This window comes from Balaenoptera musculus, chromosome 5 (genome assembly GCF_009873245.2).
Source record: "Balaenoptera musculus isolate JJ_BM4_2016_0621 chromosome 5, mBalMus1.pri.v3, whole genome shotgun sequence".
NCBI lineage: Eukaryota > Metazoa > Chordata > Mammalia > Artiodactyla > Balaenopteridae > Balaenoptera > Balaenoptera musculus.
The window spans coordinates 53,030,662-53,102,750 of record NC_045789.1 but is presented as its reverse complement, the minus strand read 5'-3'; the positions used below and the strand labels follow the sequence as shown (position 1 = coordinate 53,102,750).

General features: G+C 34.7%; 2 protein-coding genes across 3 annotated transcripts; one reads left to right on the top strand and one right to left on the bottom strand.

Annotated features, from left to right (window-relative positions):
• The first annotated feature begins 32,350 nt into the window (after positions 1–32,350).
• On the top strand, positions 32,351–40,248 carry CSN1S1 (casein alpha s1). The gene is made up of 9 exons (XM_036853628.1): positions 32,351–32,558; positions 32,645–32,689; positions 35,053–35,094; positions 35,422–35,463; positions 36,371–36,397; positions 37,401–37,424; positions 38,228–38,385; positions 38,987–39,030; positions 39,876–40,248. Coding segments are annotated over exons 1-8 (381 nt in total). The 5' UTR covers positions 32,351–32,516; the 3' UTR covers positions 38,988–39,030; positions 39,876–40,248.
• An 8,428-nt stretch (positions 40,249–48,676) lies between these two features.
• On the bottom strand, positions 48,677–63,093 carry CSN2 (casein beta). Of its 2 annotated transcripts, none has more exons than XM_036853046.1 (9): positions 63,005–63,093; positions 54,619–54,681; positions 53,855–53,881; positions 53,721–53,747; positions 52,667–52,690; positions 52,529–52,570; positions 50,352–50,849; positions 49,725–49,766; positions 48,677–49,001 (listed from the first exon to the last, which is right to left on the bottom strand). In XM_036853046.1, exons 1-8 carry the CDS (start codon positions 63,032–63,034, stop codon positions 49,761–49,763), a joined length of 717 nt encoding a protein of 238 aa, XP_036708941.1. In that variant the 5' UTR covers positions 63,035–63,093; the 3' UTR covers positions 48,677–49,001; positions 49,725–49,760. The 2 variants fall into 2 exon arrangements, with proteins under 2 accessions (XP_036708941.1, XP_036708940.1); XM_036853045.1 differs by lacking the exon at positions 63,005–63,093 and adding an exon at positions 57,118–57,205 and having other exon boundaries at positions 48,679–49,001.
• Between the last annotated feature and the right edge of the window lie 8,996 nt (positions 63,094–72,089).

Sequence of the window (72,089 nt, the reverse complement as noted above, 5' to 3'; positions counted from 1 at the left end):
TCTTATTAGTTATCTATTTTATACATATTAGTGTATACATGTCAATCCCAATCTCCCAGTTCATCCCACCACCACCACATAGGTTTGAGAAGGGACAATAGATCTATTTTAATTTCAATCCTTTTCTTTTCAGGAAAAAATATCACCTTTGACCATTAGGTGGCATCAAAGAGCTAGGTAATATGCTCAGATGACTAAATGCAAAGTAAAAAACTTTAAAAAGTCATGCAATAAATTATCTTTCTTTAGTTAGTCAGGTAAGGACTCAGTATCTGGATTGAAATAATATCAAAGAGTTTTTTTAAATTTCCTGAATGATAACTTGTTAATCATTAAAGATCATAGCAAAATGCTTCAGTTAAATTCTACAATTAAGTATATGACTTTATCATATGAATTACTTTATCTTTGCTGAAAAATAGCGCTACTAATTTAATTTGTCTAGACATTTCTATCATCAGTGGATCAGGTCCTGGACATTTAAAATCATTAGGTACTAGACATAAAAATGCACAAATAAATTTGTTATCTACATGCATGTCCCTATTCATTTCTTTAAGTATATATCAAGGCTATGAGGTTAGGGATGAATAGCTAATTCAATTTCAATCAATTAAAAATTATCAATTTATGGCCAAGTATATTTCAAGTACTGCAAGATGCTGATCATACAGTGATGTCTATCCTTGCCCTCGAAGAATTCGCAATTGAGAGGGAAGACAAAAATGCAAATAGGCAATTAAAATACGTGCTGAGAAAATACAGCACTGATCTCATGAAAATGAAACACTGTCCAGAAGACGTCAGAGAAGGGTCATCTAACAAACAGTGGAGGAGAAGTGGTGCCAAAGCAGGGAAAGGCCAGCAAGAGCAGGGATGGACTGGAGTAATATAAAGTAAGAATATTCCAGGTGAAGGAAATAACGTGTAGGGATGCAGGAATAAGAGTCTCATGCAGGAATAAGAGTCTCATGCATTCTTGAAACCAAAAGAAATTTGTATCCTTGAGAAAAGGATGGGTGTGGGAGGTGGTGAGAGATGAGGCCAAAGGAGTCAGCAATGCTCATATCATGCAGCGAGTTATAGGTGAGACTAGGTGATTGACTATTAGTGTATAAGCAACGAGGAGCCAGTGGAAAAAAGGATTTCAATAAGACAGATATTATGATGAGCTTTGAATTTCTGAGCGATTGCTTGGGCTGAAGTGTGGAACACAGATTGGATAGGAACAATATCAGAGGCACTGAGAGCAGTGAAGAGACGAGACAGTTCCAGTAAGATGGTGGTGGCTTACCTAGAAAGGGGACATATGGTAGGTAGACTCAGAAACATTTAATGCTATATTGGCTGTTGAGGAAAGAGATAGTGTGGTATGCAGATATCTGGACTAAGCGATCGAGAGATGATCTACATAAATAAGAGCAAGGCTCACGCAGAAGGTAATATGCTCCTTTTAGACGCACTAAATCGGATATGCCTCTAAGGCTTTCCTGACCTTCTCCTCAGAGTTCTTCACCTCAGAGAAAGGCACTAACACGCACACATGTGTTATTTGCCTTACTCTCCATATCCAAATGATTACAAAGCTCAATATATAAATTCCTTTCTAAAGTCTCTTTAATCTGTCCAGTTCTTTTCCCCACCAACCCTCTTATTTAAACATTATCGTCTCTTATTTGGATAACTTCAAACGGCTCTGAACCTGCTTTCACTTTTCCCCTACTGCAATCTCTTCTCTACTCTGAAGCCAGAGTGAGCTTTTTAGTACATAAATCTGATCTTGTCACCTCCCGTCATATTCCTACGACTTAAAACCTTTCACTAGCTTCCCGCTGTTCTCAAGATTAAGACCAAATCCCTAAATCAGCCTACAAATCACTGAATGACCTGGCTTCTGCCTTTCTAGTATCATATATCACCTTTCGCCTACCCATTCCCCCATTCTCCACCACTCCAACAAACACTGGGTCTTTTTAGTCTTGCAATGGCATCTTGAGTCTCCTTCAACGGGCTCTGAATATCATGCTCTGTTTTCACCAGAAATTCTGTTCAATAGACATTTCAACGCTTTCTCATTCTATTGACTGCAGCTTTGCAAAGCATTTCCTTAGGAGAAAAGCTTTTACTGACCTGTTTAGACCAAACACCTCTTTCACAGGTCCCCATAGCACTATGCACCTGTCCTTTGCTGCATTTGTCAAAGCTGCACTTTTGCATATGTGTATGCAATTATGATAGTATCTCCTGATCCACCAAGCTTCAGGTTTCTAGCCTGAAGACTGGGTCTGATTTTAAGTCATCTTTGGGTTTCCAGAACTTAGTCTGATGTTGGCAAATGGTGAGCGTAGATACTTCTTACTTCTTGAATGAATAATGTAAGCAGAGAAGTACAGTGCACACTTTATATATAAATACGAAGCTTAAGAGACAAGCCAGGTTGGGTCATATGATTCAGGCGTCTTTAGAATAAAAATAATAATTGCAGTCATGGGAGTGAATCAGATCACTCAAGAAATGCACACAGAATGAAAAAGAAAGGAAGGGAAGGAAGGAAGAAAAAAATCAAGGATGTGTTGATTACTGTTCTCAGTTGTTGACATAAAAGCGTAATCTGTGTTTAAGCAGGAAAGAAATTTGTTTTAGGAATTTCCAGTGGTTTACAGAATCTGATTCAGAGATCCAATGGAACTAGATGGGAACAGTACTAAAGCCTATGATGGGGCATTTCTAGGGAAATAGTGAAGCTCACACAGTTTCTGCCAGTTCCCTGATGACTTGCAGTTCATATAGACGATACTGGAGAATAAACACTAGAAATTCTGCTACTCCAGTCAGCAAAGAGCTAGAGCCCTCAGCAGGCGGTTAATGCCCCAGACACCTGCTTCTTCATCTTCACTGAATTTCCAATTGTAGTACCTTGAGAGTCAATCTGGTAGGCAGAACCTAGGTCACATGCCTCACTGCAGTAGCAAAGGGAACTCAAAAAGTAAATGTTTAGGCTTTTGCCTTGAGAAGATGAGTCATAATATAAGAAGTTATAAAAAGATAGAGATATCATTCCAAAGAAGATAAGTACCTCCCACATATAACAAATACATGCTACAATGGCTCAGAAGGAATTCCTGAAAATATCAATATATAAGAGAAGGTTAAGGAAGCAGAACGATCTAAGGAAACCAGAGAGATATGAGGAAAACCAAGATGATGTGTTATTAGAGATGATATCTGAAAAGAGTGTTCTGGAATAGGAGAATCAGTATATCAAATGCTACAGAGAAGTTTCATAGGGCACAGACTGAGGAGTATCCATCGGGGACTGGCCAGAAGGAGGTCATTAGTCACCATGGAGGTGCCAGTTTCTGGGGATGGTGAGGTAGAAGGCAAATTATAGTATATTAGGGAGTGAGTGGGAGGTAAGAATACAGAGAGAGTAAGTCTAGGACGTTATTTCAAGAAACTGTGGAAGAAGAACTAGCAGTATATTATGGGATTAAAAAGGCTCTGCTATTATCATTTCTTCCGAAGGGAGAGACTTCAACATGTTCGATGGACCCATTCGAGACGGAAATGTTGAAAACGTTCAGATGAGGACGTTAATGGAGCAAAGGCTCCGTTGTGAGGCTCAGCAGAGGTTGAAGACCCAACTTTAAGGAGGAAGATGGTTACTCGCTCTACTGAAAAGGCAGGGAAGGAGCAAAGGAAAATACGGATGAATGAATTTGCAGGTTTGCTGGCAAGAACAGTGAGAGTGGATTTGGTGCAGTCAGGTTTTTGTTAAGCAGAGGGTAGAGAGCATTTGAAATAGAGGAGTGGAAGGTAGGAAATATATTCATTTCCGTGGGCAACATTCACAGTCCAGATAAGTTTGGAGCACAGAGATGTACAATGGCATCAACTGCATGATTTTATGATTTTCTTCTGTAGGGTTCAGTAGTCTAGTTGTTGGGATAGAAAATTCAGGCCAGGGTGGTCTAAAAGAACTTTCTGCAATGATGAAAATGTTCTATTCTGTGCTGTCCAATACAGCTGCCACCAGCCACACGTGGCATTTAGCACTTGCAGTGTGGCTAGAGTGACAGCGAAACTACATTTTTAATATCTTCATTTTTATTACTTAAAATTTAAGTTTTAAATAAACACATGTAGCTAGGGGCTACTTTACTACACAGTGCAGATTGGGAACAGGTGCAATTTAGCTTGAAAGGACAGTGGAACTAGGAAGTTCAGAACATTGACAATAGAATGGCTGAATGGATAATGGATTCTAGGTGACTTAGGAAGTAGTTAATGGAAAGAAGGAGAAATACTGGTGTTACAGAAGATGTCCCTTAACGTACAACTGCAGTTGTAGAAGGAGCTAAACAAAAGAGCCATAGAAGCTGAGGAGGTTAAGATGAAAAAAAAAACTAACATATTCAAATTTAGCCTTTTAGAAGTGGAGGAATTCTAGATAATTAATCAATATTTATTGTCTTAAAGCTGACATAAACCTTACTAACATGTTGCAGAAGTGAAGTGAAAAGGTAAATGTTGGGGGGAGGGATGAATGTCCAAGTATTAATAAAGTTTGCCAAATTATATTTTAACTGTGTGAACTAGTGTATCAATACTAGAAGCTCAGCAGTAGAATTGAATTTTATTAGGCTATGTAATTTTTTTAGGCTATTAATTCGATTAGGTAATTTTCTAGCTCTTTTCTCTTCATTATTGTAAGATTCCAAATTTAAATGGCACATGTGAAATAATTACAGTTCCCCTTTAGATTAAAATATAGTTAATCTATGTTATAGATTCAAAGAGTAGTTTGTTCCTTTTTATAATTATCCATTTAATTTTGGCTGAATAAAGATATTGATATTGGAGACCTCATGCCACTGAAATACACCTAACAAATAACTTCCTTGTTCTAAGTCTGCCTTTAAATAATTGCCAGTGAGTTCAGAACATTTCTAGGAAATGCATTGTGTTTATTTTCCAAACATTTTATCTGTGACATCTTAATTACCTAATGTGTCATTTTAACCCCCCTTATTATTGCAAATTTATAATTTTATGCCAAAAGCAAAGTATTTTCACCACCATTTATCTATATTTTAACCCTTTTAAATAAAACTAACATCATTTCATAAAGAAATATCCAAAGCTTGACATGTTTAGAGATCATAAAGCAATTAGTGTACTTTGAACTTTTACACATCAAAATGCTAACTTTAAATCAGTAGAGGTAGCAGAAATCAAAAAAAGAAAAATAAATTTGACTTCTTAAAATAAGAATAGCCCTAAAAAGTTCAGCATATTGGTGTAATGCATAATGACCTTTTTATTATTTAAGAATATCTAAATTACTATTGGGTAATCATATTTTATTTCTTTTAACCATCAAAGTTTTATTTATTGGCTTAAAAGTCAAGCTTTTAGGTATTTAGGGTGCATTAAATGAACAACACTGACAAAGATGTTTGTTTTTTGGTACTTACATTCTAGAGGAACGTGGGCAGAAAGTAAACTTTTAGTAGACTTATTTAAAATTATACATTAGGATGGAAGATGGTACAGGCTATCAAAAAGAAAAAGAAAAAGAAAGAAAAAGAAGGGAAGGGAAGGGGGAGGAAAGGAGAGGAGAGCAGAGGAGGGGAGGAGAGGGGCGGGGAAGGGAGAGGAGAGGAGAGGAGAGGGGTGAAGGCTAAAGGGGGTCAGTATGTTGCGATGGCCAGGGGAGAATAAAGCTGAGGAGAACTCACTGTGAGAATGTGCACGCCATATAGAAGGCATTTGCTAAATGGCACATGCCATCCTTTTTGCTACCAATTTATTCAAGCTTTCAAGAAACAAAGTACTTCTGTAAAATTAGGTCTAACGCCAGTGTAAATAATGTTTTCTGAAAGAATAGATTTGATCACTTGGACATACTTCAAAGGTTATCACTTTTATTTCGTTATTTCCAAGTTCCAAGATTAAGTACATGCATTTGGGATAACATTTGTTTAGTTTTAGACAAATGCTAAAGGGCTATTCCTGTTTACATACCATCTTAATGTAGTTTAAACCTAATTTTGAGTGACAAATTTTTGGCCAAGGGCTCAAGTCACATTTTAATTATGATATCATCAGCTGGGTTTATCTATGCAGTTCAACTACTTACAACAAAATACTTAACTGGTTTTCATAGAAAGCTGTCTAAAACTTCATACGGTTACTATAGATTATAGTATACTATGGATTATTTCTTGTCTTTTCCTGTTTTTCTTTGCATGTCTTCTTATTTTATTTTCCTACTTTCCTTTATTGGCTAGCACACATCCCAAGCCTCAGGTTGTTCATCATTGAATGATAGAATAATTGCAGGATTCTTGTTGATAGGAATAATATGCACTGGAAGAACAAATATATACTAATAGCTGTTATTTGCACAGTGTTGGAACATTTGTTTCAGACCTATAAGCTGATCCTTAATTACAGATTGGAAGTTGCTGTCTCTGACGTACAAAAGGATGGTATATCTCAATCCAAGAGAATATTTCCATGTTTTAAATATATTTATTTGCATATCTATTTAAAAATATCGCATCCCTATTAGCTGCAACACACCTTGAGGGTTACAAGAATGAATAATAATGTTTAACCTGTCAAAGAAAGAAAGAGAGAAAGGAGGAAGGAGGGGTGGAAGGAAGGAGGGGAGGGAGGGAGGGAGGAGGAAGTGTAAAGGGAGACAGGCTACACAACAGTCATTGTTATAGACATTACAACCCTATAATACCTTAAATACCTTAACAGAGGTCCAATATACTATAAAAGTTTAAAGTGAGTATAAAGTACTTTCAGCTGAAGCAAGCAGGGAGGGTTTGTGGATGAGGACATAGCATTCTTCAAGGGGAGGGAAGGAGTGAGGAATAATTAATTTAAAGTTATTGAGCACCTCTACATTCCAGATATATTTCTAGGTCTTTTCCTTTTACAAATTTTGTTTCGCTTTATCTTTATAACAACCCCAGGAGTCATCATCATCTTCATCTCCACCTTTCAGGTAAAGTAAATAAAATTCATAAAAATCTAACTCTTCAAAATCACACAGTGAGTTTTCTCTTCTTCAGAGACTATTATTTTATGAGAATATCTTAATGAGACACCATAAAATCACATCCTGTGTGACCATAGAAAATTGAGACCCCTCTAGAATATTGCTGATGGCTTTTCTAAACATTTTTAATCTTCATTCTGAACAATTGCTCCTGGCACCAACTCTGGCAATTGCATCTAAACTTCTTCATGTTGAATTCTTCTTAATGTATTGTTTTCTTCCAAGCGTGAACGCATGCTTCCTTTACTCCCTAAGATATCATTTACACAAAGCTGTTGAATTTGTCAGAATTTCATCACCACTTAATGATTTCAGAAGAGGACTTTGGTGTAGGGGAAAGAAAAAATAAAAACACCAAAACTGAATATTATTATAAGTATCCCTAAAGACTATTAGCTAAAATCCAAGAGAGTCTTCACAAGATATGACTCTTCTTGACCCCAACATGCTCTCCTATGCTGTAGTTTGCCACTTTTGAAATCAGTTACCCATATTCTGTCATATCTAGCTAGATTCAAGGCCCCCAAAACCTTGTCTCGAGGTGCCCAATGGAAGTCAAAAATCAGCTAGCAGGTAAACGTGTTTCTCACACTTAAAGGATATTCTTTTACATCATTTTGCTGAACAGTTCAACACCTCTTTAACCTAAACTTTACCAGTCAAGATTTTGTAAAAATAAACAAGGCAAAACAGGTTTTTAGGAGTGACAATGGAATGCAGAAATGTCTGCATTGTATTTTGTATCCAAGACAACTTTTATATCTTGCCTGAATATGCCAGTATACAGAGCTTGATGCTGAACTGGGGTCTGTTTTATTCCATATCTCATTTTTTACTATGTTTCTTTCACATAAAGTTAAGTATATTTCAGTAGTTTTGGAAAGAGAGTCATGAAGGCAGAGAAGGGAGGAAATTGAAGGTAAGTTTGAGAAAAAGCAATCAGCTAGTTGAATGAAGCACAGGTTATGTTAAGGAGGGTATTATAAGAATTGATTGGAAAGATAATTCAGTTTCACTCCAAATATGAATACCTAATAGTGAGATGTTTGGACACAATTCACCAGGCACCATGTAGCCAACGAAGTGGAAACTTGGGAAGATAAAAGAAGCAAGAAGTAAAAGTTCCACAGCCTAATGTAAAAAATGGAGTTGCATCAACTGTGTCCATATAACTAACCTGGAACAGTTACTTATTCATCCACAGCTTCCCACATAACTGCCCACCCATCCCATTGCCTTGATTCCAACTTTTGAATATACTATTCTATATATTGTCTAGACACTAGTGCAATATTCTCTTTTGGGATTTAGCAACTGTTCTACCTTTGCCCTAGTAGACTGGGGGATTCAGACTGTCCTTTACTTCCCGATATTGCCCCTGACTAGCTACCCTAACTGCCTTGGATAGAAAACTGAATAACAACCAAAACAGTATGCCTTATCTTTAGAAAAGTTTCGTTAAATTAGTGTGCTTAAATGTTTACTTAATTTTTTTATCTCTAACCACATGCTCTACTTTTTCCCATAGGTTTTCAGGAAGGCATCAAAGATGAAATTATCTTTGTTTTTTCTATTATATCTTCTCAGGAGGACTTCTAGTTTTCCTCAGAGTGGTTCTGTGTGCCCTCTTGATTCATTACTTGTCCAGTTGCTTTACCTATTTTAACCATAGAATGAACTGGGCTCAGACAGAGGTATGTATCCATGATTTTGCTTATAATTTTAAGTCCTCCTCCTCATTCTCTGGTTCTTTCAGACCTCTTACTTACAACAGCAAAAATTGGAGATGGAATTTTTTGATTTTAATTCAGCATAATGTGCACAATCATACAAAAAAATCAGGATTACCTTTTCTACATTTTCCTTCCCAGGATATGTGTTAACAATATGGCTTTCATCTTCTCACCATCCAAAGCATTCATGAAGCCTCTGCAATGGCTGCTTTGATAAAAAGCTTCCAACAGAATGAAAACATCTCAATTAGATTAGAAAGACCTATTCAGGTATTGTTAAATTACCTTTCTAAAAGAGGATATATTTTTTTTTCCCTTTGTTTCCTATGTGAAGAAGGTAGCAATAGGGGCCTGTAATAGTATAGTCAACCAAGACACATGTGCTCTTGATCTCTTGGTTTTTGTAAGATTTCCCGATTTCAAGACATTGGACAATTATTAACTAAATTCCACATATTTTTAAGTTAGCAAACTCACAGTTTGTGGAGAGTCTGAATTTCCTAAGCTTGTCTTGGCAATCCAGGTGCAGCTGGTAGGCCACAGAGTTTTTTCTAAGAAAAGTATGATCAATGTACAATGTTTTGTATTGTGTGAGTTTATGGATATACTTCTATAAAAAGGATCAGCTTAATCTCTGCAATGTTTGCCAGATATTTGTCAGATGTGTTTTAAGAGTTAAAGAATATTCTAAGTGCATTAATAACTTTTAATCTGCTCTGTTTGCCTGTGCAACATGATTTTATTGTTATATTACATGAATAATTCTATTACTATAAGAATATTATATAAAATTCTGTTGCTATTATACTATTACAGCCAGAATATTCTTCTGAAAACTTAAGGGACCCATAAGTACTGGAACATTGTCTCTATAAGCAGTCGATTTTATCAAAAATTTTTTTGACCTCTGTTCTTAGAGACTATGATCTCAGTATTTTAACTGGTCTTCTTTCATGTGTTTGTTCATTCATTCAAAAATAACATATTAGTTGAATCTGTCTGCATAGTACTTGACATCTATTGACCAATTACTAATTTATTTTTTATTACCATCTGAATTATAATTTTCTCAGCTAAGAGATAATATAGCCTATAAACTACACTAGATCCTGGAAAGGTAAAGTTCTATATCATGTCTTACAAATTATAAAAACCCTTGCTCTGTGGTTTATACCACATTTGTATTATAACATGACCAAAGAATATTCTGTCTTGGTTACTCTCAGCTTATTAACAAAAACTTCTTTTCCCCACTGGGGAGTCATCATTTTATTTCAGAATAGCCAGTGGAAAATCATTTGTCGACCTAGATATGGACAACGTACACCACTAAAGGACCAGGAAGTCCCTATAAAAAATGAAGATTGTGTGGAACTTGTAACAACAGAAGATGAGAATATGTGATAATAATAATTTTTTTAAAAATCCGAGTTGCATCAACAAGGCCTCTTCCAAATTATTTGTTCTAGTATTTCCCAGAAATTTCAAAGAGATGTAATTGATAAGTCAAAAAAGAAAGAGTTCCTTTATCAAATATGTTTTTGAAATACTGCATTCTATAACCTTTCTCTAGGAAATTTATAAACACCTTAATGACTTAAAGGTTCTGAAAACTCCTATAGTTTAAAAAAAAAGCCTTTGATAGTCTTTAACCAACACTTATCAAATGTATTTGATCATAGTTTTCTTTTTTCCCCTTACCTGGTAACATTTTACAAAGTGCTATTTAGTTTGCAAAAATGCAGATTCAGATTTATCAGTTGAGTACTGCAGGGAAAAATATAAGTAACAATCTCAAGACTGTTGGAAAACCACTGATTGTCACACAATTTTTAAAATTTATTTTATTCAGGATTCTTGAAGTAGAATAACCTTCATTGCCAAGAAAGAAGGCCCTTCTTGTGTCAAAATTTGTAAGTCTCCAAGGGTTATAGTTTCTAATTCACCTTCTTGGAATTTGAAGAAAACCCCATCTTACACCAATTACTTTCAGAGTTAAGGATAAGAATACCTTCCATGGTGAATGCAATATGTAAATACTCTTTTAGTGAGTTCTTTTCATAGATTTGAGAAGCCATATTTTTTCAAATAAAACACTTCCGGAGCAATGTTTCTTACATGATCAAAAGCCAGAAAGTCATAAAAATAGGTATGATTGCAGGGCACTTCAATTTTCAAATTAATTAATTATATGAGCATTATTATTGTATAATATGAAAACAACTCAGAAAATAAAATTTACAGAACTTATTATTCATTTCCTATCTATGTAGGGAGAAACACTGACTTCTCTATCTGGCACACATACCTCCAAGCATGGTGCTAGGCATTAAGATTAAGACAAAAAAGATTCTTGCTCACGTTCTAGTGGTAAAACCAGGAAATAAACAAACAAATTAAAATGTGCTATTATTACCAGATTATAAATAACAGGTAGATGTATATTATCTACATTAAAACTCTCTTAGGTGCTAGGTACCCCCTTTACCAATAAATGCAAGTCTAGCCATAGCCTATGCATTCTGGTTTGCTACTATGCATCAAATATTAATGATTTACAGATTATCAAGCTACTGATTATTTGGTTCATTAGGACAGTTAATTGAGATAATTTCTATCCACATTTGAGTAGGGTTTATATTGTCTAAATCTTCAAATTTCTACTTTTAAGTAGCTCTCTGAATTCCTTTTGGAGATATTGATCTCCTCTATTGTATGTAGTCTTAGTGTGAGGGCATGTACACATACCTGGTTCCCCACTAAGGAAGCTCAAAGAACCAGATCCTAGTTCTTCATGCTTTGTTATAGCCAACATGACCCAAGCTTGACAATCAGACCTTCTCTCCTGGAATTGTAAATCTTTACTGAGTAACCCCAAAGTGAAGAGAAGTTTAGATATTATGGTCCAGCCACTGTGTAGGGTTCAGACTATTCCAGCTAGCTGCCCTTGCTGTTCTATCTTCTAACGTTCAGAACTACCTTTTAAATTCTCCTTTAGTTCTGAATCCTCCTCTCCAATAACATTTTGCTTAGGATAGCCAGAGCTGGTTTCAAGGGTTTGTAACCAAGGACCAAAAACATCAGGTGTTTGAAAAGCCCCTGATTTCTTAGTTTTAGAACAAAAATAGAGAAATTTAGATGCAAAGAGAGAAATGATAACCATGAGCCTGGAAATGGTGAAATTTCAAATTAGGCACTTATCTAGTCTTTCTCTGACCACATAGGTGTTATTATTTCACCAATACCACCAAGAACTGAGTAATGTTATGTTACCCAGGTCCTCCCATAGCATTACACCCCCCACAAATCCACACAATCCAGTCACTTTCCTCTGCTACAGCCACCAAATTCTAGGTGTCCCATGTCTCTCACTGGCATAATTCTAAAATCTTCTAAGTTACTGAGTCTGAAAAACAAAAAAAAAATTTATTGAGTATGGAAAATCAAGTTATATCTCGATAAGGAGTAATTAGGTGAGATACTACCTTTACCAAAATTTAGGATTTAAAACAGGTAAAGTTATGATTTTTGGTAAAACCCCATTATTATATCACCCAAACACAGCTACATAGGACTTCTCTATTATACATTTTTTTTTAACATCTTTATTGGAGTATAATTCCTTTACAGTGTTGTGTTAGTTTCTGCTGTATATCAAAGTGAATCAGCTATACATATACATATAGCCCCAGATGCCCTCCCTCTTGCCTCTCCCTTCCCCCGTCCCTATCCCACCCCTCTAGGTGGTCACAAAGCACGGAGCTGATCTCCCTGTGCTATGCTTGTTTCATAAATTTTGCAGTCTTACATATCTTCAGTAATAGTCCAAAAATTTCTATATTTATAGGCCCCTTCATTTAGAATATTAGATGAAAGAGAATAATGTCACAAAATTAAGCAAAGTAACTGAAAGTGATGAAAAAAACAAGGACTAAAAGTTAATCAAATCTTATCGTGGAATAAAAAAAAAAAGCCACAACTAAGGAAGATAAAAAATTAGAGGAATGCCTTTTCACAAATGTAAGTTCATAGTTCATTTTATTGCTTTTTATTCCCCTTTGTGTATTTCTCCCCCTCTTTTCTTTCACTGCTTCTTTCTCTCCTTCATTTTAGAAATTCTCCTTCCTTATTTCTGTTAATACTGGCGTACAAAATGATCAAACCTAAGGGGCATGTGGTCTCAAAAACCTTAACCTCTAACTGACTAAAATATGAATAATTATCAGTAAAACTGAAAGTCTTGATTCACTACTTTTTGAAAAGTTTTGATAACTTTTTTGACTGATATGAAGTGCTTTCATATTTAAAAATCTTATTAAATTGTCATATTCACCATATTGGTTTCAAGATGCCAAGAGATTGACAATTTCTTGATTTACATTTATTTTGCAACCCCTTTACACAAGTTATTGATTTTGTGCCATAATATCAATAATATTCCAAAACACTTAAGGAAATTATTCCTATGACAATTCTCATTCTCCAATGTAAATATACTTAAGTCAATGAAAAAGAGCTTTGACATTCTATTCACGTGGTGCCTTCATTCTTGTGTTTTTTTCTTTCAGAATCATTCATCAGAGAAAAGGTTGACCTCATTTCTGAAGGTTTCCTTGGTATTCATCTCCTTCCTTATTACCTTCTTTCCCCAAATCAACAGCCCCAAACAAAATCTGCAAACTTGGCTTGATTAAAATATTTCCATTGAATGGACTCTGAAATACTGTAAAATGTCTCAGGACCTCAGTTTCAGAAACTTTGAAGGGTCCATGATTTTATCCTACTTGTAAGGTAACAAGATGGCCTGCCACAGTTCCAAGGATACAAGCAGAAGACTGCAACTCCTGAACAGAAGACTAAAGCTTAATTGGATGCAGGCAACCACAGGAGAGTATTAGCATTTGCACTTATTTCCCCAATTTTTACAGTGCTGTATGAAGAGGCACTGTATTACGGGGAAGAACTCTAAATGTAGGGAACTCAAATTTTTATAATGAGCAGTAAGTTTACCAGACTTTTACCCTGCAATGAAACATGATCTTTATTATAACTGGACAGACAACAGCCTGCCCTTTATTCTGAACAGAGACACTATCTCTGTCTTTCTAGGATGTTTACTTAAAAAAAAAAATCCTTGGAAAGATGGTCAAAAACAAAGGCAGCCAGTGCCTCTACTTGCAGGACATGAGGAAAAGCAAGACATCCATGGGGCACTGTCTCTCAATAATTAGTGAAGACCCAGAGTGGGTATCCAAATTCTTCTGTGAAGATAGATTCTACCCCAAACATTTCTAATTTTCCCTCATTTTTAAACTAATCCTTCTTTTTAACTTTATGTAGTCTCTGCCAAAATGAATTCTGGATTTTAATATTGATTGGTAAGAGATTTATAGAAATAGTTGTTTGTTAGGCATATAGCACAGGCTCCCAACCCTTCTTCTCCAATATAAATGGGTAAAAGAAATAAAAGATAATATAAAGGAACAGTTATGCTTCTTGTTTGTTTTTTTGTTTTTTTGTTTGTTTGAAGAGAAGAGAAATGGAAGCATGGAAAAATCATTGTATATCTGTATAAGATATAGGGTAAAGATTACATCCTACATTACCCTCTCCCCAAAATGTGAACGTGACATTAAAATAAGACTTTATGAAGCAACTATTATGTTTAAAAGAAATTGATGTTTAGTAAGTTTAAATCATATATACAGTACAATTTAAGATAAAGATTCATGTATAACATAAATTACAAATGAATGATAATTTAGATTAAAAATTGCCCAAAGTTATATGATGTTTTTATTGAATTTAAATACTGTAATATAGAAATTTGTTGGTTGTGAGTTAAAAAAATATTATAATTAGATGTCGTAAAGCAGATACTGTTCAGCCTTTAAATATTTCATTGTTTTGAAGAACTCCGATAAACTGTACAACCTACATGATTGAGACAAGGGCATTTTAAGGACCATATTGATATACCACAGAAGAAGCCATTTTTTTCTAGATGATGGATGCTTCCTTATCTTGAGTGACCTATCTTATATTATCCAGGATGATGCAGTAGCTTTAGGGCCAATGAAATGTCCTTGACCTCTGTCTTTAATGTCACCTTAAACAAAGATAGAGCTGAATACTTTGACTTCCTGTTTTGACTTAAAAATTAGTAACTCAGAAATAAATGTAAACACTGAAACCAGAGAAAATAAATATATATAGTAATCTGAAGTTTAAAAATAGGAAAGCCAGGATCAGAACTGGGTGTAAGGCTAAAGATACTCCCTCTGAAGGTTTGGATGCTTAGGATTTTCCCCTTCGATTTTGGAAAAAGTAATTTTACTGCAGAAATATGAGTTTTTAACCCATTAGAGAAAACAATATAAAATTATGATAAATATATATATTTTAATTTCGGAGACAATAAATACAGAAAAAAAGAAACACCATACAATGAAAATTTGATTTGTTTGATTATCTAGTGTTTGAATACTTCTCAACATCAAACCCATCATAACATTAATATTTTGTGAAAATATGTCCACAAAATTAATGACTCACAAAGGTAAATATTTTTATGATTGAGTAAAAATTTACAAAAATATAAAAGCATTTCCCAAGAGAAAGACAAAAGATACGAAATCATTCTAAAGGGTAGACACGGCCAACATGCATGTGGAAAGTGGCCCACCCTGCTTATAATAAGTAAGATGCAACTCAATATTAAAATGATACAATTTTTTGTTCATCATTTTATGAAATTAACAAAGACATTAAACCCCCATGTCAGATAAATAATATTTGGTGTAAAACTTATGGCCAACCAAGTACTTTCAAACATTAATTCTGCCTTTATAAATTGAAAATACCCTTTCTGAAGGGTATTTGGAAATATGAATCAAAGGTCAGAAATGTTTATACTCTTTGATCATGAATTTCCAATTCCTCTTCTAGAAATATATGCAAAAGACATTGCTAGAGTGTATGCAGTAAAATTCATGTACATGTGTATACGTTACAGCCATATGCCTAAAGGCAGAAAACAAAACCAAACTCTGACAATAAAAAAAAATGCCCTTTAAATGGTGACTAAATAAATTGTAATGTATCTAAAATACAGAAAATTGTGGCTCACAGAACCTGAAAAGAGCCCCAGGGAATGAAAAAGATTATATTCCATCAGGATTGGAAATATTCCAACCAAAGAAATACACATTTACCTCTTTTACATTTTGAGCTTTAAAAAACAGGATCAATTGCTTAAAATTTGTTACATATTACTAATTATAAAAATGACACTAGTAAAAAGTAATAATGACATAATAAAATGTGGGGAAAAAAGTAGTTTATGAAATCAAGGTAATGTACTCTACACAAACACTCGTATATATAGCTAAAAAACATGCCACATTTTTACCAGTGACTTCTTATCTTTGGGTCAAGGGTTAATGAACTGTCTTTTCTTTTTTTTTCTCTTACTGATTTTTAAAAATTGTGTAACTATTTATTTAAATAGTCACTAAACTCAAATCTACAACTGTTCTACATTAAGTAAAAGCTTGTGACTCAAACCTTATACCTCATTTTACAAGTTAAATGTCAGAAACTCTAAAACTGACTTTAATGTTTCAGTAATCTACTTGATTATAAATTTAAATAATAAAATAGAGAAATATGATAAAGCCATTTGTTGGACTCTTATCTAGGACACAGAAAGCCTTTGGGGGTACATTTTAAAAATAAAGCACAGTGCTGAAGAGTGGGATCTCTGGAATAAAATGGCCTGGTTCAAATTCCAGCTAACCATCTATGTATTAACCTGGAAAATTTGTTCAACTATTGTAAGCCTTAGTTTCTTCATCTCTAAAATTGAAATAACAATAATATTTACTTTTTTGTGTTGCCATGAGAAAAATCCTAGCAATGAGAAAAGCCTTTAAAAGTACTAACACAGTGCCTGAGTGTCTGGCTTGTTAAAAGTGCTCAATAAATGCCAGCTCACACTGCTGTTGGAAGAATATGATTGCATTTGAGAGTTGGCACCACAATAATCAGTACATTGAGGAGAATGCTCTTCCTTGTCTCCTCAGGTGAGTGCTTAGAAACAAGGGAAGCTGGAGGCCAGGAACATAACCTGTGAATTGTTGGAGCAGAGAGGGATCTAGTTCCTTTATCCTTCTCAGAGAGTTTCCAGGCAGAGGAAGAGGAAGGTCCTGGAGGTACTTGGGCTGAAACAATCCATGACCATCTTGATTTAAAACAACAAAAGGAAGTTACGACACCCAGGAAGAGCTGCGGTGAGGAGTGGGGCAGATGTGAAGAGCTTCACCTCAACACTCAAGGAGAGGGAGGCAGCCTTTCAGGCTTCTGCCTTCCTCAAAAGGAGGATTTACAATTCTCAAAATCGAGTTCAAATTCTTCCTTGTACTGCATGGTCTTCTATGTTCTGCTTGCTGCCTTCCTTTTCAACTGTATCACTCATCACTTCCCTGGTGATTATGGTACACTTCAAACCAAGACCATTAACACACCTTCCCACCTCCACACGTAACCCCCCTCCCCTGTTTCCTCACCTGACTTCATATACCTTTACTCATCTTTCAGGACTCCTTTCCTAATCTTTTCATGTTGAGACTAACACTTGCTTTTCTGTGCCTTCAACATTCTTGTGTTCCTCAACAATTATAGTACCTTTCAATATATAAAATTTATTAATGTATAGATTTGTCTCCCCAACGGAATTATTTTTGAGTTTTAATTGCATGCTGCTACACACTTGCCATTAGCACTTTCCTCATCTGTAAACCTGTCTTTCACTTCTCAACTTTCCAAATCTTACCCAAATATCAATAGCCACTTCAAATTTCAGGCCACTTCATTCCATCATATGCTGTCTGGCTTCTGGACTTCTATTGTACTTTACTTATTATATCAGCCATTTAGAAATTAAATCCTGAAATTACTTCTACTTGTTAGATTTTAAATGACTATTCATGTGCCTCTGTGAAATCTTTTCTACTCTACTACATTCTTCATCTCTATAGATTTTAATCATCAACCATGTTCAAAAAATCTCCAGCCTGGAACATACCAGCTCCACAGCCCCTCAACAGTCTTTTTCACTGTGTCTATACAAATTTAATTATATTGTTAGTAACCCCTTTCATCTCCTTTATTTCCAAGAAAGACAGACATTTGAACTTGAATCTCCCAGATAAAACAATCTCATTTGATTACCTTCTCAAAAGGGGGAAGGTATCCCTTCTGTGTTGTCATCTGTATCTGGAGGTCAGAAGGAGGGGAAGGAATTGTCATTCTGCTTCTACTTCCACTTCCTGTTTACTTTTTCTACTAGCTTTATTCAAGTGGCCTCCTTACCTTTAAGTCTCTGTTATTCTAAAGTCTGGCCTTTTTCTCGTCTCGCTGCTGCCATTTACTGTCCTTCAGGGTCCCTAATGTCATCCTGAGCCAGTGGTTTGTTCTCCGTTCCATCTTTAAACTTGCCATGATCCTGGACTACGTCAGTGCCCACACAAATGGCCCAATCAAATTCCTGATGTCTTTTACTTCAGCAACCTTCACCTCACTTCACTAGTTTAGCCCCTATTGTCATTAACAAAAACTTTAAAGTTTTTTAATCCTAAAATTTCCCTCTCTGCTCTAGCATTTACACTTAGACACGTCAGTACTTCCGGAAGAGTGGCAAACATTCTTACCCACTGTTAAGGATTAGTTAATCAATGAAGAAATATTGTTATTATTGATTTTGCTGTAGTTAGTGAAAGGAAAAAGGGTTAGAAGGCTGTTGTTGGATAATGTTGGATTCAGGGAACTTTCCTATCTGAAAGGCTGCAGACTTGTGCAGAAGCATTGTGAAGTTTGTCTTTAGCAATGCTGAGACCTTTTTTCGCTCTGCTAGGTCCTTTTACTCTAACACTACCCTTGATGCCTTAAGTCAGTTCATCTTTTATGCATGTTAGGCATTCTCCACTTGCAAGGGTGTTCCTTCCTCCATTATCTATCCAAAGATACAACTTCTTGCATCCATTAAGTTTTTTGAATAAAGGAGTTAGCAGCATGGTATATTAGAAAGAGCACAGGCTCTGGTGTTAGAAGATCAGAGTCATCATTTACTTGTTACCTGATGCATGACCTTGTATGGAAATTAATTTACTTAACTTATAGAAGGTTTGTTTTCCTTATCTACAAAAGAAAGAATAATGCCTGCTTTCTCTACATGATTCTTGTAAGGAGTAAATGGATTATTAATTGTAAGAAGACTTTAGACATTGTAAAGAATGATATAAATTGATTAATTAATGCATATATTCCACTCTACAGTTGGATGGCTTATTATCCTATCTGGTACACTATGGTTCTGATAGCTAGTAATGCATGTTAAATACATTATATCTTCATAATAACACTGTTAAACTTGGACAACCAGTGACTAGAGCCAGGAAAGCTTATCAATCATGAAAACCACATTTTGTCAAGTCAGAGGAAGAGATATTTCTGACAGGAAAAAATCTCTTTACCTGCCAAATTACACAGTCTTTCAGAAAGAACTCACTATGTAGGATTTAGTTAACATAATTAAATTTTAGCCCGTTTTTCCCAGGTGTCTTAAATAGATGAAAGCCTCGTTAGTGCAAGATGAATGAATTTTTGGTTGGAGGTAAAAGGAGAGTAGTGGTATGAGTACAACATAGACAGATAAACTGTTACTAAAGGGATATCCTACCTACAAAAAGCATCTAGGGTTGGATAAGGAAATGCTTTGTTTTAGACATTGTTATAAAGGTAAACACTTACATGGAAACACAATTCAGCATTTTTAATGTCTTTGTTTTTCCTATATATGTTACATTGTTTTTACAATTTTCATGGTTTTCCTGTATATGTTACATATTTTTACAATGTTCATGTTTTTAAGTATTTCTCAATGGCATTTTGTATACAAACTTTCATTATTAAGTAAGTTTAAAAGAGAGGACTATACCTTACATTTTCAAATCTCCCAGTTCCTAGCTACTCAAAGTGTGTCACATAGATCACCAGCAGTGACATCACCTGAGAACTTGCTAAAAATGCAGGAACTCAGGACGCACCTCTGACCTACTAAATCTGAATCTGAATTTTAACAAGATACCCTAGTAATTCATAAGCACGTTAAAATTTGAGAAGCACTGTCTTAGTTCACTGTTCTGTGAGAATATCAAATAGTACAGTATTTCATTGATAAAAATTCTCATTAATAAAAGTAGAAAGTTCTTTCTATTCCCCTCTCATAGTCCATTCCAAGCTTTCTTTAATTTTGGTCACTATTAGAAATTTTGTCTTTACCCTTCTATACATTTTCTATGCATATATAAATGTAAAAATATGATTCATAAATTCTCAAAAGTTAACAAATCCATGAAGGAGGAAGATAATTTGGACACAAAATAATTAGTTGGGATTCTTCAAAAATCATGTTCTAATAATGGATAATTTTAAATGAGTACTTACTTTGTTTCAGGCACTCTTTTAAGTGAGTGATCTAATTTATTCCCCTCAATCACATAGGAAGTGGATGTTATTGAACAGATGGGAACATTGAGACACAGTGACTTTGCAAGATTACACTGCTCGTCTTTGAGAGCCAGAAATTAAACTTACAATTTGACCCTGAAGCCTTGTCTTGCAACCACTACATTATACCTCTTTACTTAGACTATGTGCTTCATTTAAGATCTCCAGAGACCTATTGACAGAGCACCAAGTTAAAAAGGACATTATTCTAAATACAGACATAAAATCAAGCATAGGTTCCATATTTCCAGTGCTTTCATATATTCATAATATACAACAACTTCCTGAAAAGAACTCTATTTTAGTTCTGGGTGCCAAGGTTCTATTTGTACAATACCTAAGAGCAATTATTAATAATCTATTGTGAATCCTCTCTTAGATTCCAAATGGCATCTGGGTTTCTAGAGAAAAACAAAAATATCTTTCACATTTCTCAGTAAATTTCCTTCTGGAAGGTTAACTGTTTGTTACATAATTAAAGGACACTTTGCTACAAGACTCATCAGTCATAAACCCAAACGTTCCAGGGAGAATTTTGACAAACTAGCTTTGAAACTTATTATTCTTTGAATAATTCATGTTATGAATTATTTACTGTCTCATACAAAAAGAGTCCTCCAAAGAGGTTTGAATCAGGACCAGAATATGTAACAACAGTGTACAGAACCTTGCAGAGTAAAGTGTACCTCTTGACTCATAGTTCTGTTTTGTTCTGTTTTTTTCAAAAATCTATGTCTATTGCTAATAATGTTTCCTTTCATTTTTGTGCTAGTTTTTCTAATAAGTATGAATCCAAGAAAAAAATTTTCAATATTGAAACTTGAAAGAAAAGAAAGCTTTCTACTTAGTTGTCCCTTATCTGACCTATTTCCACTTTCATTTGTTTAGGAATTCTGTTGGATTTTCAAAACCAGTTGTGATATCACTAGAGTAGCTATGCCTTAGTGCACCTAAAATAGTCCTGGTTTATGTCTATTGTTGTTATAATTATTGAGTAGACCCTTTTATTATCATAAATGTTCATGTTGGATGAACAATTTTATGTTACCCTACATATGACTCTATTACATCAAAAATTAATATTTTTCTTTACTCACAGGGCAAAGGCTCATTTAACTACAAATGGTCTAAATATGTGTCTCAATTTTGAACCTTGTTTTAGTGGTTGAACTGAACACTTTAAGTGATAAAGCAAGTGGAAAATATCAATATAAAGCAAATAAATGTAAGCTAAAATTTTGCAGGGCTTGGCATTGTATAAATCTACAATGAACTTGTTTTCTCAAATTACAATGAGCGGTGATGTTTTACAATGATAAGAATGATTTATTTAAAAAATACAAAACCTAATAAACTATATTCAATACCTAGTTAAGACAAAGTGGAAATTGATCCTTACCCATAGGGGATAGAAAAATCTGGATTTTGAGTTCATGAGAATTCCCACAATAGATTTACAAGTAGATATATACTTAGGGAAGAGGTGGCTTGTCTTACGACACAGATTAGACACTTTAAAAAGTCTGATTGTTCCCCTTTGATGGCAAGCCTTATTATCAAATCTATCTAAGAAGTCTTGTCTGATGTGGCCCCATCTCAGCTGTTCATAGGTACTCTGGAAGCCCTGTTCAAATCTCTTATTTTTGGATTATCAAAAGTATTAAAATTATTAGCTTCTTATATATTAATTACCCATCATAGTATGAGACCAGGGATTTGTCTTGCTCTACTTTTACATCCCCCTTACCTTGTCTAGTTTCTTCACTTCTGTGAATAAATAAGTAAATAAAAGAATGAGTAAACAATGAAGATACAGTAGCTTTTCACAAATTACTGCATGATTCTGAGTTGGGAGTAAAATAAGTCAGTTCTCCTGGATACACTCCTGGGAAAAGACAAAAGCAGGGTATTATAATGCAGCAGCTGTTGCTTGTTCTCAGCTCCTTGAATAAATCAGCGTAAATAGAAAACACTAGGACCCTTGTGGAAATGGTGTGATATAGGCAGCAAGGAAGATACGATCTAAAGAGGACGTCAGGATGAAAATTATAGTCTTTTCTATCCCCAGTGTGGAGAGCCTGAACCACTTTGAAATTTCTTTTAATCCAAAATGTTCCTGTCATATGACTGTGAATAGGCTCTAAATATCATTATAGATTTTTGTAATTTAAAATATATACTATGATTCCTTTCTTGTAAACAAGCAGTCACAATCAACAACAATTTTTAAAAACCCTATGTATAGATATTTTATTCAGCATATAATATTTTTCTATAATGTACAATGTCAGCTAATTCTAGGAGTACAGTTGGGAATTGGAGGGACAGATTTTTACTTTTTCCTTTTATTTATTGACTTTAAAAGATGGAAAATCAGAGTTATGGTTGATCTTTGCAGTATTTAAGAACTGTAATTCTTGAATAATTATTACTTTTAATTAAGCAATCTATAATGAAATTAATGAATGCTATCACAACTAGTACACCCAAAACAAAGCAAACAAAAAATTACTTGGTGTAGTTAAAATACCACCAAAGTTTATAGGACAATTATATTTTCTTTTTGGGAAAAAAAAAGATTAGACAACATATAATGTAAGTTACTTCACAAGTAAATCTTAAAATAAATAATAGGGAATAAATTGAGGTTTAAAAAGTGAAATAAATAATGAATTCTTCTCATGGTCTAGTATGTTGTTAAAAATTGAAAACTTTGAAGACCCTCTTTTGTCCCAAGAATTTCTTTTATAGGTATTGAATTTCTCAAAAGATATAAAGGGAATTTTATTGATAAGTTGGTCTTTCCAATTATTCATTTAACATAAAAGCAATGTTCTCATAATCATAATCTAGATTTTTTTATATTTTAATTTTGAAATAATGCCATTCCATTCCTGTGTAATTTGGTATCATAGCATGAATCACTCTTTTGTTGAAAACTCTCCTTAGAATTTCTTGGGAGAGGAATTGGACAGAAAATTAATTTCCTATTTGAGAGAATTCTTAGAATTTAAATGGACCTATTGGTTGAACTGAAACCACAAAATTAGCATTTTACTAATCATTAGGTTTAAATATCTGTGAAGCAAAGAGATCTGCCATCACCTTGATCATCAACCCAGCTTGCTGCTTCTTCCCAGTCTTGGGTTCAAGGTATTATGTTTACATATAGCAAAATTACTATGATTTACTCTATCTAATCTTTCTTTCATTCTTCCCTAATATGCATTTGTAACTCTTCTATGTGATTGCAAGTATTGATACCTTCCTATGATATACTGGTAGCTTAAAAATGCATTTGTGAATGTTGATACCATCCATCTCAGAGCTTTAGGTGAAAAATCAAATAGTTTTAAAAAGACCAAATAATTTTTTGATTATTATTTGAATAAATTTTCATATATTGAAAAAGTAGATACATAATTTCAGTATAGACTTGTGGTGAAGTAATTTGAATTACTTTTGCCAAATTCTGTGAAAAGTTATGCAGAATAATTTATAATATTTTTAATTATCATAGTGAAGATCATTTCTGGTAGAATATTTCAAAGCCACTTTTATTCTATGTCATTAGGTTAATAAAATTAATTTTATAAAGGATACATCAATGATCGACAATCAGATATAAACGACTGCTTTTGTAAAGATGGTTAAATTAAGATATTAGGAAGGATACAAATGGATGAAAACAGAAAATTTATTTTGGGCTTATAAATATGTCTTCTTTACTAATGCAGGTAGATTCCACAGTTTGTAAACTGAAGCAGTGTATATAAAATAAGCTGGTATTAGTTTGTTGACTAAGGTATAAACAAATTTCATGTATAATCTGATAATTTTCCTAATTTATCTGGAACCCATTTTTACAGCACATATAAATGTAAGTATTTCTGGGTTCTTGTAATCTGATGGAACTCTAGAAGTCAAACATGATAAGATATCTGAATCTTATGATTCTGTTCAATTCAATCATCTTCATACAGTCATGCCATGGATATATCAGTGTAGCAAAACATAAAGTAATAACTAGATTCTTTTTTAAAAAATTGATGGAGGTTAATGGTTTCTACATAATGCACCTACAGTGTTTTTCATGGAGACTCAAAGAGCAGGATGATTTTAAAAAGACTTAAAGGAGAAAGACATTTTCAAAAAATTTCAGATAAAATTAAATGCCATTTCCTAGTGGATTTTAGTTTATTATCAATTTTAGCAAGTCTGATGATCTAAGAAGAGTTAAAAAATTTTTTTTAATTGTAGTATTTTAAAAGTCAGTAGTATTTAAATATTGATGCTTCTCTATTCCTCTGACAAAACCCTATTACCACTTCCAGGATCAAATGCTTTGTTTTAAAGTATAGTAAGATATTGTTATTTCTTATCTCATATAAGCACTAAGCAAGATAATTTGAATGATAAATATTTATATTGAATAGCAAAATTAAACACTAAATGAATAAAAATACTACTTCTCAAATGAAACTACTTTTATCATAATATACTCCTCTGTTGGAAAATCAAGGATTTTTTTTTTTCATGAATCAAATTTTATTATGAACCTGATGGGGGCTTCCCTTGTGGCGCAGTGGTGGAGAAATCCTGCATGCTGATGCAGGGCACACGGGTTCGAGCCCTGGTCTGGGAAGATCCCACATGCCGCAGAGCAGCTGGGCCCATGAGCCACAATTACTGAGCCTGCGCATCTGGAGCCCGTGCTCCGCAACAAGAGAGGCCCGCGATAGTGAGAGGCCCCGCGCACGCGATGAAGAGTGGGCCCCCGCTTGCCGCAACTAGAGAAAGCCCCTCGCACAGAAACGAAGACCCAACACAGCCAAAAATAAAATAAATAAATAAATAAATAAATAAAATAAATAAATAATAAATAAATAAATAAATAAATAAATAAATAATATAACATGAATGAACTTGAAGAAAAAAAAAAAAATACTTAAAAAAAAAAAAAAAGACCTGATGCTTTTTATCTGTTTTTCTTCCATAGGTTCTTGACAACCAGTGAAACTGCTCATCCTGACCTGCCTGTGTGGACTGCTGCTCTTGCCAGGCCTGTGAGTACAGTAGAAAATGTAGAAGGTTCTAGATTCTTGCTTGAAATCACCTGGTATCTCATCAAACACATGACATTGAGGATAATAATCTTAAAGAATTGGATGGTCTCTAATTAGCTATTGAAGTCTTGAGCGTAAAATTATGGTAATCCTTCACATTTTGATCATTATTATGTAGTTCATTCAAAGCCTTAACTCCAAATAGAATCTCTGACTTGAAAGAAAAACACCTCACAATAAAAAAATTAAAAATGAAAAGTAAAAAGAAGAAGAAATAAGGGCTTGAACAACATACTAAAGAGCATCAGAGAATGTTACTAGGCTCTTTGCCTGGGTCCATTACAGAATTAGCATATTTGTAAACATACGTGTCCAATATTTTCTTACCGAATATACCGTTAAGCCACATATTCCAGTGTATCCTACTTTCGGAGCCTAAGTCAAACCCTCATGTGAGATGGCTCATGCCAACCAATATTTCCCAAGGTATAGAAAACTGGGCTCATTCTGCTGATTCAGAGATCAAATTGCTTGGTCCCTGCAGACAGTAAAACTAGACAATGTAAAGTAAAATAACCTTTCTTCTCAAAAATAAAAAGAAAAGATTCAGTTACTTGAATCTGAAAAGATTCAGTGAAACAAAAAGTTATTCTGTTCCCTTGTGATGTGTAGCTAGTGAGGGTGAAATAAATGAACAGGAATCACCTGATATGAAAACAGTTTAAATAAGGTAATAGTCTTGGATATTTGGACATTGAAACTATCAAATATAGATGCAAAAGTTTCTGAAATGCTGAGATATTCGATTGATGAGACTCTTATTTTCTAAGTTTTTGATAGGATAAATGCAGGATCACTAATACCCAGCTTCTTAATCAATATTCTGTCTGTGCTGCACCCTAAGCACCAATAGAAAGAAATATCTGACAGCAAGTTACAAAAAAAACCAGATCCAAGTTCTTCAGAAATGTGTCATTGGAGTAGTCTATATCTTGTCCTTTTACAAATGAAATGGGTATAGGTTCCCCAGCAAACAGATTCTATAATCTTATTCCAAAGAAAACATCATTTTTAATGCTACAATTTAACAAACATAAATCTTGTTCTCACAGTTAAATTGCAGATTGAATTAAATTTTTACATAATTTAATTGATGATAAAAATAAAATCCAGACAAACAATATTTAATTAGTAAAAGCATACATTTTTCTTCAAATATTTATCATGATTTAAAGTCACCTTTAAAACTACCATGTAATATAAATAGTTCAGAGAATGAAATAATATCTTTATCATTCTGGATTAATTCAAACTAATTCAGGTTTGGGTTTTTTTTCATCTTTTTACATAGTTTTCTCAATTCCCCACCATGCTCTAAAGAGAGAAGATAATTTACTTTTCTTTGATTTTTGTCAGTAAAATCATTGTTTTATTCCTTCCAGGGAAACTTGGTGTCAGAAAAATTTAGATATTAAAATACAGACTTTTATTAAATAGCAATGTTAAGTGTATAGTATTATATTTATATTATGATATTATTATTATTGTATTTTGATTGCTTTTCATTTTACAATTCTTGCATTGTTTTTCATAGAAACATCCTCTCAGGCACCAAGAACTCTTTCAAGTGAGTGCTCTATTCTATGTTCCAAGAACTCACTCTAATTGTGGAACTCAAGTGATGATGGATTGGTAATACATAGACTCTAGTCCCATTCCTCCCTTCTCTGGAAAGCAGCCAGTTTCACATTCACTGAGCTGTAATATCTTCAAGTATTGAACTGAATATAGATCTGCTCTCACAAACCTTTTTAGAGAGGAGGGTACATGGACTTACATATTTATGATTCATAATATTACTCAAGAGCAGTAGTTAATTAAACAGAATATGTTACCGTGGTTTATTTTAATGCATTATTGCTTCTTTCTGCATCTTCTACTTGCACTCAAACATATGATTTGCAATTTGGTCTCATTTTACACACTGAATATTAAATTAGATACCTCTACCACACCTTTCTACAAGAGCCATTAATCCTCCACTCTATCCACTGATTGAATTAATGCCTTTTAATTTATTTTTTATTCTTTGCAGAATGAACCAGATAGCAAAGAGGTAAGGTTCTTTCTTTTCCCCAACTAATCTCTCTTTCAGTTAGCTATGATGAATGTTGAATGTCTTCGTCATTTCAATTTTTATTTACCTACAATTGTATCCAGGTATTCAGGTACTTGGATTACTCTCTCAATTCTCTGTTTTGATTACATTCCTATTCAATTCCTCCTTTGACATTTCATAAGGATGAACTTACTAAACCTTTAGGCCTGGTAAAAACTGAACCAAATATGGTGTCTCCTTTAGATTTTAAAATTAGATCATAAAACTAAAAATAATTATCTCTTATTTTACCTAAGAGATATTTTAGTTTACCTAAGCAAATGAGGGACTTGTGTTCAAATGGAAAAACATGCTCCTTTTTGGAGTGTGTTTTTCATTTTTATAATTCACAATTTAATTTCTACAGGAAGTCCTCAAAGAAAGAAAGTTTCTCAGGTTTGCTGTGGCGGTAAGCATTATCCACTTATTCTTCTGAAATGACAAACATATTTTTCTCAAAAAAGAAACTTAATTTTTGTTTATAAATATATTTTTCACTTGACTTGATCAAACCTTTTCTTCTTTCACTCATCCAAGCACCCACAAAGAATATTGAAATTAGATATGCAAATATTAAAAAGCTGCTTTAAATAATAATTTGTACCTGTACTTTTGACTCTTTGCAAAACACTTATGCTTCCTTTTGCATAACCTATGTAGAGTTTTACAATTTCCATGCTCATTATGATGGAATGTTCCATATCTCTAAACGATACCCTGTGTGTGTTTTGAATATTATTTTCTGTAATTTTGCGACTGAATTGTCAAATAAACCACAAATAGAAATTTTACTTCAGGACCACTATTTAAAAGATTTGATAGGCAACCCAACTTTGTCTGAATGATGTGTAACACAACGTTCCTTTTTTTTTGTAGTCTTCATCAGAAGAGCTTAGAGAGGTAAGAAATTCTCCACAGGATATGCTATAAGTTAGCAAAGGGAAGCAAGTTTTGTTCTGTCCAGTGAGTGTTGTGGTGGTGTGCCAATTCTTTATTGCTTTTTTATGGAAAAAAACACTAGATTATTGAACCAGACAGAAGAGACCAAGAGAACTCAGAGCTGTGACTTAAACAAGGTAAAAGATAGTAAAAGTAAAATTTAGTGGAACAAAATTTTAAAATATTTTTAAGTGCACATTTACATACTGACAGCTTAAATAAAAAAAGCTTAGCAATGAGACACAAGGCAAGGAATGATATAGCAAGAAATATTAATGCATTCACAAAAAAGCATATTTATTTTTTAATTTGCAGCAGCACAATGAAGGTACATTTTCTCATAGATATCCATTCATTTATGGCCCTCTTTACTAACGTTTCTCTCTTTTTTTCTATCCTTCAGGAAAAAATCAATGAACTGAGCAGGGTAAGGAACATCAATGATATTTAAATTATTTTAAAAGTTAGTTCTTTCAAAAATACATTTTATAACCTACACTTTATTGGTTTCAACAGAGAGAACTTCTGAGAGAAGAGCATAGTGATGAACACAGGGTAACAAAAATTTTCTTAAGACAATGTGTCAAAAAGTGTATTCTACAGTAGGAAAAATGTTTTAATTTAGAAAAAAGTTTTCCTGTGGCATTTATACTTTCCTTGAACTTTCAAAATGACTAATGAATTCTACTGAGATTCTATATTGATTTTATTGCTTTAACTTTGTAGCTAGGAGGAGACAAGGCATTAGTATGAATGAATGAATGGATGGATGGATGGATGGATGAATGAATGAATGAATGAATGAGTGCAATTATGGACTGACCAACTGTTTGCACTTATCACCAAAACTGAAAGAATGCTTTACTAAGAGTATTATATAAAGCAATAAATCTGCTCCAAGAATGATTTACATAGTCACAATTGATTATTCACTTTCGTTAAACATGATTTTTTGATCTGGGTTGTCTATCAGGTTTTTAATAGGTTTGGTATTAAGAGACCACACAGGTACTCAAAATTTATGAGGTAAAATATATATCCTTTTAATTATCCTTCATACCTGAATGATCATCTTTTCTTGGCAGGATACCAGGAATGAATCAACTGAAGTAAGATTCTTTATTTTAAAACTGTTAAATATAACATAAGGAAAAGAAGGAAGTAAAAACATTTCCTTTAAATACCCTAACCAAAATGAATGAATAATTCTCTTAGGTCAAAACTAAAACAGATATCTCTAATTCAAAGAAAAAAAAGATACAACATATATGTTGGCCAGAATTAGCTGGATGACTAAACCAATACTAATATTTTGAGCTTAAATTCTATGGTTCATGTCACTACTCTCTATATTGCTATGGTCATGAAAACTGAACACAACATACTAGATGGAGAAAATCCATTTTGCTTAAATATTTATACATCATTGAACCAATGCTTTGTGCACTTTTATTTATCACATGATCTTTAATCCAATGCTCTGTTTTGTCATCCAAAAGTCAAGTTAAAGAAAAAAAAGATTAGGCTAGTTAAAGGAAAATGTAGGATTATTTACATAGATTTACCACTACATATAAGAATCTACAATAGTTTTTATTAAACTCTGAAATGCAGATTAAAGGGGTAAATTCTTTGGTTAGTCTGTTAGGTAGGCTTTTTTGTTTTCCTTATCACTTCACTATTGCCACACATTTCTATTTCCTTTGGCATCTATTTTATTTGGTAATTATCATTTTACATTTGAATGTTTGTCATGAAAAATAAAGTTAATTCTCTTTTCTTTTCTAAGGATCATGGCATGGAAGACCCTGAGGTAAGACCTTTATTTTAATAAACTCTACGCTTATACATCATAGAAAGTATACACTCTATGCTTTAAGAAAGCTAACTTCTCAAATTGAGCAAGATTGAACTTCTCAAACGGGCTTTTTTATACCCAAGAATGTACAATGTTGAGCTAGATAAAGTTAAAATTAGAAGAGGAAATTTGTCATTTAAATGATAATCAGGAAGAACGTTGCTTATTTATTAAAAAAAAGAGTAGGGGCTTCCCTGGTGGCGCAGTGGTTGAGAATCTGCCTGCCAATGCAGGGGACACAGGTTCGAGCCCTGGTGTGGGAAGATCCCACATGCCGCGGAGCAGCTGGGCCCGTGAGCCACAACTACTGAGCCTGTGCGTCTGGAGCCTGTGCTCCGCAACAAGAGAGGCCACGATAGTGAGAGGCCCGCGCACCGCGATGAAGAGTGGCCCCCGCTTGCTGCAACTAGAGAAAGCCCTCGCGCAGAAACAAAGACCCAACACAGCCAAAAATAAATAAATTAATTAGTTTTAAAAAAATAAAATAAATAGCGAACCCTACATTTAAAAAAAAAAAAGAGAAAAAAGCAAAATGTGCATGAGTGTTCAAAATGAAACATGAGACTCAAAAAAATAAAACCCTGCTTCTGCCATCCCAGGGTATGAGCTCACTCTCTCGTACGTTGAGGGCGGTCCTCGGCAGAAAGAATCTATTTCAGCAATTACTTAGGATCAATGGGCTATGCTACCTCATCTAAAAATATGGGAAAAACTCTCCCAAAAGACAAATAGTCTGTTGCATATTAAAATTAATATTTTAGTATGTATTTGGGAACAAAAATTATATCCATATGTAAAGATAAACATCCATGACTTAGGAAAAAAACTAAATATTTCAAAGAGTAGATGGTTTAAAAGCTAGTGTAATTTTATTCCATACTGAAATGGGTTGTTCTATTTTAATATTTCCAATTTATTCACATCAAAACTGCCCAAGAGTATAAGAGAATAAAAACTGAACCCAGGGTTTCAGGTACCCAAACTCAACAGGGCTCTTCCTTCCAGGTTTCATTTTTATCACAGAAATATATGCATTTGCATTCTACTCAAGCATGTATCTGAGTTTGTTTTAATAAAAAATTGTTTTTAAGTTATCAGGTAAGTTATTATACTCCCCTCTCCAACATATTTTAAATAAAATTGACAATCCAAGAATGTACATTATATTGGCCTTAAATCTTTTCATACCAGTTGTTGTAATTCTAAACAAGGAGTTAGCAACCCAGCATGAAAGTGTGGAACTAGTTTCCTTCCAATTCTAAAAGTCACAGTCATGATTTTCTTTCTTTTAGCAAAGGGAATCTGGCAGCAGTTCATCAAGTGAGGTAAATCATTTTGATGTTAATTCAGTATCCCAATTAGAAAATGTTTATGAAAGCTTGTTGTACCATGAAGGTTACCTGTCTCCTAAGGTCTCATTGTACAAGAGAGTATACTTGTACAATGTATACTATCTATACAGCTCTATCTTAATTTTAACATACAAGGCTATCAACCCAACAAATGTAGGAAAGCAAATATTTGTCAGAGACAAAATTACAGAATTCTTTCTGGGCAAACAATACTATCTGCGTATCTTTGGTGCCCAAACTTTTTTTTTTCTAATATGTTTTGACCTTTGCAGATTTTGGTAGACCTAAATCTTGTTAAAAATTACAATAATAGCTATGCTTCTAAATCAATGATATAAACATGATATATCCTTTGTAGAAATCAATCAATTCTAGGTTAATCAGACACTGGAGTCCTTTGCTCTTTGTTAACCTAGAGGAGAAAAAGAGCAGGCATACAGGGTGATGAGGTCCTTCCTTTCACTTTGTAAGAAGACCTTAGTCCAAGTTACAAAATAAACCCAACCCCATTATGTGGAGTTTCTGTGAGTTCGATAAAAGTGAATATTTCACATCCACCTCCAACATTCTGAATAACTTCCCTGGTGAAAGCGGTGAGAAGAGAAAAGAGAACCTTGAAGACAACATGTACCTTGAATTATTTATCTTGTCTAAGTTACCCAGGAATTTGTGGCTAAAATCAGTTTACCACAGTTAAGCAATGGAGTGTCTGATTAATTGGTATTCTTACCTTGAATGTAAATTAGTCATAAAACTAACAATGCATGTGTTTATTTTTTAAGGAAGTTGTTCCCAGTAGCAATGAGGTGAGATATATTTATTAAATTTAAAATATATTAACATTTTCTGGGATATGTTAAAATTTACTTAAACTTTTTTTTTTTTTTTTTAGCAGAAGCACATTCAAGGGGAAGATGTGCCCTCCGAACGTGATCTGGTAAAATTTTATTAAAAGTTTATCAAAGACAAATGTACCAAGGAATGAGTAAGAATCTTATATTGATAAATTATTCCTCCTTTTTAATATCTGCTAAACTTTAATACACAGTAAGTAGTCTAACAGACTCTAGATGTTTACTGATCCCTTCTGAAAATAAAAGTAACAACTTTTTTACCCTAGGTGTTTAATTCATGCTTTCATTTGAATATTTGTGTGTTATAGTCTACTTTCGGATCTGAATAGCATAGTATTGGAATGGCACTGTATAGATTTGGCCAGACTTGAGTTTGACTCTAAGCTCTACCTTTTACCAGCATGTGATGTTAGACAGTTTGTCTGCTATAAGTCTATAATCTAAATTCTAAAATGACAACACAATAATAAATATTTAATCATGTAAAGCAATTAATACAAGCAAGACATAGCACAAAGTAAGCACTCAGTAAATGTGGCTCGTATCAGAAACATCATCATTTTTTCCCACTTCATCTAATATTCTTACTTTGCAAAAACCAGAAAGCAAAAGCCACTTTCAATTTTTTTAGCAATTCTGACATGACACACTGTAAGTGAAATTGCCTAAATACTCATTTATATCTGACTGCATTATAATTTATTTTAAGTTAAAAATAAGTTAAGAAAATAATTTTTCTAATGGTTTAAAGAAAGAATAATTGGATTAGTCCAAATTCTCTGTGGTAGAAATAACACTAAAGTAGGATTACTAGTTCCTCATTCTTCACTCCTGGGAAAGGGCACTTTAGGATTCTACCTTTATTACTTGAAAATGATGGAAGTGGACTGAATGGTATCCACAAAATCGACAATATTTTTTCTTTTTGAATAGGAACAGCTTCTCAGACTGAACAAAAACAACCTACATCAGCTAGTGATATTTTATTATAATAATACAAAATAATATTCTGCAGAATTAAAATAATTAAATTTTAAATTGGGTCCACTTCTAAATATATAATTTTTTTCAAGAAATTATTTATTCTAGCCTTGACATTAATAATAATTGACAAATGATCCATATGATTGCCTATGTATTTACTGTCACAGCTATTTCTTTCTATTTATGCCAAAACTAATGTTGTATATCATATCCATAATTGTTAACCAGGGAGAAATTTACTTTGACTAAATTCTACATCAAATCCTCTTAGAGCCTCCCAGATGATGCATTATATTCAGGAATTTATTCTGTTTATTTTCCCAAATTCAGCTCTGGATGGTCATTCCATAGATATGCCTCCTTGTGAAAGCACAGATATGCCAAATAAACTTTCCATTTAAGGAAACAGTGTAGTCTCTGGAGAAGGAATCAGGAATCCTAAACATTCAAATTGCTTTTGTCAAAATTCTCTAAGGAAGAGCTGGCGAGTTGATTGATCTAATTGTCTCTGGACCTGGTTCCTTATGTGTGAAATGGAAATGCAGTTATTCTCACTTCCTGGTGTTATTTTGAATATTGAATGAGCAATCTACTACTCAGCTATCCCTGAGTCTAGCTTGTAGCAAGTGCAATAAAATGTTCATTTCCCCTTCTCCTGCCCCCACTCCCCAGTTTCTATAAAATTTGCTGTGCTCATGAGACTTCTGACAACATTACGAAGGTCTTTCATCAGGATGTGCATTTGAACTATGACGTCATAAACTATCTGCTGTTAGTATGGATAGATCAAAAAGCATATCAATTAGCACAACCCTCCCTCACTATTTAGTTTCGATCTTTTTGAGTATCATAGTCTTTCACTTGGGAGGCCAACATTTTTTTTTAGTTATATAGCAAATAAACTTGACTTAATTAGGACTTTAGGGAAAAGGGCTTATCTTAATGTAGCAAAATTACATTTTCACATTTTCTTCTGTTACAAATGTAAGGAGAAGGAAGTCAGTAATGAATTTAATTTGGACCTCAATTGTTACTCTTGTTTCAGTTTCCAAGTTGCTTGTGTTTATAGTCCAAATAAATTTAAATATATCAATACCCCACTGGAATGCATCATTACTGATCTAAGAAATTACCTGAATAATATATTTTAGTACCTTAGTTATGATATGACTAAGCTGTAACCTCCACAAGTATTAGAACTACATGGGTCTTGCTCATAGTGTTCATCGCATTTCATAGTTGGTCCCCAGTATTTAGCATAGACCCTAAGTGAATGAAGGTACCTAGTAAATGTCTGCTATTCATACATGAATAAAATCAATATACTAAAACAAAATGTTCTCTCTCTCTTAGGAAGCTATTCATGATCATGTAAGATTATTTATTAAATCTAGAATATTTTAGTATTTTCTTCACATGTTATGCTTTTATAATATGTGATCCTCTTTCTTTTTTTTAACAGAAATATATTCTAAGAGAGAAAATTTTCTACCACCCATATCTGGTAATATTTTATTTACAATTTACCAAAGATAAAATTTAAACAAGTGATTAATAGTCATGAACAGAAAATATGTAGTCCTAGGGAATTGGTGAGTTATTATTTTCCCCCTGGGTATGAACCTTATAGATTCTTTATTCTTCCAAACTATAGTAAGTCTGGCCTTTAGTTGAATAATTTTTCTAAAGTTAGAAAATAAAAAGTGTATTGCTATTTTTCATAGTTTTGACATAGAATACAGCTTACCCTAAATTTCATTGTATATTGTAAAATGAATGTGTTGTACCAGAAGATGTCTAAGTAATTTGGAACATACTTCCTTCTACATAGGAACAACTTCACAGAGCAAATGAGGAATACCATGCCCAACTGGTAATATTTTGCTTAATAAATTACACAATGATAATATATTGTGAAGCTTAAATATGTTTGTTTTTAAATAGCCTCACACTTTTGAAGATAATTTTTTCTTCTCAGGCAGTTATTTCTCACTCCCAACTTTCTGAAATAATTTATATTAATCAATCTGAGAGAGAAGAACTACTTGTCACTCTTCTTTGGAATGGGAGCTGTCTGTTCTGTCTGTCTCACCTGATATGGGCAGCACATTTATAATTCTAAACACTATGAAGTGTTAATTTCCATGGTTACATTAATTTCTCTCAAGATAGTCCTTAATTTTATATCTTTATGTCCACGCTTTGATTCCCGAATTCAATTTACATTTAGGAAACTCACACTCACTTACAATTATGCTCTTTTAAGCAAGCCATATTGGAGATTTACTAGTTGACACCTTTTGAAGAAACCATCTGGAGAGATATTAAATGTCTCTGTCAAAAAAACTTTCCAGTCCTCTGTTTTCTCTCTCATCTGTGGCATGAGTTTATCCATAAAACATAACAGAAACCATTTCTTCCCCTGCCCTACATTCCATTGATTCCATAGTGCTCCTGGGGCTTCTGATTTTGTTTTTAAAGCCACAGCCAGTTTCTGTGAAATATGCGCTGTTATTACAATTCTGATTCCTATCAACAGCTACGCCAATTCCAATCATGGAGCCCTTCAATCACTACTTGTCATTCAATGAATCTTAAGAGGATTGTTGAGGATGTTTTATATGTCTTAGAAAAAATTGTATCTAGGTAATGCAATTGGCAAAATTATTAGGGTGAGTTCCCTGATCTCTAACATGAAAAGCATTTCAAAAAGTTTGCTTCTTACATCTTTGGTTTTATTCAGCCTTAAAAGTTAACCCTGATTCCCTTTTTCTTTCCAGAGAGAGCCTATGAGAGTAGTGAATCAGGTAAGTGTGTGTGTGTGTGTGTGTGTGTGTGTGTGTGTGTGCGTGTCTGTGTTTTATAATACTGCCCCAAACTGTCTATTGACAGTCTGTTTTTTGGAAATTATTGTACTAGTTGCATCATGAACTAGTGCTATGCTAGTATTGCTTAGTTGTTGATGAGTGTTGGACACTCCAGTGCTGGTTCTAACATTGCTATGGAAGACCGGATCTAAGTTGCCAAAGGAAAATGAAAGAATGATTCTATGGCCATCCCTGAGTGAAGATAGCTTCAGGTCAACTTCTAAGTCAGAACAACCTCAACCAACTCTTCGTGTTGTTAAAATTTGACTTTTTATTAATCTATAGTACTGTGTAGTGAAAATAACTTGAGTTTTCAATCTTAGATCTGATACCTTCTAATCATATGACCTTGAGTAAATTGTGCTATTCTCTTGGAGCATTGCTTTTTTATTTGTGAAATTAGTATGGATCTATCAATTTATTTCCTCCCCAAACTCCCATATCCTGATTTTTGCAGTGTTCTTTTGTGTCTTCACTTTTACAGGTAGTAACTGTGCATTCAGTTCAGTTGCTTTGGTCCATTGATGGTTCAACATATATATGGCATGCTAAGTAAAAAAATAAAGCATGCAAAGAAAACCACGGAGTTTTCTCCATATGAATGTGATTATGGATTAAAAACTTTCCTCAAGATTCAAAACATAGTAGTCATCAATCAATTTTATGATAATGATTCCCCACTGTGTGTCAGATTTTACTCTCAAATTTCTTCCGAAATTCTCTCATCACTCATGGGCCAAAGTAAGAGGAAAGAAAAGGCAATTACTCACTTCATTTGAGCTCTAAGGAGTACACTATCTTCACCTTTCCATGTAATTAAAAAAAAAAAAAGAGGGTGATAATTATAATCTTTATGAAAGTATTTGGTAGTAATATTTTAGTCCATTATGGTATTTAACTGGGTTTAAATCACAAAATTATTTTTACCTCTCTCTCTGTTAAGGAACCGGCCTACTTCTACCTTGAGGTAAATATATATATATTTTTTATATAAATGAGTTAATAAATAGAAAGTATCAGATATTATTATTTATTATAATCTTTACATAGGTAACCACAGCAAAATTTGAAATGCTTTCTTTGGTTTTTCTAATTCCATTGAAAAACACATATTTTCCACCTGAATATATAGAGAATTACATTAATACATAGAAGAAAGTAAAATCTCATGATAGATTAACAGACGCACCTATTCCAAAATTTCAGAAAGGAAAATAATGTTTTGGCACCAAAACCTTATGGTTATGAAGGGGCACTGAGCTAGGAATTGGAGAATTCTTTCCTCTTTATTCCTGGCATTTCTGAAAGACCTGTATTGACCCTGGGTGGGAGGCTCTTCCCTTTCTTTGAGCTCAGTCCTTCATGGAAAATTAAACTATAGAATTAAATGGTAAAAATTATCCTTTCCAGTCCAAATGCCCATAAGTTTATAAATTATATAATAATTAAATTCGTACTACTACTTTCCTCTGGACTCTGGTAAATGGACCTGTGTTAGTAATGCAGGTTCTTAGAGTTCAACACTGAATATTGACCTTGAAGAAGTGATTTATTCATTGCCCCTCAGGTACCCTAAAAAAGCCCTTTCCAAAAGTTCTTTTACCATGGTCCCCCATAGGGAGCAGTGTGATTTCTCCTCTTTTCTCACAGTGTAAACATCTCCTGTGATGCTAATAGCCATGTCTGAGATGAATACAATGATTCATTTTCAGAGATTCAAAACAGCAATTTCTCATACACTGTTGCTTTTTCTATGGTCTTTCTCTCTAGCCTTTCCAACAATTCAATCAGCTTGATGCCCATCCCTATGCTGCCTGGTATTATTATCCTCCACAAGTCACACAATATATTGCTTCTCCATCATCCTCCGACATCCCTAAACCCATTGTCTCTGAGAACGGTGGAAAAACAATTATGCCACAGTGGTGGTAAGTTCATTTAAATTACTGCATGCTGATGTTCTATCAAAGGAAATAAAAGAAAATTGCTTACAGAGCATACCATAAAAACAGATTTAGAATAAACATGACACATCATGCTTAGTGCCCCATACTAGAAATTTCTGAAATGGAAAATTGGCGATACTTTTAGGTATATGGATAATGTTAATCCATTACTCAGGAATATGTGGAACAGTGCTATCTATTCTATAAGTGAAATTCATTCTGATGAAGATGGGAAAAAACTTCTCTCCAAAATAAAAATACAATAATTCAACTTTATCCTCCTTGCACTTTTACTAATCTTTAAATGCCTTTCTTTTGATTATACCCATGATATACATTAGAAAGCAGTGTGGGGAATAAAGCACAGATTTTGGCATCCAGAAGTCCTAAATTCAAATTGTAATCTTTTCTGGTTACTTGAAATAATATAATGATGCTTGTTTTTATAACTCTGAAGGTGATTAAATACAATAATCTGTTAAGCATACTGCTGGGAAAATAAGTAGTGGTCATTTTTTGATTTAGAAAAATTTTATTGCCAACTACCTGCATCACATGATTTTAACAATTTTTGTTCCTTCAGAAGAATCAAGTGAATTCTCAGGAGCTCCACAATTATGGTCTTTGGTAAGTTGGAAATTACTTGTCTAACCATTAATCCTCTTTTCATATGAGAACTCAGTACAAAGATATGACTGTATTCTGCAAAGTTGTTTTTTTTCCTGTAGTCTAGCTGCATGCAGACACATTAGCACTTAGAAAATAATTAAATTGTCTTGGACATTTGCAAATTTTTGTTTCATAAGAATAATAAATTTAAATAACAATAAAAATTAGCTAAGTTAATTAATATAATTTATTACATTGAAACTCCTATACAAGTATAGGAGTGTTGATGTTACTAATTTTCCATCAAGATGTGACTTTGAGACTCTGGTGAACCCAACAGTGGAATCTTATTCTTTATGATCACTGCAGTAGAAATCCTTAGCAAGTCACATAGTAAAACCGAGTGTTTGTCTGTCAAAGAAAACAGACTTAAATGTCTCCAGATTTGTTTTAATTACTTTAATCCAGTATATTGGAGTTTCTAATTGTGTGTATGTGTGTGTGTGCATGTGCGTGTGTGTGTGTGTGTTTTCCCTTTCCAGTGGTGGACACTTCCCTTACAACAGATCAAAATAAGGAAAATGATAAAAGTCTGACATATGTGGAAGCTTTTTCTTTGAATTACCTTGCCATATTTTCTGTTACTGCAAAGGAAAATGCTACCTAGTAATAAATTGTCTGTAAAACTTAAAAATCAGGAGCAATGGGTATGTACGTCAGTAACAAGAAAGCACAGATAACTTTGTGAGCTTCACCTTAAGATGAAGAAAAAACAACTATTAAAATGTATCATATCATAACAGTGCCTCTTCCCTTCAAAACATGTAACATAACTAACCACATATTTCTTTTTCTATTTACAGATGGGACTGAAAATTCCATGCTCTAAATTTCTTTCATCTATCATGTAAAACCATTCTATCCAAAGGCTTTGACTGCTATTTTAGAATAAGACAGTCCCAAATTGAAGGCGTTCTCTTCTTGAGTTCTCTACTGTATATTAGATAGCATATCATCCTTAAGTGAAATTGTCCTAACAGTTTATTGTCTAAATTCCAGCTGTATCATGCCAGTATGAAAGCCACTGAGTCAGAGGGAATTAAAGTCTTTACTAAATTTCTGTATGGAAAATTTGTTTAAAAAGCCTTTGAATCACTTCTCCTGTAAGTGCCATCATTTCAAATAATTGTGTGCAGTGACTGAGATTTTTTCTTTCTTCTTTTCAATAAATTACATTTTAAGGCACCATTCCTATTTTTTGTCATTAATCCATTCATCAGAATTTACACAATCCTGTGAGTCTTTATGTATATAACATTTTGTTTCCACTACATTTTTATGACACTTTCAATCACATTTTAATGAAAAAAAATTTAAGTGTTCACTTCTAGCTGATGCTGGTAGATTATAAACTGGGTCTAAGATCTTTCATTTGAACTCAGCTGTTTATAGAATATTTTCTATGAGAACACAGGTGTGGCTACAGAGAAGAACAGCAGTGTGGCAGTTGTGGGTGCATTAGGAATTTGAACAACCTAGTTATGCTGTTTACTTATGGCATCAGAACTTGTTTGGGCCCAATTCATTTGATTATACTTGGGTTTATAACTAGGTAGATTAGATAACAATGATTTAAAAAGTTAGCACAGGACACACAGTAACAGAGTATTCATGGTGGGCTGTTTAGTGTCCTCCAAAACTCCAATGAGGAGTTATTTCTCAAAATGACAATGGTTGCTTACTCTGATATCTTCAAATACCCAGGTGAAATTTACTTTCCAGGGTTTATTCCAGGCTTCCCAACCAACCCAATCTGTCATGACTCTTTAAGAACCTTGTATCCCCCAGATCACAAAACACAGGTAACAAGGTCTCTTGTACCACAGCTTAGACAATCTAGATAGCTATCAGTGGTTCTGTTTCTTACTAATTAAGTATATACATAGACACAACATCCAAACATGTATTTCTTGCCTTGAAAATTTTTTAAAAAGCCATTTAACATTGGGTCTCTTGCCTTCTCTGTGTTAAGAAGTACAAGGTGAAACAACTTGTTATTCAATCTAGAGAAGGTTTGTCAACATACTCAGACTACTGGACCTGCAGGAAATTAATGGAACATACAGATCCCTATGTCTTCATAAAATGTATCTCCCAGCTTCTATCATCATATCAGTTCCCAAGGAATCAACAAAACACAGCTTCATGTGTTGTGAATCCTGCAGGAATAAAGCCATCTATTTAATGAATGCACGAAGAACTGTAGTGCAATAAAACAGTCACGTTTTCTGTAGTCTAAACTGTGACGCAAGACTAGAGTAGACTTGTCCTTAAAAACTGTCCTATGCAAAAGAAAGTTCTGTTTTTAAGATGAAAGCAAACTGTTACTGGTATTTTCTTCTTTTTCTTTAGTTTTTAAGTCAGAATGGAGAAAAATGCATTTACTAGCTGTAAAATAAGTATCAGGAATTTATCTGATGTGTACCACATTAAAATACCACCTGTAATAGGTGTCATAACCTCATTAAATTTGAAATAATCTGTTGTTATTCTCCAAGAAGCTATTGCAAAGGCCAAGTGAGGAAGTAGAATAATGATGTAATTCACTGTCTTTTAGTCTTTGCATCTTTTAGTGATTAACAGTTGTAATTCTCACAGAGATGCAAAATTATTATTTTCTTATAGAAAGAGACACAACAATGGTTTCTATTGGTATTTTTTGACCTCCTTACTCCATATATCAGGGAGGTAATATGGGGATTAGACCAGTTGCTAAGTATACCCAGTCAAATTGTACACTCTGAACTGAGGACTTATCATAAATGGTTTAGACTATCACTAGACTTGAAAGGAGGCAAACTTGAGTGGCAACACAAATTATTGCTTGACTCAAAGAAATCTCAACACGAAACAAAGATTATCAGGACAGTCTCCATTCCAAGTAATGAGTGGTAAGACAGAGCATGGATCCCAGAGTCCGTAAGAAGATCAGATAGTACCTGTTATCCAGGTAAATGCCCAAAATTCACAGTCTGAAGGTAAGTACCAGGGTTGGAAATATGATGTTATAGTATGATCTTTCCTGTAGAATTTTGACGTTCCCTTCATTCCAGGGATATAGATCCGTAAACTGATTCTTATTTGTAAATAGCAGGTGGTCATCACTCTCTCTAATGGTAGCTTGAGCCAGAGTTCTGTTCAGCAGACAAATTCTGTTCACCAGAATATTTTTGTATTTATATATCAAAAACCAATGTGATAAGACAGCCATTAACTTTCCTAAGGATATAATAATGAGCCTCACACAGAGATCACTTCTGGTTTGACCATTTCTCATGGAATCATTACCCCATTCACTATATCTCTGAAATTTTAAATTATCACTTTGCTTCGGAGTTTACCAGTTATCACTTGGTTTGGTGACACTAGTCTCCTTCCATTTCCCCTGAGGTTGGAAATACAATTTCAATTACTTTGCACCTCCCACTCGAGTTTTCGGTCAACTGTCGTTAGGCAGAAAATGTTTTTATGAAAGTTTATTCTTCATGGAAAATTTAAAGGAGAGTCATTTATGCTTTGTCTATAGACACAGGGAAGTGATGGGCCATTTGAACTAAGCATATCTATTTACAGATGTTTAAATGTTTCCATTTTGATTATGGTTACCAAACTGCCTTCTAGAGCTTGACAAATAACACGAGTAAAAGAAATGGTTGTGAAAAAATGGTGCTGACAGTGAACTGAAGAATGTATGCATTCCTCTTCTGCTACTCCTTCCAATACATTGTTGCCATGCAGGAGTACACAGGTCAAGTGTGACCGAATATTGGGAACTTCCAGTTTATATCAAGGTTGAATCCTGGTTATAGTGAAGCAAAAGTGAGAAGTGGGAAATTAAGGTAACGATTAGCTACAGTAAACAAAGAAATCATGATTTCATCATGAAAAAGAGGCACAGTGAGACTTTCAGGAGCATTTGGGATCTGGAGGTTCTCTAAATTTTCCATATCTTCCAATATATTTCACTTTCAGTAGTTGGGATCCTACTGTCCTAAATTTCACAAGACCTACTCAGTTTGAAAATTCAGGTCATTTTAATCACTATAGATTAAATGTTTGTGCTCCCCCAAATTCATATATTGAAGCCCTAATCCCCAATGTGATGGCATTTGGAGGCGGCATCTTTGGAGGCAATTAGGTCATGAAAGTGGAATGTCTATGAGTGGGATTAGTGCCCTTATAAGAAAAGATATGAGAGAGACGATCTTTCACTCTCTCGTATGAGGATACAGCCGTCTGCAAGCCAGGAAGGGAGCCTTCATCAGACAAGATCTGCTGGCACCTTGATTTTGGACTCCCAACCTTTGGAACTGTGAAAAATAAATGTTTGTTGTTTAAGCCATTCAGTCTGTGGTGTTTTGTTATGAAATCCTGAACTAAAACATTAAATTTATAATTCAAAAACTCCATCTTGGATTTTTCTTTTCAAAAATATAAGCTTTATGGTCATAAGTGGTGAAAGATCCACTTACATAGGACCATGAGGTACAGAAACTTGGTTCTCTTCTGTCAGGAATCTTATGGTTCCAAGTGACATAAATAAATCTTATCTCAAAATAATGTAAAGAAGAAAGGAATTTATTAATTCATGCAAATAAAAATTGCAAGAGTAGAGTACAGTGGGATTTAAGAACTTGAAGGTAGTCATTAACACTTTTGTTCAAACTTTGCCATCATTCTTCCGTGGACTGACTTACTTTGTAGATGTGGGTAGCTCACATCTCAGGGGTTTATGATCAGTCAGGTCCTATAATCCTAGAGGAAGTGATTATACTGCAGTTTCCCTGAGTGTCCATGCATCTATAGAGGAATGTTAATTTCCTCTGTTAGGTTCGAGAACTTCCCCCATTGGAGATGAGGGATTGTGGTATCATGATACTCTTGGCTTGGAACATACAGTCACTTCTTCATCCAAAAGCAATTAAAATATTCTAGCTACATTTTAAGATATACGAAATTGCAATTGTAGAAGTTCAAAATTAAATTTTGTATGTTATTTGAGTTTTCATTATTTTTTAAAAATTTCTTCCATGGGGAATAAATTTCAATGTTTTCCCATTTGCAAGCTTTGCTCTTAATAATTTAAGTAAGGCAGAACTTTTTTGGTTCTCTACTTGTTAAATAATTTGATCAAAGATTTTCAACTGATTGTTGAACAAAATGTAACCAAGTTTTGTACATTTCATTGTGTTTGTTTCCTAGGATTGCTATAACTCAAAAACACAAACTGGGTAGCTTAAAACAACAGAAATTTATTTTCTCAAAGTCTGGAGGCTAGAAGACTGAAATCAATGTATTTGTTAGGGCCATCTTCCCTCTGAAGGCTCTGGAGATTCTTCCTTGCCTCTTCGGAGCTTCTGGTGGTTACCAAGAATTCTTGGCATCCATAATTTGTGGTTGTATCTTATAATTACATCACTCCATTTTCTGCTTCTGCCTTCACATGGCTATCTTTCCTCTGTGTATGTCTGTGTATGTCTCTGTCCAAATTTCCCTTTTCTTATAATAACCACAGTCATTGGATTTAGGTCCCACTGTAATCCAGTATGACCTTATCTTAATTTGATTACACCTACAAACACCCTATTTCCAAATAAGGTCACATTCACAGGTACCAGGGCTTAGGACTTGAACATAACTTTTGAGGGGAAAAAGTTCCATGCACTATAGTCACTGATACAGAAAATTCAATATTTTTGTAGTATAGTTAGATCAGTTTTCATATTGGTCCTCTCAAAGACTCAGGCATTTCTTCAATCTAACTGGTAATTATTAAAGAGAAAATACATTCTGTCATGTTAAAGTATTTCTTTAAATTCAATATCAACTTTGTTACAATATTTTATGTTTATTCATTTTGTGTTTATATAATAAATATTTATAAATGTCTACAACTTCAGCTTCTATTTAGATTGATTGTTTACTGAAATTTGTTTGGAAGCAATTATAAATTATGTATATGCCTGTACCCTATGTAAATGGAGGTAAGGAAAGATGAAAGCAATGCAAGAACAACTTCACTACAAGTTGAAGGATAATCAGCAGGTGTGCTTTATCAGCACACAACATTTTTCCAGAAAGGCTGTGCATACCATGGGTTAATCTCAGGTGGTCTGGGTTGACTGTATGCTTGTCTCCAGAGTTACTGACCCTTGGCCAACACTATGCTATTTAATAACTGAAAGTAAATGATATTCTGTAACCATATGTCTGTGAGTTGCTTCCAGCAGGATATATCAGCCTGTCAACATTGTTTAGTAATAGTTGAATATGGTTTGAACCAGATTTCAGTGGAATCTAGGAGTGGAGGAGCAAATTGGGGTTTGGCTTTCAATGGTTAAGACTAGTCATGTAGCTAGAATATGCCTGCATGACTAGCTTATTGTAAGAGATCCTCACAACAAATATTTTTGAGCTTCCTGGTATTGAGGTGTTTTGCACACCCTCGATTATGGTTTAACATGTGAATATGAAACATATCTTTTGGTACCAAGCAGTGGAAGGATAAATAAAGTTTGCTCCTTAGATTTCAGTGCATACCCTTCTCCTGTTGTACTCTATCTTCCGCCTGTAATAAAGCTGTTCTGTTAATATAAACTGTTTGGGTCCTCTGAATTGTTTTAGCTATCAAAAATGGAAGGTGAGGGCTTCCCTGGTGGCGCAGTGGTTGAGAATCTGCCTGCCAATGCAGGGGACACGGGTTCGAGCCCTGGTCTGGGAGGATCCCACATGCCGCGGAGCGACTGGGCCCGTGAGCCACAATTGCTGAGCCTGCGCGTCTGGAGCCTGTGCTCCACAACAAGAGAGGCCGCAATAGTGAGAGGCCCGCGCACTGCGATGAAGAGTGGCCCCCGCTTGCCGCAACTAGAGAAAACCCTCGCGCAGAAACGAAGACCCAACACAGCCATAAATAAATAAATAAATAAATAAAAATTTAAAAAACACAAAACATAGATTATCTCATAAAATCCTTAAAAAAAAAAATGGAAGGTGATTATTGTGTAATGACCACCTCTGAATAATATACAGAGAATAAAGAAGGGAGACTTAATCTGCAAGTTCTCTCTTACCTCCTGCCTCTCATTTTAAAAATTTCAGCCCAGTGGGGACTAAAACTATGCATTTCACAGTAGCATTAGCCAACTATTCCACAGCTTCTGAGGAAACCGGGTTTTATGCCCTAGTATGTAATTACATTCAAGTCCAAAAGCAAAGAAGTGATTCTGCATTGGTGAGGCCCCAACCATAGGGAAAAGGAAGAAGGTAGGGTATGCACTGAGTGCCCACATCTAAATGAATTACCACAGAGTACTCATCTTCCAGGCTAAGGGAAAGAATATCACTAATACCTGAGAGCACTTTCTCACATTCCCTATCAAGTTCTACCTTCCCTCAGATAACCAATAGTCTAGTTTATCTCATCAGATATTAATTGCTCATAGATTCTAATAGATTCTATTTATGGGGTTGTACATTCCACTATATTTTGTGTCCAGTTACTGTCATTCAATGTTATTTATATAAAATTCATCCACGTTGTTTTGTGTGACAGTAACACATTCATGTTAATTACAGTATAATATCCCTTTGCATTGTATACCACAATTTGTTTATACAAAATACTGTTAATTCACACTTATGTTGATTTTAGTTTGGGATATTAATAATAACGTTGCTAAAAATATTGGTTAAATGTTTTAGAGCATATATGTGTATATATATATATATGTATAAATGTCTTTAGAGCAAACATATATAAATATGTATTTTATATATATATATATTTCTTTTGGTTATATACCTAAGAGTGAAACTGCTAGCCATAAGATAAGCAGATGTTTATCTTTGACAAAGACTAATGCAGGTTTCCAAGTTGCTTGTACCAGTTAACATTTATTTTAGCTTTGTTTTTCATTCCTTTTGTTTGCTTTTTTTTGCAAACACTTGGTATTACCAATTCTTTTCATTTCAGTCATTCTGGTGGTCGTGTCATTATATTATTCAGTATCTTTAATTTGTATTTTTTTCCGAGGACTAATGATGTTGAGCACTTTTTCATGTATTTATTGACCATTAAGATATCCTCTTTTGATGAAGTGCCTGTTCAGGTCTATTGTCTACATACTATTACATCAGTTGCCTTTATTATTGAAATATGCCCAATTAAATTTTGAGCAAGTTGGGGACTGGTTTCACACAAAAATTTATGCTTGGCCATATCACGTTTGGGATATTAATTAGGTACTCAGATGTGGAGGCAAAGAATGCAGTTGAGTAAGTGAGTTTGGGGTTCAGAAAAGAAGTAAGTTTGGAGACATACGTGTGGAAGCTCTGAGCTCATGAATGGACTTAAAGCCTTGGAACTGAACAACATCAACCAAAGTAAGGCTAACCTCTAGGGTACTCCAACCCTTAAAGTTTTGAAAAAGGAGAAAATGCCAAAAGGGAGACTGCAAACAAGTGGCTAGTGAGTTAAGAGAGAAACCAAGGGCTTAACAGGTTTAGGATTTCAAACGAAAAGAAGTGTGATATTTCAAAAAAGAAGGAATGATCAACTCTACGAAATAGCACTGAGAGGTTGGGTAAAATGAACACAGATTCATAAGATAAAAGTTATTGGTAATCTTCAAGAAAGTGGTTTCCATAGGAATAAAATCTTGATTGGAGCAAGCTAATGAGAGAATAACAAGTGAAAAAATGGACACAGCAGTTTGGATACTTCTTTTATGACAGTTGTCATAGAGTAACCTAAAGAACTGTCAAGGATAGAATTTTTCTTTAAAGATAGGAGATATGATGCCTAAGTACAGATTGGACTTGATCCTGTGGTGAGGAAAACACTGAGGATGCAGGAAAGATGAAATTAGACAAGTCACTGTGTAAACTCAAGGGGATGGAATTGTGTATAAAAATGTAGGATTTGGTAGACAGATAATTCATCACGATGAAACAATTACCCCACCGACAGAGACAATGGATATCAGAGCTTCACATAAGTCTGCTCTCTTGTGCATTAATGGCTAAAATCACATAACTCAGCTCATTCTGATTGTGATACTGGCTCTTGCTGCTCTGGTGTAAGTGAAGTCAGGAACATGGGGCAACCAGGAACACCTATCATGTACCGTGCAGTGCACTATTCACATTAAAACTTCAATAAAACCCCTTAAATTGACTATTTTATAGATGTAGAAATGGAACCTCTTAGAGGCTAACTTATGCAGCACCACTTAGCTACCACGTTATAGAGCTGTGATTCAGATATCACATTTGAAGCTTTTTTTTCCTATTTATTAGGTCATAAATTCCTAATTTATGACCATAAAATTTAACATCTAATGCTGGATACTTCTGAGAATGAAAGGCACAAGTGTAATAGTTCAACTGAGATAATAGGTATAAACCAAGACTTTCTAGAGTATATGCAGCATATGATCACCCTATCTTTTCCTCCACCTTTTAATATCCTCTGGTATTCAATTCAAAGCATTCTATTCAATTTCAATTTTTCCATGGCTATTTTTAATGCCAATAATAACTTTAAGTTAAAAATAAAGAGGCCAATTACATCTGAAAAATTATAATAAAGACAGGAAAGCTTAAATATGCCTAAGGATTAATTTATTGAAATGACTGGTTAAGAAAGAGATTCTTAAAGAAATAATAATAAACACAATTCCAGAAACTATTTTTATACATATTTTTGATATGTTTATGGTATTTCCCACTTAGAGTTGAAATTTTGTTGAATTAAACTTTTGAAAATATAGAGTTTATGAGTCAAATTCAAATTAAGATGAATGTCATATAAAGCATAAAATAAATAAAGGAATAAAGTTTCATTTTTTCCATGTCGACTCATTTAAAAATTATTTTGGTAGCATGATGCAAGGATTGAAAAGTTGCCACATTTCCAGTTGCAGTCAATTCTGTGGAATAGAGAACAAATATAGAATTGGTTATATGGTATAACTCTTCATCTCTCCCCATTTGTAATTTTGGTGCCACTAATTCATAAGAGAAATTTTATTACAAATGCACCATGTTGTGCCCTATCTTGGAGGCATATAAAAGTTCCTCTAAGACCAAATATCAGTTCATTTGGAATTGTTTTATGTCTACTGGGTCATGACCACAAAAGGATTCGCATCTTAAGAATCTCAAAACTATATTCTATTCCCTTTTTAAGCCTTATGTCTGGACTAAGAAACTATATTTTTACTCATGAATTAAAAGACAATATATAAATTTTAACTGATAACTAATTGAAGTTCATAAAGCCTAAGTTGGAAATGTGAATGCAGTTGATCTTTAAAATAAGCTCTAACATGTTTACATAAAAGTAGAAGAAATTATTTTCAGTTTTTCCTAAAAATGATGATAATCAAGCATAAGGATATAGGCAATTGAAAGAAAAACAATCAAATCTGTCAATAGCACATACATACAATTTTGAATTATTTGAAATATAAAAGATACAAAATTTCAGGTGCATAAATAATAGTCAGTCATTGAGAATAAATTGATAATTAATAATTAAGTTGGCATATTGATGGAAGTTGCCACTATTTGGGGCTTATCCAGGAAAATGAAATGTAAAAAGGTATTAACTATAAAAATGATCAGTCTATCTCCAAACTCCTAAAGCTTACCAAAAGTGAGGAGGGGGCATTAATTTTGAAATCCTCTTAGACCTTAAAAATTAAAAAATAAATGAATAAATATACAATTCACCTTTTGGCAAGAACACTTTCCCTAAGAATTTCATGAGTATTGAAATAAACACCTCAGTATTTTGCCCTCATATGCTCATACATCAAAAACAAGATGTGAAATGAGATATGTGGGGAAATAATTGTGCATAAGGAAAACTTCAAAATTGTAGAAAATAACAAACTTTCTTAGGTTTGTTATTCCCAACCAAATGAGATTATCAGATTTAATTCTGGCTTTAGTACACCTTAATCCTCTTTATCTAAATTATCAACAGACCAATTAAATCATAGTCCCTGAAATTATTTCTTCCCAATATTCAGTTTCTTCTACATAGAAAGAACAATTATATCAGAATCTCCATGGGTAAGCCTAGACATTGAGATTTGGTGGGGGGGGGGGGGGAAGTTCTCCAGGTTATTCTATTTGTAGCTAGTGTTGAGAACCACTGATCTAAACTATATGCATTTTGGAACCATTCATTATTCATTTTTTCTTTTATTCTAGAGCTTTCAATTACTCTAACATCATAAGTGAAACAGCACAATTAGTAAATTTGGACTTACAATAACAGGGTAGAGCCCCCGGATAGGACCATGTACAGGCTCCTGGTACAGCAAAAGGGCCTGGATGGGCATATGCCTCTGGATGTGGGGCACCACTTGCTGGGGAATAGGCAGGACTTTGGGCTGAGAAAGGGACGGCAGGGGCTGAGGAGGAAACATGGGGGTAGGAGGAAGAGGCTGGGGAGGCTGGTGCATCAAGGACTGGAGCAGAGGCAGAGGAAGGCGCAGATTTTCAAGATCAGTGAGAGGCAGGCTCTGGCTTTCAATAAAGGGCTCTACTGGAGATATAGGGAAGGGCATTTCTTTATGCTTAGGAAGGATAGTCTCCTTAGCTTTGGGGATTTCCATTATTTCAGGCTGAGGGAAAGGCACCACCACAGGGGGCTGAGCAAGAGTCAGGACGTTTTGTGGAAGGATAGGGGAAGGGATTGGCCCAGTGTAGGAATAGACTAGAGGCTGTGGCTGGGAAAAGTGGTGGATTTTATCCTGGCGTTCATCCTGGAAAGAAGGAAAAATAATCTTTGCGTCCGTAATTCAGTTATAATTGTCATTCATGATGAATTAGCCTCCTCGTTTTTGAACAATAATTCAGTGAAAAGAGAGAAAGAAAATCTTTCACTTACTTTGGTTAAGAAATTATTTGGGGTCCTGTGAAGATTAATGAGTAAAATGCTCACTAAGGGATTTCTCATTAACCCACTTCCTTCATAGATGAATCCACAGAGCCAAAAGAAATCAATGTTTGGAGATTTCAAGACTTGTTTCACCTTTTCCTGAGTTGCCTGCAGAGCTGTAGCTATATACTTTGGTCTTCAGAGGGTACAGACTTATCAACAATGTTGATAATAGTCAAAATTGTTTTCAGATAATGAATGAAGATCTATTTTTAAAAGACTTAAAGGGATAACTCCAAGGTTTATTTTTGTTTGTTTTAATGAAAAGTAAGTCTTAATTTGTTTTTTTAATTCAAGGAGTTACTTAACAACAGCAAACTTCTAGCACTACTTCCCTTGGTAGAAGGTGGTAATCTTGAGTCTTTAAAGAGGCATCAATTTGTAAATTCATTTCGATTTAGCAAATATTTGGTGTAAGTTCCAGACAATCTAACTTCATTCGTAAAACAGGAAAGCTTAAATATAGCGATTAGATAAATATGTTACCACAAAAGTAATATAATTACAGAATTTTATGTTGTTCCCAATCCTTATTTTTAAGCAAGCTGTGTTATTTAATAACTATGTGATGTTGCCACACAACTGTGTACTCAATTGTTCTGTATGTCACTTCTCTCATCTGCGTAATGGAAATACTTTTAGGAACTCCACGCATTCATAAATGGGAACATAAAAGCTACAGAATGCTAATGTAAAATCATTGAATATTCACTATGTGCCAGCTCATCCATCCTGGGGTTTTATGAATATTCTCAATTTACAGGTGAAGAAATTGAGGTACAGATAAACTTGGAGCCAAGGTTATACAGCTGATAAATGATCAAATTAGGATTTTTGCCACACTGCTTCCCTCCTCTCTTTCCTCACCATATCCATCTTGAGAATAAGGGGATCACAGACCCCTATCCAGAAATGTTCCTACCAATGTGCACTTATTGAAAACAGGTATACTATTAGTAAAATGAATAAATCAATAGTTATTCTTAGCTATTTATACTAAATTCTGGAAGCTGATTATGTGTTTAAAAATGTGCTTAAGTCGGGCTTCCCTGGTGGCGTAGTGGTTGAGAATCTGCCTGCCAATGCAGGGGACACGGGTTCGAGTCCTGGTCTGGGAAGATCCCACATGCCGCGGAGCGACTAGGCCCATGAGCCACAACTACTGAGCCTGCGCGTCTGGAGCCTGTGCTCCGCAACAAGAGAGGCCACGATACTGAGAGGCCCGCGCACCGCGATGAAGAGTGGCCCCCGCTTGCCACAACTAGAGAAAGCCCTCGCACAGAAACGAAGACCCAACACAGCCATAAATTAAAAATAAAATTAAAAATTAAAAAAAAACATGTTTAAGTCTTTAAAAATATTTTCACCTTCTCAAAGTTTAATTTCTTACACTGATGTTTATATTATTACCATTCTTTAGACTGAACATAATTATTATAAGTATGTTTGCATGTATTATGTTTCATTATAATTTTCAAAATGTACTAATCATGAAAAAATTACCTCTGTTTGCTGCTGTTCCTCATGTTTAAACTTCTCAACTTTCTGCTAAAAAACAATTACACATAAAGAAATGTTATTATTTGTAAAAATCAAACAGGAAATTTTGAAAATATGTACGTTTAAATATAACGGTTTTACCTTGTTGATGTGCGTAACAGATTCCTTCGGGGAAAAGAAAATAAAATCAGGTTTAGTTTTAATGAACAATTCTTAGTTGTCAACATACATCAGAAAATGAAGACATTTAATAGGCTAATGCAGACATATTGTTTGATAATATCATTATTTTAATTGCTGAAACTTTATGTTACACTCTTCTGAATAAATCTGTTGTATAAAAGAACAGATGACGCAGTCAAGAAACAAAAGAAAATTAGTGAGCATAATACCAAAAGAGGCATTTAACAGAAGCTAATTTCTCTCTATCACCCTGTTCCCTTCTTATGACAACAAATGATCTCTAATACCCTCATCTAGATCTAGAAGAATAGCCATTGAAAATATATGATAATAACCATTGATGCATTTGTTAATCATTCTTAGTTCCCTTGTTATGTTTAGGCTTCAAATGAATTGTAAGAAATACATACCCTCCCCTAAGGATCTTATAACCTTTGCAAAAAGACAAAGTATATTGATGTACCATTTAACTAACAGGTGATAACAGACCCAAAAAGAGTGGTGCAAGCATTAATATCTACATGACTCCCCCAGGCAGATTTAGGACTACACTAATTCTCACTGCCTCTTATTTACTAGATTGCTATTATAATAACAAAATATGTCCATTTGCATGTCTGCCCACTCTTTACTAAGTGCATCCCTCTTTCCAGTTTGTACCACAGCTCCCAGTCAAAGTCTGATACAGAAAGTGCTCAATAAATGTCAAAACAGTGAAAGAGGTTAACATAGAGAGAGTTCAAGATAGAAAAGAGGACTGTATAGTTCATCAAAAAAAAAAAAGCAGGGCACAGTGACACAATTCAAGTAACAGGCAAACTTAGAAACTGCTAGAATACTAAATCTTCTAGACATTTATTCTGTCTTTAAACATATACAGTGGAAATTTACATTAGTTACCTGTCAGAACATAGCTACATTGGCTTAACTGCCCTAATGTAACACAAAAAGAAAGTACAGTAGTTTTTTGTTCTAAATTTGGGAAATTGCCTCCGAATGATCGTTGTCTTACCTCGCTGCTTGAAAGGCTTTGCACAGTCTGTAAAGGAAAAAAGAAATCAACAATCAGCTGAGTCTTCTACTAGATCATCAGGAAGTGTTATTACTTTATGGTTGGAAATTTTTCTCTGAATAAAAATATCTTACCTCACCGGATACTTTGGGTTCTTCTTTCTATAGAGAAAAAAAGACACCATTTTAGTTCCCATAGCTAACCCATTATTAAACATTTTTCCTACCTAATTTTTACCTTCCTTATGGAGAGCTATTTCACAAATTTGAGGAATAAAAAATGTTATATGTCTTTTGAGAGACTTGTAATTGCTTTTACAGCTTTCAAATTTAGTACCTTTTTATTGGTATATTTTAATTTTACCTTAATGAAGAGTCTTTTTTATGGGTAACAGAAAAGGAGTTATTTTAATTTGTATTGAACACTTTTTATTATGATTATGAATATGTTTATGACTATTCATCTTCCGGAGTAGCATCCTCTGCTGAATATGTACAGGTAGGAATCAGCCCAGTTCCCTAGAGTAAGAGATATGTATATTTCATCACTGGAATAAGATATATTTATCAAGATTTCACATGCATGCAATTGTATTTGTGCAACATTACTCAATTTTTTGTTCTTATGTGTGTTTCTTCTTGTTTGTCTGCTGCTTATTGGTCTGTTTGCTTTTCCTTTAGGGACTGGTGGCACAATACTGTAGAAGCATTTGACCCAGATTTGTGGTCCTATAGGATTCTGTTGAGATAGTGGGTGAATGTAAATGATTTTCTTAGAAGTCAAAAAAAAATCTGAGATTCTGCATTATTTATACATTTAAAATGTTGGTAATACTACATTCTGCAAATAGGCAGATAGTACTATTTCTTAGTTATTTCAAGATATTTTCTGTACTTACCTCTCCTGCAAGGGCAAGAGCCACCAAGCAGGCAAGGATGAGGACCTTCATGGCTATCAAGTCCTGTGAATGGGGAAATGAGGAAACGGTATATTACTTGTCAATCTAATATATTTTCTTATTTAGGTAGGATTACTTTCCTTTAAAAGAAACCAAAGATAATGTAAAATAAAAATGTCTGGGGACTTCCCTGGTGGTCCCATGGTTAAGACTCCATGCTTCCACTGCAGGGGGGCGGTTCAATCCCTGGTTGGTGAATTAGGATGCCGCATTCCACATGGTGCGGCCAAAAAAAGAAAAAAAAAAAAAAAGAAGAAGAAAATGACTGTATTTTAGAAAAAATACTAATAGAAGTTTTATCATATGACCAAGGTCAAAATCTACTATGGCTCCTTAATCTTACATACCAAGTTTATATTTCATTGCCAGCCATTCAGATATTTTCAGCTAACAGCCCTATCCTACTTTACTCGTTTTCATCTCATTCACAGTACTTATGAGGGCTTTTTTGAAAGACAGAAAAAAAAGTTACAAATATTTACAGAAAGATTAATTAGTTGATTCATTTATTCAAAAATATTCATTTAGGGGCTTCCCTGGTGGTGCAGTGGTTAAGAATTCGCCTGCCAATGCAGGGGAGACAGGTTCGAGCCCTGGTCCAGGAAGATCCCACATGCCAAGGAGCAACTAAGCCCGTGCACCACAACTACTGACCCTGCGCTCTAGAGCTGCGAGCCACAACTACTGAGCCCACGTGCCACAACTACTGAAGCCCGTGCTCTTAGGGCCTATGCTCCACAACAAGAGAGGCCACCACAACGAGAAGCCTGCGCACTGCAATGAAGAGTAGCCCCCGCTCACTGCAACTAGAGAAAGCCTGCTCACAACAACGAAGACCCGTTGCAGCCAAAAATAAATAAAAATAAAATTTAAAAAATATATATATTTATTTAGCACCTTTTATTGTCAGACATTGTTTAGGTGCTGGGATTTTAGCAGTGAACAAAATATTAAGGTTTCAGTCCTGTTGGAGCCTCAGTTCTATTGAGAGTCAACTGATCAAAGAAAATGTATACAAAGAAGAAGATCATATTTTATTTTTATCTTTTCTCTACTGAACTAAATGATTTCCATGGGTATTTGGCTTATTCATATCTCTTTATTTCCAATAAGACCACCATTTTCATTTTAGCATTTCTTTTATTTGCTCCACTTATCCAGACATTTTCTAGGACTGATTGGATTGTCTCTTCTCCATGTATATCCACCTCTCAGTCTTCATCCCCACACGCCTAATGCCATCTCTTCTCCTTTGTCGCACATAATTTTAGAGATCATACACTCCGTTTATTTTCTCTCCGTGAAAATGTGTACTTATCCCTTGATGATTTACCAAGGTGTCAGGTTCTTTTGTCCAGTCCCCACTCTAGGCTACTTCTCCTTGGAGCATAACATAAAATATGTTATCACTTTTGACCAAAATGTACTAAATGGTTGGTCTTGTTGCATTTCTATAAGTTCTTGTAAAAAATAATGTTTGTGTCACCAATATCCCTTGACACACAATCATCAATCCCAGATTTTCAAACTAAATTAAGAAATTTTTTTCTAGATTTTTCTCATGGGTGATAATTCTATATTAATTTTACTTTACCTAACACTTCTATAAATTTCTAAATAATTTTTTATTGTCATGACTCAAAAAAAGAGTATGGTACTATATTAGAATTCATTACAAGTAGGGAGAATATTATTATATTTTCTTTATTTTATAATTAGCATTTTATATACAGATTTTCAAGCAAGAATTTTATTATTGTCTAATATACTTTGAGCTATTCTTTCTTTCAGATCATATTTTTCCTTAATTTTTGTTTCCTGGTCAGATCTAGAATTTTTGTACAAAGTAAAACACTTTGTTTCTCTTTAACTTAATTCTGTGTTTCATGTATCTATTTTTATATTTTCTAAATAGTATAAACTAAATGATAAACTGGGAATTTGGATGTTCTAAACAATTTTGTTAAATACACTCTTCTTCTAAAAATATTGTCCATTTCTTGACTCAGTATGCTACTTCTATAAACTATTTGTTGGCTAATGCTTTCTCAATAATAATTATTCAAATCCCCATACTATAAATTAAATGTGTTTGCCTTTATGGTTGTGGTATGTTTAATCAAACTGAAAAATATTTACTTCAAGAAATAGATCTTTTAATATAGCCTGTTAACTAGTCATGTACTAAAGAAAATAGCAATCACTGTTACTACATTTTGTTAGACTCAGAAAACATATGCTGTCATTATAATTTTTATCAAATCTTTATAGGTACTTCTATTTTTTTTCAACCTAAGTGCTAAACATATTGTTAGCACTACCTTAAATACTCTAACGTTTAAAGATATATTTTAAGCAATTATATTCTTTCTATATCTCAACTTAGTTTGAAATAAAGATGAGGAGAGGATACATTGAATTTATATCTGAAATTCTTACCTTTTTTCTGAAGTAGAGGAAAAGAAGTGAAGGAGGAGCTGAGTGGATAATGGTCTGCTTTTGTGGCTCTTTATATACAGTATTTAATGCCATGCTAATTTTGTGGTTGAAATAAAATCAATAGTGAGTTTGAATTCCAAGAAGTCTGCATGATTAGAAAATGAATTCTTCCTATTATCTCTCCCCAGAAATTCTGGGGAGCATTTTAACAAGGGAATAATTCACAATCTGATAAAGGAAATGACACTGTCCAGTAACTACAGACATTGGCTGGGGGACAGTGATGTTCTGGCCCAGTCCCCAAGTTATTGTAACCACAATAAAGTCTCTTTAGTACTTGGTGGGTCTTCAAGATCTTAATTGTGGGGAAATTCTAATAGACACCAGAAAGACACAAGCCACACAAAAGACACAGTTTGGTGCTAACCTGAATAGCTGTTAGTGTTTTATGCTGTAATGGAGAAAATGACAAGCTAACAAGTCCATGATGGTAGCTTAGACCCGAAGAGGGAAGAGAGTTATAGGCTAAAAGGAAAGGAAGAATAGGGTCTTGAATAAGAGAAGGAAGTCACTACAATTAAATCAAGTAGTGAATCTGGGTCATGAATTGCAAGGATTGAGATGATTGCAAGCACATTGAGATGAGAAGAGAGAAAGAGAAAGGGGTCAGATAATGATGGGCAAAGCATGAAATGATCCTAAGGAACGTGAATTTTATTCTCTAGATAGTGGGGATTTGTTGAAGGGTTTTAAGACAGAAAGTAACATTTAAAGAATACTTCTACAAAATGAATGATAGTGGTACAAATTCATTAAAACGAGGCAGCTCAGGTTTGGCCTCATATCTTTTACAGTGAGTCAATGTTTATCAGCTAGTATAGATGGAAGGACAAATGAGGGAAGGAAGAAAGAAAATGAAAACCCAGACAGGAGGGGGGTCTTACTCAAAGTACTACAATAGAGTCTGAGCCAGACCTCAAAAGTACTTTTTAGGTGCCCATTTACAAAAGCAGTCTTCAAGTTTCTTTGCCTCTTTAGCAACTGATGTTCATAAATGTAGTTGTATTTGACACTACTCATTTTTAGAAGGTTTGTTTCTTCTATTCATTGCCTGTAATAGATATATTCAGGGCTTCAGGACAGATAGATGCCCTTCTAAAGTAAGCACTTTAACATAATTAATATTTTTTCTTCACAATATACTTTGCATTCATATCATGCTAGATGTGTGTGGAAGAGGAACACATCTGACTGTCATACAAGTTTTGTATTGCTTAGAAAACCCAAGTCAATGTCTGCTATGTATTTGAATTATTCAGGTAATCTTCATTCTAAGACTGTTCATAGGGAGCCAGGAGGAAGCCATGAAAAGAAATGATAAAATGACTCCAGTGTCATAGGTATAACTAGCAAAGGCCTTGGCTGTTCCACGTGCCTTTATGTGTTAGCTCTCGGTTGCCAAGGCCACAGCCAAAAAAGTGTGACTTCTGAGAAAAGGAATACAAAAGCAAGCATGCCCTACCCACTCAACACTTCCTTTTTATTTTCTCAGCAAGATATTTTACATATTGTGCAATAAACACAGCATTGCCTTATGACTGTCTCTCACCAAGTTTGAATTATATTAATTGATACAGTTATGGACTCAATTGGGCCAGAAAAGTAGGTAAAACCTTGATCAAAGAAAGCACTAACAATACACTAGAGAAAGGAGCTTGTCCAAGGGAAAATTAAAAAGCCTGAGATTTAAGATAACATCAGGTGCCACTGGCCATGTAAGCTTCAGAACACAGGACCAATAAGAAGCAAAGCGTCATGTGGGCAACTCAAGCTTTTGCAATGTATAACTTAAGAGTTGCCATTTTTATAAGGCAAAATGAGAATTTCATACAGGGAAATTTTATAAGATAATCCTGGGTGAGGAGCAAGATATAATCTAAGCAAGATGTTCTAGTACTATTTGCTATAAGCAGAATTTGTTCAGCCAAAGCTTTTTCCCATATTGAATGATGGATCTGAAATATGCAGTCATGCGTTTTGGATATATTCTAGCTGAAATCATGTAAGTAATACCCTCAAGAAAGAGAGCAATAGAAAAGCTGGATAAAGAGTACAATAAAGGGACCAAAAAATGTTCGGCAAATAAGAACTAGAAGAGATATCGGGAATTCCCTAGTGGTCCAGTGGTTAGGACTCTGCGCTCCCATTGTGGCGGGCATGGGTTCGATTCCTGGTCAGGAAACTAAGATCCCGCAAGCTGTGTGGCATGGCCAAAAAAAAGTTAAGAGATATCATCCATATGATGTCTTAAATATATTTTAGAGAAGAGGAAACTGAGGACCTGGGAATTTGTATTATTTTTTTCAGGATACTATAGCTATTTAGAGATAGAGCTGTTAACTAAAAACTTCAGTTTCCTAAAAAATATTTGAGGTACTGTTTAATAATTTCCAAAACATGGGGGCAGGGAGAAGGAAAATAAATAGGATTTATATAATAATTCAGACTTAGGAACAACAGAACACAGAATTAATTCTGACAAATTATTAGGTAGGGATAGATAGTTTAGCTTAGCATTATTTATATAGATGGAGTATTTTAATTCTTTCCATGAGATTATCCAAATACAATAAAATAACATCTTATTTATGTGAAATATAGCTATTAAGATTAATTTAAAAAGTTAATCAAGAATCAGGGAATAAGAAATATGTTCTGTGAGCAAGCAGACACCATGAAAGCATAAAACCCAGAACCCTGATTCATAGGACACACTCTTAATCCTAATTACTCTCCCTTTACATATGATCATAAAACTTCACTCAAGTTCAAGACACATTTATTGAGCACATACTACATGCTAGACCAGTATTTTTCAACCTTCATACTATTGATATTTTGGGCAGGAGAATTCTTTGTTGTGGGGGTTATCCTGTGTGTTGTAGGATGTTTAGCGGCTTCCCTGGCCTCTACCCATAAGATGCCAGTAGCACCAACCACACAGCTATTAGAACCCAAAATGTCTCAAGAAATTTCCAAATGTCTCCTGGGGCAGGGCGGTGAAAAATCATCTCACATTTAGAAGCACTGTACTGGATGACTTGAAAAGTCACACAAAGAAAAAAGACAAAGATGGTGTGGTTCCTGCTCATTATCAGATCATAAATGTGGAAGGACATATGACTACATTTTGTCATGAAAGTAATTTCACCACTCCATAATTTCATCCTGCCTACTTTCTTATACCGTTTCCTACCTACTGAATAAACCCCTTTTTATATCTGAAGCCAAACATTATTTGGTTTCATCAGAATCTAGGACCTTTCAACCATCCTGTCAGTGCTTCAGTGTCTTTGAATTCCTTATGTCTATATGCCCCTCTTTTCCCAATTTGAATTTCAAGGAAATTGCTATTATCACACTTGTATACAGACATTCAAAACCCCTACTTGTCTCCAATTTTACTATACTGTCTTACCTAAATCATATCCCAGGTTAATCCGAATTCTACCTTCTGTCCCTGTGAATGTAGCTGACAAAAAACACTCAACCATGACAATTGTTCTCACTATAAAATGAAGTGCAGCAGTCACATATTCTCCCTGACTTTCTTAGACTATTTAACATTCAAAGCAACAACACCTCTACATACTGCCTTTCATTGGTTTCCTGTCACTCCCAGATTAAAATCCAAAAGTCATTACAATGACCTAAAATACCTTACATCATCAGGCCCCCTGTTGCCTCTTTGACCTCATGTTCTGTGTATTCTCCGTCTAGTTCCTGCTCTGTCCTGCTGGCCTCTTTGCTATTCCTTGAGCACAGTAGGTGAGCTGCCACCTGATAGCTTTCCATTGGTCATTTCCTCAGTCCAGAATTCTTTCCCCAGATAAATGCATGCACCACTCCCTACTCTTCTCTTATGTCTCTACTTAATTGTTCTGTGAGGCTTTTCCTGGCCATCTTCCCCAGTACTCCTCCTGACATTTCCTACCCCACTTCCTTTACCTATTTTTCTTCTTTTCATATAATATAATGTAAATACTATACATTTTACTTTTTATCGTGATTTTTTTTTTTTTTTTGCTACTTGTCTTCAATTGTTTGTGTTTCTGTAGCCCTGTACACTTATAAATCTGTTTCCCTTAAAAGAATGTAAGTTTCATGAGGGCTATATCCCAGGAGCCTAGAATAATACATCTAGTTACTTTTAAATAAGTTTAAGTAGTTTATGTAATAAAATTAAATTCATTTATTTACATAGTTTAAATGACTGTTGACTGAGTAAATGAATTAATTAAGATGTGACTGACTAAAATACAGCATCAGTGTAAATACTCTCTTAAAGAAAACACCAAATAAGTAAGCACTAGACCTACCTGAGGCTTGGAGGATATTGTCACAGAAATGTTCAAATTTCAACTTTGTCTTGGAAAATACATAGGAGTTTGTTAGTCAGAGAATGTGAAGAGAGAGCATTCTCTGTCAGAAGGTATTATACATAGGAAAGACGTGAAGACATGGAATTATGGAATGGAAAAGTTATATATGAGACATAAGGAGAGGCAAGAAGTAAGGCCAGAAATATCTCCCCAGAAAGCTGTGAAATGGTCTTGAATGCTGTGTTAAGACCTTGGATATTATTCCATATGTAATATGAAACCATTAAAATAGTTTTTGCAGTAAAATGGCTTGTCACAACAGTTTTTGCAAAATAATTCTGAGAATAATGTGGATAATGACCTAGAAAAATGTCAGGTTAGAAGTGGAAAGACCAATTAGGAAACAAATTACAGTTACCTAAGAAAGAAGAAAAGACGTGAATGAGGTGAAAGTTGAATGTACAAGTTATGGAGCAAAATCCACAAATGTAAATCTTTTCAGTTGTTCATCTAAGCATTTGATGGTAACTGGTAGGAGAAAACTGGTGATGTAGCTGAAGAAACAGGAAATTATGAGATAGTATTTGTAGAATATAGGATGGGGCAAAACTGATGTTTTGTCTAGGCTAAAGAAAGACCACTGGAAATAAAGCAAAGATGTAAGAGAGAAAAGGGATAAAATAGAAGGGTGATGATCATGTAAGAGACCTTAAGAGCAGATCTACCCAAGACAAATGACTGATTCAGAGCTTCTCTGGAGAGAGAGAAATGAACAAGCATGGTCGTGAAGCCCCCACGCTAATGGATGGAGATGCAAAAATGACTAAAACAGATCAGATATCTTGCCCTCAGGAAACAAAGCTTTTTAAATAGATCCATACAAAACATTATGACTGATAAGCAGTCATAAAAATGCATAAGCAAAACAATATGGTTAATAGGAGACATAATAATCAGAAACAGGAAGAAATAGCAATTTCAGGAAAATAATTTTATGGTGCTGAACTACTTTAAATTAGTCAATGACTGTAAATAACATATATATATATATTGATTATATTTAGTGTTTCAGAATGTAGTAAGGTGTGGTAAATTTTTAAAATTCTTCTACATAAAATAATTAGGAAATTTTAAAAATATCATTATGCTTAAAAGTTAATTTTTAAGTTGATTCCACTTAGCTTGCCAGAATGATTCATTCTCCAGTAACACAGAATCACATTTGTGATCTCTTTATTTTAGCAAACCCAGCCCTTCAATGTGTTTTTTGGTGAATAAGATATTTTAAGGCATGTTTCAATTTTGTTGATAGCCTGTAAATATCAAAAGAATTCACATTTTAAAAAATCCAGACTTCTGATTTATCTCCTAAAATAATTTGAAGAATCTGGTAATACAGAGTATTAATTTTTCTGTGTCAAAAACTGGCTGGAGCTGATTATTGACTGCTTCCTTTGACCCAGGCTCGAACTTTCTAGGAGGCCATAATCCATATTTTATCTTACCGTTTTTATGTCTAGCGCTGTTTTATTCATTTAAATCACTTGGTTGGTCTCTACGGTTATTTGAATTTGTAAATATTTTCTGATTTAGCATCTTCCACCTAAAAAATAATATTTTCTATTACATACACTATTGTTAAACTTTTCAAAAATACACACACACGCATATATTTAATTGACACCATCTTACAGATGAAAAACCTGAAGACAAAACTTATCTACTCAGTTTATAGTGCTAATAAGTAGTGGATACGAGTCATTACATTGTGTGGCTTGTCATTCAGGTAGACCAAGTTTTTACATTTGATAGATGGCTACCAAGCTTCAGTTCTTCATTCATTCAAATTATGAAGCACATTTATTTTTATAATAATGCAATTTTATTACATACCCAAATGTTTTTCAGATACGTGTTCAAAGAAAATAGAAAACAGATCTGTGAAATTCTTTTTGCCTGTAGCCAACTAAATTTATGCAAATGAGAAAATGAGACTAGGAAAGACTTAAGAACTTCCTTGAACCAAAAAACTAGACCATGGCAGAGGCGAGGCTATGTAAAAACAGAATGTTAATAATCAATACATGTAATAACAGCTTCATTTCCTCTAATCATGTTCTAAATCATCCTGTATGAAATACTCCTTAGAATATGTGGGTACAAAAATTGGTCAGAAAAACAACATGTGATCACAGTGAGTTCTTCTTAGAATTCACATAGGTTACTTGTATATTAAACCACGGAATTACCACATGATGGAGAAAACAAGGTTTAAATAGTATTAAGATAAACTATCTCAGCACATTCACTGTCTGGACTTTTCTTTGTTTTACAAAACAAGGTAATATTTTCATATATCCTTTCTCTCATACTTCTTACCTATGAAGAATAACTGTACAACAAATAATATTATTCAGAAAAAAATACAAACAGTATTTTAAAAGATAATAAAATGTTTTAAAGAAGGTTTCTTCTAATTAGCCCAAGACTCTTATTTACCATTTTTTACCAGGTTTTTCTTGATGAAACTGACATTTAGACACTAGAAACAGTTTATTATATTGGTTTTACTTTATTATTATGTGCTCAGACCTTGCCTTTTGATCAGGGCATTCAAAATGAAGATTATAGAAACTCAGGAAAATCTTCATCTGTAAAATAGAAAAAAAATTATTCACCTTACATTACTCTGGTGCAGAAAATACACATAACATACCTAGCAGAGTGAAAATAGCAGATGCTGAGTGATTAGTAGATCTTTTGTTTTATTTTTTAAACCTACATTTTAAGAAAATTTGTTTCTCATTTAATTTTTTATGATACAATTTATTTCATTAATCTAAAGAAAATTCCTAATTATAACATATTGAGAACAGCTGTGGTGAATAAGCTTATTTCACATCATTAAATGTCACACAATATTAAAGATGTTTTAATAAAAGTGTCCTTTGTTATATGAAATTTAACTTTAATGTGCAATGTTAGGGAAAATACCATTTTAATCTGTCTACTTAAATATAAGTAAATTTATTTATTTATATCAAAACTATGCAACAAATATACTATATGAAAAAGAGAAATTATGCAGCTTACTACTTGGAAATTATTTATTAATGCAAATCTTAAGATAGAAAATTGAGGGGAGGAGCTGCAAGATGGCAGAAGAGTAAGACGCGGAGATCACCTTCCTCCCCACAAGTACATCAGAAATACAGCTACATGAGGACCAACTCCTACAGAACACCTACTGAACGCTGGCAGAAGACCTCAGACCTCCCAAAAGGCAAGAAACCCCACGTACCTGGGTAGGGCAAAAGAAAAAAGAAATAACAGAGACAAAAGAATAGGGATGGGACCTGCACCAGTGGGAGGGAGCCGTGAAGGAGAAAAGGTTTCCACACACTAGGAAGCCCCTTCGCGGGTGGAGACTGCGGGTGGCAGAGGGGGGAAGCTTCGAAGCCACGGAGGAGAGTGCAGCCACAGGGGTGCGGAGGGCAAAGCGGAGAGATTCCCGCACAGAGGCTCGGTGCCAACCGGCACTCACCAGCCCGAGAGGTTTGTCTGCTCACCCACCGGGGCGGGCGGGGGCTGAGAGCTGAGGCTTGGGCTTTGGTCAGATCCCAGGGAGAGGACTGGGGTTGGCAGCATGAACACAGCCTGAAGGGGCTAGTGCACCACAGCTAGCCGGGAGGGACTCCGGGAAAAAGTCTGGAGCTGCTGAAGAGGCAAGAGACTTTTTCTTGCCTCTTTGTTTCCTGGTGCGTGAGGAGAGGGGATTCAGAGCACCGCCTAAACGAGCTCCAGAGACGGGCGCGAGCCGCGGCTATCAGCGCGGACCCCAGAGACGGGCATGAGACGCTAAGGCTGCTGCTGCCGCCACCAAGAAGCCTGTGTGCGAGCACAGGTCACTCTCCACACCACCCCTCCCGGGAGCCGGTCCAGCCCGCCACTGCCAGGGTCCTGTGATCCAGGGACAACTTCCCCGGGAGAACGCACGGTGCGCCTCACGCTGGTGCAACGTCACGCCGGCCTCTGCCGCCACAGGCTCGCCCCGCATCCGTGCCCCTCCTTCCCCCTGGCCTGAGTGAGCCAGAGCCCCTGAAGCAGCAGCTCCTTTAACCCCGTTCTGTCTGAGCAAAGAACAGACACCCTCTGGCGACCTACACACAGAGGCGGGGCCAAATCCAAAGCTGAACCCCGGGAGCTGTGCGAACAAAGAAGAGAAAGGGAAATCTCTCCCAGCAGCCTCAGGAGCAGCGGATTAAATCTCCAGAGTCAACTTGATGTACCTGCATCTGTGGAATACCTGAATAGACACCGAATCATCCCAAATTGAGGACGTGGACTTTGGGAGCAACGATATATATATTTTTTTCCTTTTTCTCTTTTTGTGAGTGTGTATGTGTATGCTTCTGTGTGTGATTTTGTCTGTATAACTTTGCTTTTACCATTTGTCCTAGGGTTCTGTCTGTCCGTTGGTTTTTTTTTTTTTTCTTTTAATAGTTTTTAGTACTTGTAATCACTGGTGGATTTGTTTTTTGATTTGGTTACTCTCCTCTTTCTTTCTTTCTTTTTTTTTATTACTTAAAAAAAATTTTTTAATAATTATTTTTTACTTTTTATTTTAATGACTTTATTTTATTTTATTTTACATCATTTTATTTATTTTATCTTCTTCTTTCTTTCCTTCTTTATTTCCTCCCTTTTATTCTGAGCCGTGGGGATGACAGGCTCCTGGAGCTCCAGCCAGGCATCAGGGCTCTGCCTCTGAGGTGGGAAAGCCATGTTCAGGTCACTGGTCCACAAGACACCTCCCAGCTCCATATAATATCAAATGGTGAAAATCTCCCAGAGATCTCCATCTCAATGCCAAGACCCAGCTCCACTCAACAACCAGCAAGCTACAGTGCTGAACACCCTATGCCAAACAACTAGCAAGACAGGAACACAACCCCATCCATTAGCAGAGAGGCTGCCTAAAATCATAATAAGGCCACAGACACCCCAAAACACACCACCAGATGTGGACCTGCCCACCAAAAAGACAAGATCCAGCCTCATCCAACAGAACACAGGCACTAGTCCCCTCCACCAGGAAGCCTACACAACCCACTGAACAAACTTTAGCCACTGGGGACAGACACCAAAAACAACAGGAACTATGAACCTGCAGCTTGTGAAAAGGAGACCCCAAACAGAGTAAGTGAAGCAAAATGAGACGACAGAGAAACACACAGCAGAAGAAGGAGTAAGGCAAAAACCCACCAGACCTGACAAATGAAGAGGAAATAAGCAGTCTACCTGAAAAACAATTCAGAATAATGATAGTAAAGATGATCCAAAATCTTGGAAATAGAATGGAGAAAATACAAGAAACGTTTAACAAGGACCTAGAAGAACTAAAGAGCAAACAAACAGTGATGAACAGCACAATAAATGAAATTAAAAACTCTCTAGAAGGGATCAATAGCAGAATAACTGAGGCAGAAGAACGGATAAGTGACCTGGAAGATAAAAGAGTGGAAATAACTACTGCAGAGCAGAATAAACAATGAATAGAATTGAGGACAGTCTCAGAGACTTCAGGGAAAACACTCAACACACCAACATTCGAATTATATGGGTCCCAGAAGAAGAAGAGAAAAGAAAGGGACTGAGAAAATATTTGAAGAGATTATAGTTGAAAACTTCCCTAATATGGGAAAGAAAATAGTTAATCAAGTCCAGGAAGCACAGAGCGTCCCATATAGGATAAATTCAAGGAGAAACATGCCAAGACACATATTAATCAAACTATCAAATATTAAATACAAAGACAAACTATTAAAAGCACCAAGGGAAAAACAACAAATAAAACACAGGGGAATACCCATAAGGTTAACAGCTGATCTTTCAGCAGAAACTCTGCAAGCCAGAAGGGCGTGGCAGGAAATATTTAATGTGATGAAGGAGAAAAACCGACAACCAAGATGACTCTACCCAGCAAGGATCTCATTCAGACTTGATGGAGAAATTAAAACCTTTACAGACAAGCAAAAGCTAAGAGAATTCAGCACCACCAAACCATCTTTACAAGAAGTGCAAAAAAACTTATCTAGGCAGGAAACACAAGAGAAGGAAAAGACCTACAATAACAAACCCAAAACAATTAAGAAAATGGTAATAGGAACATACATATCGATAATTACCTTAAATGTAAATGGATTAAATGCTCCAACCAAAAGACATAGACTGGCTGAATGGATACAGAAACAAGACCCATGTATATGCTGTCTACAAGAGACCAACTTCAGACCTAGGGACACATACAGACTGAAAGTGAGGGGAAGGAAAAAGATATTCCATGCAAATGGAAATCAAAAGAAAGCTAGAGTAGCAATTCTCTTATCAGGCAAAATAGACTTTAAAACAAAGACTATTACAAGAGACAAAGAAGGACACTACATAATGATCAAGGGATCAATCCAAGAAGAAGATATAACAATTGTAAATATTCATTCACCCAACATAGCAGCACCTCAATACATAAGGCAAATACTAACAGCCGTAAAAGGGGAAATCGACAGTAACACAATCATAGTAGGGGACTTTAACACCACACTTTCACCAGTGGCCAGATCATCCAAAATAAAAAAAAATAAGGAAACACAAGCTTTAAATGATACACTAAACAAGATGGAATTCATTGATATTTATAGGACATTCCATCCAAAAACAACAGAATACACTTTCTTCTCAAGTGCTCATGGAACATCCTCCAGGATAGATCATATCTTGGGTCACAAATCAAGCCTTGGTAAATTTAAGAAAATTGAAATCGTATCAAGTATCTTTTCTGACCACAACACTATGAGATTAGATATCAATTACAGGAAAAAATCTGTGAAAAATACAAACACATGGAGGCTAAACAATACACTACTTAATAAGCAAGAGATCACTAAAGAAATCAAAGAGGAAATCAAAAAATACCTAGAAACAAATGACAATGAAAACGCGATGACCCAAAACCTATGGGATGCAGCAAAAACAGTTCTAAGAGGGAAGTTTATAGCATTACAATCCTACCTCAAGAAACAAGAAACATCTCAAATAAACCACCTAACCTTACACCTAAAGCAATTAGAGAAAGAAGAACAAAAAAACCCCAAAGTTAGCAGAAGGAAAGCAATCATAAAGATCAGTGCAGAAATAAATGAAAAAGAAATTAAGGAAACGATAGCAAAGATCAATAAAGCTAAAAGCTGGTTGTTTGAGAAGATGAAAAAAAATTGATAAACGATTAGCCAGACTCATCAAGAAAAAAAGGGAGAAGACTCAAATCAATAGAATTAGAAATGAAAAAGGAGAGGTAACAACTGACACTGCAGAAATACAAAGGATCATGAGAGATTACTACAAGCAACTCTATGCCAATAAAATGGACAACCTGGAAGAAATGGACAAATTCTTAGAAATGCACAACCTTCTGAGACTGAACCAGGAAGAAATAGAAAATATGAACAGACCAATCACAAGCACTGAACTTGAAACTGCGATTAAAAATCTTCCAACAAACAAAAGCTCAGGATCAGATGGCTTCACAGGTGAATTCTATCAAACATTTAGAGAAGAGCTAACACCTATCCTTCTCAAACTCTTCCAAAATAGAGCAGAGGGAGGAACGCTCCCAAACTCATTCTATGAGGCCAACATCACTCTGATACCAAAACCAGACAAAGATGTCACAAAGAAAGAAAACTACAGGCCAATATCATTGATGAACATAGGTACAAAAATCCTCAACAAAATACTAGCAAACAGAATCCAACAGCACATTAAAAGGATAATACACCATGATCAAGTGGTGTTTATCCCAGGAATGCAAGGATCCTTCAATATACACAAATCAATCAATGTGATACACCATATTAACAAATTGAAGGAGAAAAACCATATGATCATCTCAATAGATGCAGAGAAAACTTTTGACAAAATTCAACACTGATTTATGATAAAAACTCACCATAAAGTAGGCATAGAGGGAACTTTCCTCAACATAATAAAGGCCATATATGACAAACCCACAGCCACCATCGTCCTCAATGGTGAAAAACTGAAACCATTTCCATTAAGATCAGGAACAAGACAAGGATGTCCACTCTCACCACTATTATTCAACATAGCTTTGGAAGTTTTAGCCACAGCAATCAGAGAAGAAAAAGAAATAAAAGGAATCCAAATCGGAAAAGAAGTCAAGCTATCACTGTTTGCAGATGACATAATACTATACACAGAGAATCCTAAAGATGTACCCAAAAACTACCAGAGCTAATCAATGAATTTGGTTAAGTAGCAGGATACAAATTCAATGCACAGAAATCTCTTGCATTCCTATACACTAATGATGAAAAATCTGATAGAGAAATTAAGGAAATACTCCCATTTACCATTGCAACAAAAAGAATAAAATACCTAAGAATAAACCTACTTAAGGAGACAAAATACCTGTATGCAGAAAATTACAAGACACTGATGAAAGAAATTAAAGATGATACAAATAGATGGAGAGATATACCATGTTCTTGGATTGGAAGAATCAACACTCTGAAAATGACTATACTACCCAAAGCAATCTATAGATTCATTGGAATCTCTATCAAACTAACATTGGCATTTTTCACAGAACTAGAACAAAAATGTTCACAATTTGTATGGAAACACAAAAGACCCTGAATAGCCAAAGCAATACTGAGAAATTAACATGGAGCTGGAGGAATCAGGCTGCCTGACTTCAGACTATACTACAAAGCTACAGTAATCAAGAAAGTATGGTACTGGCACAAAAACAGAAATACAGATCAATGGAACAGGATAGAAAGACCAGAGATAAACCCACGTACATATGGTCACCTTATCTTTGATAAAGGAGGCAAGAATATACAGTGGAGAAAAGACAGCCTCTTCAGTAAGTGGTGCTGGAAAAACTGGACAGCTACATGTAAAAGAATGAAATTAGAACACTCCCTAACACCATACACAAAAATAAACTCAAAATGAATTAAAGACCTAAATGTAAGGCCAGACACCATGAAACTCTTACAGGAAAACATAGGCAGAACACTCTATGACATAAATCACAGCAAGATCCTGTTTGACCCACCTCCTAGAGAAATGGAAATAAAAACAGAAATAAACAAATGGGACCTAATGAAACTTAAATGCTTTTGAACAACAAAGGAAACCATAAGCAAGACGAAAAGACAACCTTCAGATTGGGATAAAATATTTGCAAATGAAGCAACTGACAAAGGATTAATCTCCAAAGCTTACAAGCAGCTCATGCAGCTCAATATCAAAAAAACAAACAACCCAATCCAAAAATGGACAGAAGACCTAAATAGACATTTCTCCAAAGAAGATATACAGATTGCCAACAGACACATGAAAGAATGCTCAACATCATTAATCATTAGAGAAATGCAAATCAAAACTACAATGAGATATCATCTCACACTGGTCAGAATGGCCATCATCAAAATATCTACAAACAATAAATGCTGGAGAGGGTGTGGAGAAAAGGCAACCCTCTTGCAGTGTCGGTGGGAATGTAAATTGATACTGCCACTATGGTGAACAATATGTAGGTTCCTTAAAAAACTAAAAATAGAACTACCATATGACTCAGCAATCCCACTACTGGGCATACACACTGAGAAAACCATAATTCAAAAAGAGTCATGTACCAAAATGTTCATTGCAGCTCTATTTACAATAGCCAGGACATGGAAATAACCGAAGTGTCCATTGACAGATGAATAGATAAAGAAGAAGTGGCACATATATACAATGGAATATTACTCAGCCATAAAAAGAAATGAAATTGCGTTATTTGTAGTGAGGTGGATGCACATAGAGTCTGTCATACAGAGTGAAGTAAGTCAGAAAGAGATAAACAAATACCGTATGCTAACACGTATATATGGAATCTAAAAAAAAAAAAAAAATGGTCATGAAGAACCTTGGGGCAAGACAGGAATAAAGACCCAGACCTACTAGAGAAAGGACTTGGGATACAGGGAGGGGGAAGGGTAAGCTGGGACAAAGTGAGTGGCATGGACATATATACACTACCAAACGTAAAATAGATAGCTAGTGGGAAGCAGCCGCATAGTACAGGGAGATCAGCTCGGTGCATTGTGACCACCTAGAGGGGTGAGATAGGGAGGGTTGGAGGGAGGGAGACGCAAGAGGGAAGAGATACTGGGACATATGTATATGTATAATTGATTCACTTTGTTATAAAGCAGAAACTAACACACCATTGTAAAGCATTACACTCCAATGAGGATGTTAAAAAAAAAAAAAGTCAACCACTGGTAAGTAGTAAAATTAAGATTTGAATAAAAGTCTGATTTCAAAAAAAAAAAAAAAGACAATTGAGTGCCTGTACTTTCACAGACTTTAGCTTGTCCAAAAATGTGTCACAAATACATTTTTATTCTGTTTGGGGGTAATGTTGTGGAAAATGGAGGTGATGTGCTCCATTTTCTCTGTTGGTGGGGTATCCTAGTAGCCTTTTTATTTTATTGACTAAATATATGATATCCA

Bases quoted from the DNA above. Each gene is read 5' to 3' on its own strand.
- CSN1S1 (XM_036853628.1), top strand. From the start codon at position 32,517: ATGTGTTTATTTTTTAAGGAAGTTGTTCCCAGTAGCAATGAG. The intron at 32,559-32,644 runs GTGAGATATATT...TTTTTTTTTTAG, and splicing joins TTGTTCCCAGTAGCAATGAG to CAGAAGCACATTCAAGGGGA. The intron at 37,425-38,227 runs GTAAATATATAT...CTTTCTCTCTAG, and splicing joins CGGCCTACTTCTACCTTGAG to CCTTTCCAACAATTCAATCA.
- CSN2 (XM_036853046.1), bottom strand. From the start codon at position 63,034: ATGAATAAAACAGCGCTAGACATAAAAACG. The intron at 53,882-54,618 runs GTAAGTACAGAA...TTTTCTCTATAG, and splicing joins CTCTTGCCCTTGCAGGAGAG to AAAGAAGAACCCAAAGTATC. The intron at 53,748-53,854 runs GTAAGATATTTT...TTTCCTTTACAG, and splicing joins AACCCAAAGTATCCGGTGAG to ACTGTGCAAAGCCTTTCAAG.